Source organism: Neltuma alba, unplaced genomic scaffold (assembly GCF_004799145.2).
Source record: "Neltuma alba isolate B1F8T4 unplaced genomic scaffold, ASM479914v2 tig00010463_pilon, whole genome shotgun sequence".
NCBI lineage: Eukaryota > Viridiplantae > Streptophyta > Magnoliopsida > Fabales > Fabaceae > Neltuma > Neltuma alba.
In genome coordinates this window covers 1-52188 of record NW_021635352.1, presented here as the reverse complement: position 1 = coordinate 52188, position 52188 = coordinate 1, and the positions used below count along the sequence as shown (strand labels likewise).

At 33.4% G+C, this 52188-nt stretch overlaps 2 protein-coding genes and 1 pseudogene across 2 annotated transcripts; 2 read left to right on the top strand and 1 right to left on the bottom strand.

Moving 5' to 3' along the window:
- The first annotated feature begins 17613 nt into the window (after positions 1-17613).
- LOC114756723 (spindle pole body component 110) lies at positions 17614-41398 on the top strand. The gene is made up of 18 exons (XM_028945657.1): positions 17614-17894; positions 18453-18674; positions 19291-19386; positions 21036-21088; positions 21424-21520; positions 22734-22807; positions 26099-26210; positions 26599-26709; positions 35045-35121; positions 35563-35629; positions 37472-37537; positions 38623-38730; positions 38857-38987; positions 39114-39180; positions 39311-39378; positions 39541-39634; positions 40428-40498; positions 40722-41398. The coding sequence occupies exons 1-18, from the start codon at positions 17745-17747 to the stop codon at positions 41095-41097; spliced, it is 2040 nt and encodes a 679-aa protein (XP_028801490.1). The 5' UTR covers positions 17614-17744; the 3' UTR covers positions 41098-41398.
- A 4413-nt stretch (positions 41399-45811) lies between these two features.
- On the top strand, positions 45812-46882 carry LOC114756721 (probable membrane-associated kinase regulator 4). Its single transcript, XM_028945656.1, has one exon. It carries the CDS (start codon positions 45812-45814, stop codon positions 46880-46882), a length of 1071 nt encoding a protein of 356 aa, XP_028801489.1.
- A 3208-nt stretch (positions 46883-50090) lies between these two features.
- On the bottom strand, positions 50091-51631 carry LOC114756722 (ankyrin repeat-containing protein ITN1-like; annotated as a pseudogene).
- Positions 51632-52188: the final 557 nt, after the last annotated feature.

The following is a 52188-nucleotide window of genomic DNA, read 5'->3' as shown; positions in this document are numbered from 1 at the left end:
TTTTGAAATTACATTTAGGACAGGGACACTGAATCTTACCATTTACAGCAGCATTGGCGAAAGCAAAATCCAAGAAATAGTTTAGACCAGCCAGTATTGCGGAGTCGAACCGTGCAAGAGTTGATCCACGACCTATCCATCACTAATAATGCTCAAATTTCGTGAAAAATATGACACAGGAAGCTCAAAGAGAAGTTAAAAATGTAATTCAGTTGGAGTGCTTCAGCTTATAAAGGAGGCGGGTGGAACGGTCATTTTTTTGTAGCGGTTACAAAACCGCTACAAATTTGTAGCGGTTTTAACGGAAAGTTTCATTTTCCAGTGTTATTAACCGCTAGAAAATTCAAAATATCGGTTACAAAACCGATAGAATTTCTAGCGGTTTTAACGGGAATTTTTGTCTCCAACGTTTTTGAATTTCTAGCGGTTATAAAACCGCTAGAAATTACGTAAATTAGGTAATTTTCTAGCGGTTTTTGTCAACCGCAGGAACTGAGGTAATTTTCTAGCGGTTTTTATCAACCGCTAGAAAATGAGGTAAGTTTCTAGCGGTTTTTTTAAACCGCTAGAAAATTACTAATTTTCTAGCGGTTTATAAAACCGCTCGAAGTTTCACGATGTGTAATAAAATTCGTTGAATTTTCTAACGGTTTTAGAACCGCTACAAATGAAATTATTTTTGAATTTTAAATAGAAAAATACTGCACAATAAATTAATAACATTACAAAAATAAATATTTATTAAATTAATAAATGATTATAGCATTATTTTGATTACTTAACATGTTTAACGTGTTTAATAATTGTAATGTTGATGTTGTAATAAATAAATAAATATCTCAATATTAATTAATACTTGACATAAATAAAATTATAGAATAAATAAATAAATAAACAAATAAATATAAATTTAAATAAATATCTAAATAGTATATAAAACCGTAAATAAAATTCTAATAAAATCCCATACAATGAAAGCAAGATCGTGATCATCCTCTGCTGGATCCTCCGGCTGGGGGTGGGCAGGCCGCGCTGAACCTGCTGGGACTGGACTGGCAGATGGGGGGGTAGGGGCGGGACTGGTGGCAGGTGTAGGTCGGGGATCTCAGAACCGAGATGTTTTGGAGCTATACTGACCACCACATGACGCAGAGCCATAGCAGCTGCCAAGAAGCTGGTCAAGCTGCGTCTGGAGCTGACGATCACGCTCCTGCAGCTGACGATCACGCTCCACGATCCTAGCCTCCATCCTGGCCTCGAACTCTTGTCTGAGCTCCTCTCGCAATTCCTTTGAGGATGAGGAACCCAGCCGCTTCGCACTCGCATGAGAGCTCCCGGCAGTATATGAAGGGCCAGCGCCACTTGAGCGGGGCAACCTAGTCGTGTATGGTGTCCAAGTCCAAGCCCGCTAACTCGACCAGGGTGCTGCGGCCGGCCACGACCCGCTAAAAGTGAGGCGGTGGGATCCAAGGCAGACCCCTGAGACTCCGCAACTCGGAATCGACCTGAGTCATCCGTGCCTACCAAAATTAATATAAAGAAGTTAATTATAATATAATGATATCTACACTGTGATATTATATTAATATTTAATTTATTACTTACCGCTATCTCCTCAACCTCATCCAACGCACGCCCGTCTCGAGGTCTATACACCATTGGCCACATCTCGCCATAAGTGGCCGTGTATCCCCGCTCCTGCCGTATCTTTTCCCTCTGTAAATGAAATTAAAAAAATAATTAGTTACAAATTAAATACATATACATATTTAATAAATTTATTTCAAGTACTCACAATCTCGTCATAAGTGATCGCAAAGCTCCTGATCCAGCCCTATGACGTATCGTTTAATGCCTGACGCCCCAGCATTTCTCCTAGAAAGAGCCTAAGCAAAATGTAAAAAAAATATTAATTAATGAGTCAAGTCGGATTAAAAATAAAGAAATTATAATTAATCAATATTATCATACCATCTGGTCAGCCGTCATCCTAAATAGATGTAATTGGACCAGTCTTGGTCCGGACTCCACCAGGTACATCTGCCAGTATCTCCTGGAGGGGCCTCGTCCTGTCACCTTTCTTCTCCCCTCACAGGTCGGCCCTCCGTTCTTCTTCCATGCCATCCCAAGCCTCTTGATCGTGTCAGCCCTCAACCCTCCCCCAGAATAAATTTACTCTATGATTAAAATAATAAATTAACTAAATAACACATTATAAACAAATAATTAAGCAATTTCAATATCAAAAACAAATAATTAGTTTTTAACTAATTTAAAAATATTATAAATAAAATATAAATTAATCAAAACACATAATAATTAAACAATTAAGTAATTTAAATGAAAAATATTTTTACTCAACTAATTTAAAATTTTATAAGTAATAAATAATGAAATCAATAACAAATTTTTTTCATTTAACTACTTTTAAATAATTTAAATAAAAATATATATATATTCTTAACTACTTTTAAAAATATTATAAATAACAAACAAATTAAATAAATAAAAATTATAATCAAACAATTAAATTATTTGAAAACAAAATATATAATCATTTATTTAAATTAAAAAAATTATAAATAACAATTTTATATTACCTCATCATTTCCCAACCTTGCTGCTTCTTGTCTGAGGTGATCTTCTTCCAGTCCTGCACGTAGATGGGGAACAGCGTCCACTGCTGACCAAGGAGGCGCACGTACTTGTTGTACAACTGGCCACCTTTCTTTCGTCGTCGTTGGCCCAACTCATTGAGCGGCACAACCACTTCGTCCGCTCGTCATCATAGACAGCTCTCTGGCTGTCAGCCTCCGATAGGACCTGTTCCCCTCAGTGTCTGCAAAATTTAATTAAGAAATAAATTATATATCAATAAATTAATACAATTTCTATATAATTAAATACTGATCAAAATTTAAAAAGTTAAATAAATACTTACCGACAAATTCCACCTCATAACCAGCCTGACGTCTTGGAGCAGGACGCTGCGCAACCTGGGGATACTCATTCCCCTGATCCTGCTCCTCCTCCTCCTCCTCGTCAGCAGTATCAGCATCAGCATGGGGTTGCTCATCCCCAGTAAAATGAGCCTCCTCAGTCTGCTCAACATCATCCTGCTCCATAAAACTGAGGATATCCTCCTCGCTGAGATCGTAGTCATGAATGCTGGGGAATGGCTCATCCAGCATCATGATGAACCTCACTGGGTCCAGCTCTCTCAGGATCAACTGGGTCTTTCCCGTGCCGACGAGTCATCCTAATAACAACAAATAGTAATTATTTATAAATAAAATAAAATAAAATTATTTATAAGCTACAAACATAATAATAAATAAAATAAACATAAAATAAAAATTATTTATCAATAAATTACTATTTTTACCTGAAAATAAGGATCTGCAACTGAATCAGAACTCGAATATGTTTGTGGAGAAAATTCAGCAGAGCTTCGCTTCCAGAACGATTGAAGAAGTGAAAGTGGGGGGGGTATATAGACCGAGAATTCTAGCAGTTTTCCCACAAAACCGCTAGAAATTTCTAGGCGGTTTGGACCGAACCGCTAGAAAATCCCAACGGTGCCCAAGTCGGGAATTGGTAGATATTTCTAGCGGTTCGGGTGAAAACCGCTAGAAATTTCTAGCGGTTTTGTCCCGAACCGCTAGAATTTCTAGCGGTTTTTACCCGAAACCGCTAGAAATTTCTAAACTTATCGGGGAATTAAAAATATTTCTAGCGGTTCATGCATCAACCGCTAGAGAAATTTTCAGTGTCTAGCGGTTTATTGGCCTGAACCGCTAGAAATAAACGCTACAAATTTGGCGCCAAGTTCCCACCAAAACCCGGGAAATTTTCTAGCTCTAAATTTCTAGCGGTTAGGTGGTAACCGCTAGAATGTACGGGCACTGGTCAAACCGTCGGTAATTGCAGCGGTTTTCTAAGAACCGCTAGAAATATTAGAATTTCTAGCGGTTTTGTTGAACCGTTAGAAATGTTCCGCTGCTAATTCTACATTTTCTTGTAGTGTAATATAAGACCCATTTATCATATTTATCAATTTTCTCTAAATTACCCCTATGGATACTTCAAATCATACTCTCAAGTATAAGATGGGGGATGGGTATTAAGAAAGATGATTATGGTGTTTTTAGGAAAAATGTGTCACTTTTTTTTTATAACTTCCTACCTTCCTAACTTCCTTAATCTAATCAAATTAGTTAAATGGGTCTTATATTAAGGACCGGAGGAATAGTTAGTTAGTATCTAGTTTGTCGCTAATTTCAAAATTTTGTTATTAAAATTACCAGTGAAATTTTGTAATGAAATTTTTTCATCACTAATTCTATCACAAAAGAATAAGTGATGGAATTTTTTAGTTGCTAATCTTTTTGCTAATTTCTATCCCAAAACAATTTGTGATGAGATTAGTGATAGACTTTTTCTATCGCTATTAGTGATTATATCTTTCTATGTCTAACTTTAATGATAATAATTCCAATTTTGTGATGCCGCCAGTGACATAAAATTTTCATTATTAATTACTGTTAAATTGCTTGTCATAGAATTTTTCGTCTCTAATTTTGTTAGAAATGTTTTCCATCCCAATTTTATTGCCAATTTTGTCACTAAATTATAATCTTATTATTTTAAATTATAATCTTATGATAGTTTATATAATAACATAATTAACAATGTAATTTTTAAAATATATTTTAATTACAAAATAAACTGATATATGCACACAGTTGGTTCTACAATATTAACTAGGGCATCATCGCCATTACTAATCTCATTATTAGATACTTATTGAGATAGAACGAAAATTTTCAGAAAACTCATCTTATGTTTCGTTAAAATCCACTACTTTTGTGCTTTAATAATAACTAAACAGATAATACAAGAATATTAACTTTCTTGTGAAAATGTTCCATTGTGAATTGTTCATTATAATTGAACCGACCCTTAAAATATCCTTCCAAATCCTGGAGGCAGAAGATCTATGGTCTAGGCTAGGATATGCTTGAGATGTATATTTATCTAAACAAAAAAGAAGAGTCACTGATAACTTTCCAAGCTTGTTTAGCTAGTAGTGTATGATTGGAGACGTTAATGTTATAATGAAATATCAATCCAATTTAAGAAAAAAATGTTAATCTAAAATTAAATTGTTTCTAAACATTACAACTCGAAATTACTTAAAATTAAATAATCACGAGCTCTTGAACTAAAAAGATAAATGAAAAAAATCACTCCTTTATGATTTTTAATTACTAGTGTAAGGCTCTCTTTAGCTTCCTTCAAGCTTCTCTTAAGTTGTTTTCCCAGCAGGCTTAAGCTTCCATAGAAATCATCTTTCCTCCAAATTTGTCTAAGTAAGACACGACCATAATGGAGATGATATCAATTAACGGGTGAATGATGAGGGAAAAAGGATGGAATATTGGTGTCAAAATGGGTAAGTCCCTTGAATGAATGAAAAGGAGATGACTACATGACCCGGCAACAAGTGTCACTGAATTGCACTAGGAGAAGTAGTTACTTTGCGCTATAAAATTAATATAGATTAAATATTATATATGCACAAAAATAAGGTAACAAATTGTAAATTCTCTAAAGATTACCATTCCAAAAATTTGATAATTGATTTTGAAGAAATAAGAAATATTAATTCTAAGCCAAAAAAATTGAAAACCGCAAAATATTTATATTTTTACTCCAAATTCCAATTTTTATGAAAATTTTCAAGACTAGTTAACCAAATAATACATAAAAATTCATTCAAGCTCAAAAGTACATTTAAATTCTAAATTAATGTGGGATAAAATATGTAAAAATTAAGTTTTATCAGTAGTTGTTATTTGTATTTTTTTTTTGGTGAATGTAGTTGTTATTTGTATTTAAATACAACGTAACATAAAAAATTTTTAAAATGAAAGAGTTATTATTTATTTCTACATCCTAAATACTTGAAATATACATTAGGGATAAGAATGATTATTTATGTTATGATTGCCAAAGTTTTTTTAATTACATTTTATAAAATGAATATTTATTTATAATTATTTTTTAACTCTTAATAAGGATGTGTTTGGTTTAATGAAGGAGAGAGAGGAAAAAAGAGGAGAGGGGCTTTAATGGAGAGAAAGGGAGGGAAGGGGTTACAAACTTTTAATATTAAATTGTTTGGTCTAGGAGGGGAGGAAAGAGCAGGAATTTTTACATACACAACTTTGACCTTATTTTATTTTTATATGTATTTTGATATGCTTAGTTTTATTAATTACTAAGAATCTCAAAAATCTCTCACATCACTCATATATGGTAAAAATATTTTTATATACATTTTAAACGAAATGATGATTTATTAATATTAACATGTTATCTTACTAATCTTACTATGTCTGTTAAAATATTTATGCATACATATATATACTACAATATATTAAATATAAGAATATTTAATCTACAAGCCCTTATAGTTTTAACCAATTACTTTAAATCAGATCCTTATAATTCTTTGTTTTTTCTTTTTTATTAGGTTTTTATACTTTCACCTATTTTTAATTACATCCCTATAATTGTTTTTCTTTTTATAAGCTTCTTATAGTTTCACTTAATTTTTAATCATGTCCCTAATTTTTTTCATTGTTCTAAAATTCTAATAATATTCTTGTATAAATATAAAATATAATATTATCTAATATGTTTTACCAAATAATATTATCTAATATTATTTTATAAAAAATATATTCTATATTAAATTTTTAATTAAACATATATTTATATAATTTGTTTTATATTTATAATTATTTATTTTTATGATTATAAAATTTAACTGATAATAGTTATATTAGTTATTTTTTTAGTTATATAATTATTAATTTAAATTTATTATTAATATTTATATTTCAATATTATTTATATAATTTATTTTAAATTATATTAATAAAAAAATACAGGTATAAAGATTTGATAAAAAGAAAAAAAAGACGAGGACCTAGTTAAAAGCAAGTGAAAATATAAGTACCTAATAAAAAGAAAAAAAAACTATAAGCACCTAATTAAAAATTGGTTGAAACTATAATAACTTAAAAATTAATTATTCTTAAAATATATAATATGTGTCTGTATATATATAATTTATACAGACATACTATACATATAATCTATATATTAGAAAAGAAAACTAGGAGTGGTAACGTTAAAATATTGAAAAATGGTCATGGATAATTTAGTCAAGATTTAACATATTTTTTCCCTAAAAAAATCTCCAATTTTAGAGGAAAGAGGACTACAAAGAGACAAAAGAATTTACCTCCCTTTCAATCTTAGCAACTAAAGGACCTGGATTTAAGGGAGGGATAATTAATCCGCAGCTTCTTATAGTTTCAACTAATTTTAAATCAGGTCCTTATAGTTTTTTTTTTTTATCAGGTCCTTATACTTTCACCTATTTTTAATTAGGTCCTTGTATTTATTTTTCTTTTTATCAAGTCCTTATAAGTTCACTTTAATTTTAATTAAGTCCCTAAATTTTTATTCTTTATTTTATAAATTCTAATAGTAGTATTATATAAACATAAAATAGTATATTATTTAATATTAGTTTATAAACAATAATATTCTAAAGATATTGAATTATTATAATGATTTTAATTTTTTCAGCAAAAAAATCAATTGTTCTAAAAACATTTCCTGAATTAATTAATTCTATTAATTTTTTATTACATAATTATTAATTTAATTTAATTATTAATATTTTATATTTCAGTATTAATCTATTTAATTAAGCTTATATTTAATTAATAAATAAAAATTAAAACTATATAGACCTGATTAAAAATTTAGTGAAATTATAAGGACTTAATTAAAAGAAAAATAAATACAAGGACCTAATTAAAAAAAAAAGTAAAAGTATAAGGACCTGATAAAAAGAAAAAAAACTATAAGAACCTGATTCAAAATTCGTTGAAACTATAAGGACTTACAGATTAATTAACCCTTTAAGGGAAGACTTATCTCAGATAATATTTTTTGGGTCGGTGAGGTTATGACTAAGCTTAAATCCACTCAAAAACAAGAAAAGGGCTAGTGTGTGATTAAGTTGGACATTGAGAAGGCTTATAATATATCGTCTTGGTTTTTTATTCATGCAGTTCCTTTAAAGATGAATTTTCCTTTGCAATGGATGATAAGATTATGTATGTGGTTACCTCTGTTTCTTATCAAGTGTTGGTCAATGGATGTTCGTCTCCTGTGTTTCCTCAGGGGGTATCAAGGAAGGAGATCAGCTCTCACCGCGCCCTTATATTTTGTGTGCTAACGTTCTTTCTCTTGGATTTTGCAGTCAGAACACCAAGGTAAATGAAGGGCATTACCCTCAATAGAGGATCTCTACCACTTTCCCATTATTTACGGATGATACCCTACTAATGGTTAAGGCAAATGGGTCCTTACTCAATCTGGCAAATCAGATCTTGGACAAATGTAGCATTTTAGCTGGGAAAAAGGTAAAGAGAGCTAAATCTTTGATGGCATTTAGCCCTAATGTGCCACATGCTGTTAAAGTTAGACTTTCCAAAGTTTTGGGTATCAGCTTTGCCAATCATTTAGGAAAATATGTTGGAAAATATGTGGATGTAGGAAGACAAAGATCTAATGTTTTTAATGGAATCTTAGATAAAATAGATTCTAAGTTGCAACAATGGAAGGCGTCTTATTGTCTTAAGCAGGTCGTTTAATACTCATCAAATGGATGGTACATTCTGTTTTGGTTTATCCTCTCTCTGTCTATAAGTTGCCTACTTCTGTAGCTCACAAAAATAGATCTGCGCATGACTGATTTGTTTTGGGGGCTTAATGAAGACAGAACGAGAATACATTTATTGAACCGGAAGAGAATTTGTTTGCCTAATAGTTTTAGGGGTCTTGGTATCTAGAAAACTTCATAATTTTATTATGCATTACTAGCCAAAAATGTTTGGAGAATGCTTACTGCTTCAAAAGAATCTTTGATTACTTTAGCGTTACAACCAAAATATCTGGTTCTTGGTGAGGATGGTACTTTAGCTACTAAAGCTTTACAATCTAAGATCTGGAAAAATAGTTGTAAAGTTAAACATCTTAAAGGGTGTTTGGGTATCATCCCACCATGGTTTGGGCAAAAAGTTTTCCAAACGCCTATAAAAAATCAGAAACTATGGTTTTGACCCCAAAACTATGGTTTGGAGAGAAGCATTTTGAATTTGCTTTTGGAAAAAATTTGGAGTGTTAGATAGTTGCCAATAGATATGAGGATATGTTTTTTTCGACCAGACACATATACCCCTTATCTTCCACCCTCGATCCTTCACTGTTCAGAGGTAGTGTTTTTTTTTTAATCAAAAAAGAGGTACTAACGTTCAGAGGTAGGATTTGTTACATTCTCTTCCACCTTCAGTACTTTTCCTTTTATTCATTTTTTTTTTTCTGTTTACAAAAAATTATTTATCTTTTCAAAACATTTTTAATCTTATATTTTATAAATATTTTTACACACATAGTAACAATTAATTAATTATATTAAGGATGAGAGGTAGTATGTTGTTATAAAAACTAGTTATGAAAAAATGTTATAGAATTTCATGTTTAAAATCTTTAAAGCAAATTAATATTTTTCTATTAGAAAAAAATCATTTTTCTATAAACATATTTAATCTTATAATTTATAAATATATATACACATATTAATTAATTATTAATTATATTATCTTATATATTATTAATTATGTTAGTAAAAATTATTTTATTAACAATTTTATTTCTTCAAATTAAAATATATTATAAAATTTATCTTTTATATAATTATCATATTAACTTATGCCCTTTTTAGTAATTTGTACATATAAAAAGTTCTTCTAATAACAATTATCCAAACACTCTCACTTTATCAGAATCATTTTTTCACAAAATCTATTCTTCCCAGAATCTATTCTCTAGAAGCTATTCTCCAAACCATGGTTTGATTTCATCCAAATACCCTCTTTGGCAATACGGAGAAAAGTGATTCTGGGCCCCAAACCATGGTTTGGGTGAGCTGATATCCAAAGACCCACATTTTTCTCAAAACCTTAGTTTGGGTCAAAACCCAAGATTTCGCCTGTTGAAACCTTAGTTTGCAAAGAAACCAGAATTTTTTGCTTTTAAGAGTGAAAAATTAGCCGTTGGAGTGATAATTACTCTTGTCAGAAGCTACCAACAGTATATTTGACCAAAACACTCATGAGAATTGTCACAAGCTTTGCCTATTCTCCCATTCCTTCACCGTCCTCCATCGTCCCTAACCTCAATCGCAGCCCCCTTCCTCCATGACTGTCACCATTTTACTGCTTCTCCTCCATCAAGCTTCATTGCAACACACAACACCATCAAATCTGAACCTCGTCTCCTCCATGATCATCCCGTTCTGCTTCTTCTCCTCCATCAAGCTTTGCTGCAGCACACAAAACCTCTAAATCCGAGCCTCGTCTCATCTATAACCATCACCATTCGAACCTCGTCTCCCACGTCTCCCACACTGTCATCAGTTGAATTGGGGTTTTGTGGTGTGCGATTTTCAGATATGAAATTAGATCTTGTAATTGCTTCACGGTCGAAGAGAAAGGAGGAGGACAAGATGGAAGAGGCGTTTGGGTCAGAGGAAATGGCGAAAGGCCAGGCTGAAGAAAAGAGCTTTGCTGGCGTACTGGTCAAAGAGGAATGAGGAGGACACGATGGAGAAGAGGAAATGGGAATTATTGATGAGTTTTTTTTCTGTTGGAGAACAAAATAATCATTCTTCTATAAACATATTAAATCTTATATTTTATAAATATATCTACACATATTAATTATTTATTTATTACTTTTTCTCATATATTATTTATTATATTAGAAAAAAATATTATTAACAAATTTATTACTTCAAATTAAAATATATTATAAAATCTATTCTTTAGGTAATTATCATATTAACTTATATTCTTTTTAGTAATTTGTACATATAAAAAGTGCTTCTGATAATAATTATCCAAACACTCTCACTTTATCAGAATCACTTTTTTACAAAATCTATTCTTTCAAAATCTATTCTCAAAAATAACTTTTTTCCCAGAAGCTATTTTTCAAATTATGGTTTGGTTTTATCCAAATACCCCCTTAGTCTTCGGTGACTAGCTCTTCTGTCAACCTCTTTAGCCTCCTTTGGTGGCCAATGCAGTCTCCATTACTATTGACCTTCATGTCAGTTAGTGACTTGTTACTGCACCATAGAGGCTGTTAGAATGAGAAACCGGTTAAGTATCTTCATGAACATGATGTGGCGCGCATCATCTTGAGGATTCCCTTTTCTTCATTCCATGGAATGGATAGACTTATTTAGAAGGGAACTTATTCAGGATCGTTTACGGTGGTTAAGGGTATGTTTGGCTCAATGAGAGGAAGGGGAAGGGAGGGATTTTAATGGAGGGAAGGGGAGGGGAGGGGAGTGGAAGGATTTTAATATTATCTTGTTTGGATTTATAAAAAAGAGGGGAGGGGAGGGGAAAATATTTTAATATGGACAATTTTGCTCTTATTTTATTTAAGACGTGGGCATAATGATCACAATATGACAAAATATAGACATAATGGTCACAACATGACAAAATATAGGCATAATGGTCATAATATAACAAAATATTACCCTTTCCCTCCAAATCCTTCCAATTTTGGAGGGGAGGTTGAAGAGGGAAGGGGAAGGGAAATTTTAAAAAATTTTCCCTCCCCTCCTAAAATTTGTGTGTTGCCAAACAAGGGAAAATGATTAAAATCCCTCCCCTTCCCTCCCCTCCCTCCCAAATCCCTCATACCAAACACACCCTAAGGGTTATCATTCTCTTATGACTTGTTCTTTTTCTACTTCAATTGATTTTAGTAAGTTCTGAAGGGTGATGACCATATTAAAATGCATTCCCCGTGTTGATCTTTTCTCATGACATTGGTTTTTGGATGCTTTACCTACAAGACAATCCCTTAACTTACATCATTTCCCAGTGGAATCATTCTGCTTGTTTTGTGATTATCATTTGGAATCTCGATTTCATCTCTTTTTTGGATATCACTGGGTGAGAGCGACTTGGTTTGGTTCATCTTTAGGATCAAGAGTGGATAGTCTCTTGAAAAATAATTTTGAGGTTTGGTTTAGGCAGTTTAGAGTTAGATGCTTTTACTGCTTCATGAGTTTGTTGGTTGCTTGTCTGTGTTATTATATATGGTATTTTCATAATCAGAGACTAATGGACAAATTGGATATATCCCTAATTAATGGTTGTTAGGAAAGATGATTCTGAGGCTCAATTCTACACACGGGTGCAGGCTTTGCTTCTTCAGTTTACGGTACTATTTAGTATAAGGGAAATAGAAAAAAGGGGAGGGGAAATAAAATTTTAATGAGCTCTATTTAAAAAATTCAAGAAGTGGGGTTTTGAAATTTTAATTAAAAAAAGAAGTAATATAAAAGAGTAATAAAAATTAATTAAAAGCTTTTAACCCCACTTTTTTAATTTTTTAAATCGATCTTATTAAAATTTTCTTTTCCTTACTTCCTCTCATTTTTCCTCATACCAAACGGACCTAAGGATTCCAAACTTTACTCATTTAGTCTTGGAAATGTTATGCCACTCCCTTATCATGTATACTGGTACATTAGTATTGGTAAGTTTCAAAGAACTACATAGAGGTCCAAGAGGATGTCTATGTCAGTTTTCTTTCTTATCAACAGATAACTACCTTTTCAACATGGTCTTGGCAGGGCAATCTTAGTAGATACCTTGTTTGTGGATACTGTGGAAGGCTTTGCTTTTCATCCACCATCAAGGACGCACATATAATTCATTGTCTTATCTGCTCCTTTTACATACTATAGAGAATGGTTCTGAGAAACCTTTGTCTAGGATTAATGCTATAGATCTAGGTGTTTGGGATATTTTATTGGACCACTTCACTTCATGTACTGCTTTCTCGGACTTTTCTTCTATGTAAATATACGTATAATTTTCATAAAAAAATAACCTAAAGGACCTAGCTTCCTTCTTTTTCCTTTTCTTGTCCGCTGCTGTCTTCTACCCCAAAATGACACCATTTTGGGCTAAAATGAGGATGATGAGACCCCTTTTTTTTTTTTTCCCTAAGGAGCATTTAACGCTTGAAATATTATTTTAGTAGCAAATTTATTGCACCTAGCATCATAAAATATTTTTCAATACAATAGTTAAACTAATTGATTATGATTTGAGCATTATGCAAGTGCAATGATGCAATCCCATCAACCAAATCCCTCACTTTGGGGGATTTTTAGGAGCCGGAGCCGGCCTATCCCTCACTATGGGGGACGTAAGGAGCCATAAAAGGCCTATCCCTCACTCTGGGGGACGTAAAGAGCCAAAAAGGCCTATCCCTCACTATGGGGGACGTAAGGAGCCATAAAAGGCCTATCCCTCACTATGGGGGACGTACTGAGCCAACCATCATGCATTAATGGAGGCCTTACCACGTGGTAGTAACAGACAACACTCTCACCAATTCCCAATTAATGCATCATGCTCAAATCATAATCAAAGAGTAATAATCATTTCACAATTAACCTCATTCAGTGGCATATCTTTCACAATTCCAAAACTCATTCATCATCAATCAAAAACCCCACAAGACGGTTTTCCCTTTTTATATACAACATATAGTTTGAACACAATTACTACTTGGAGCATAAAACACAAATCTACTCACAATACCACAGAAGCAAGTACTAAGGATTGGAAAGTGGTTACCTCTTGCCTAAGCAAGGAATAACAAACCGACAATGTGGCCCCGTGCACCACCAAGACTCACAACCGGTCTACACAAGCACACAAACACACAACCATCATATATTAGCTTTCAAACTAATAATGTGGCCAAAATAACACTTGGGGACACAAAATTCCTATCTCCCATCAAAACTCTACCCAACTCAAAGGGTATATCTATCAAGACAACATTCCAAAGTCATACCGATCCATTAACACCTTAATTCCTTTCCAAACATCAATTAAGATTCACAACCTCAAGGACCCACTATGGAGTTCTACACCCAAACATCCCATTTGAGCAATTAAGGTTCCAACAACAATTCTAAACCGATTAAACATCCAATTTAACCCTCCTTAACATAACCCAATTCACAAAACTCAAAATCAACCTCTACATTATCATCCTCAATCCCAAATCATCCAATTCCATAAACCCTAGCTCCAAAAACTCAAGATTCTTTAAATCCAAGGAAACTACACCGATTAAATACTTAAACTAACCCAATGCAATCAATTAAACTCAAAACAATCGGTCAAAAACCTCAATTTCATCACAACTTAGAAAATCCTAGGGTTCCACCAAAAATCCTTAGAAATTCCAATCAAGAAGATAGATTAGAGGTTAAAATCACTTACTTGAGGTAATGGATCCTTAGAAATGTCTCCTCCAAGCCAAAAGTTCGAAACCCTAGCAGAGCTCCTCTCTCCTCCTTCAGATTTTCTTATTTTCGCACAACTGAACCCTCCAGCGATTATATAGAATCGTGACCTTTCGCCGCGGCGAACTAATCCCGAGAGGGATTACTCGCCTGAAAACCTGACTTCGCCGCGGCGAACTCCAATCTTCGCCGCGGTGAAAGCTTCCCGAGAGGAAACTCTCGCTCGCCTAGAAGACATTCGCCACGGCATGCCCCTAACTTCGCCGCGGCGAAACCTTCCCGAAAGGGAAGCCTCGCTCACCTGAACAACTTCGCCGTGGCGTCCCCTAGACTTCACTGCGGCCAAACCTTCCCGAGAAGACACTCCCCTCTGAAACTCCCGGTGCGCCGCGGCGAACATACCCTGAGAGGGGTACGTTCACCTATTCCTCCAACAAACCTCAAATCCAACCCAAACACCAAGATCAAGATTAAATCACTAATCTATCCTCAAAATCAACCCAAAAGAGGCTATTAAAACCCGATAAAAACTTAGGATGTTACACCAACTACTAAATATTGGGTGTTACTAGAAAAATATTTTAGGTTGTTAGGCATGAGATGTTAGATATTGGGTGGTATTGGAAAAATGTTTTAGAGTTCTAAGTTTACTAAAAATTATTTCAATATATTAGGTACTACTAAAAAAGACTTCAAGCTGCTAGATATTTTTTAAAAGAAAAAAGTGCTTACCATCTCTTATTTTATCCAAAAATGGTGTAGTTTTGGGGTAGAAGATGGCAGCTGATGGAGAAGGAAAATGAGGGAAGCTAGGCGCCAAATACACTCTTTTTTTTTTTTTTAAAGATCAAATAATTTGCATTAAGATAATTTCCACTGTGTCGTGAAAGGTATTATAATTCTCATCAACATCATTTAGAGGAAAAGAAACATAACTTTGCATGAAAGATCTGTCTCAAATCCTCTTGCAGTTGCATGAGGGATCAATAATGCAATCTCTTTCTCTGATATTGCATTCTTTCATCAAGCAATTAGCTCGCCTTCAATTTCTATGGGCCTCTTCAGGAGTCAATTATCTGTTTCAACAATACTAATTGGACTATTTTTCTGCATAAAGTTAAAGCAAGGAACAAATTTTTAATCTGTAATTTTTGGATTTGTTTTTCAGGGTCAACTTTTGTGGCATTTTCAATAGCTTAGGAAATTTAAAGGGGATCACATTTTTAACTACAAGTGTTTCCGATCCTCCTTTTATAGGGTCATCAATTCTCCTTTCTTCTCTTCGAGTAACCAATACAATTCGCTTAATTTGACAACTACAGAGACAAAACTAGTGAGATTGTCTTGAAGAGATATCATCCTTTTTTGTAAGCTGTTTTCTGATTTAGGGGGTGTTTAGATGAAATCAAACCATGGTTTGAAGAATAGCTTCTAGAGAATAGATTTTGAAAGAATAGATTTTGTGAAAAAATGATTTTAATAAAATGAAAATGTTTGGATAGTTGTTATCAGAAATGCTTTTTAGATACAAATTATTAAAAAGAATATAAGTTAATATGATAATTACATAAAAGATATATTATAATTTACATTTTCATTTGAAATAATAAATTTGCTAGTAATTTTTTTGCCAATAAAATAAGTGATATATAAAAAGTATAATTAATTAATTGCTAATGTGTGTATATATACTTATAAAATATAAAAATAAATATGTTTTTAGAAAAATGAGTATTTTTTCCAACAAAAAATATTATTATAAACATGAAATGCTGATAGATTATCTAGTTTTGAAAGTTGGAAATATTCTTCCATACCCCGTCATTATTTGTCTGCGTGTCAGCGACCCCACCCATCCTGAGGTCTGACCATTTGACCACTCTGAAGTTTCAAGCCTTTTGATCATCATAATAATTATCTCAGCACTAGTTTTTATCTCAAAAGCGAAATTTTTTTGCTTTTCTTCAAACTATGGTTTAAAAACTATGGTTTAAAATGTTGAAACCATAGTTTTGACCCAAACCATAGTTTTTCAAAAAATTAGTATGTTGGGATAGTTTTGGACCTAAACCATGATTTAGGGTTTAAAATTGTTTTTTTATTGTTTGCCAAACACCCCTTAGATGTAGGGATTGTTTAGAAGAAAACTAAACTATAATTTTAAAAGTTTTTTTTAGAAGTGTTTTTTTAGTTATTACCAAATATCATCCCAGTAGACTAATAGTTCATGCTTCGCATCTTGTGTTATTTAAATTTTCTTATTTTTATTTGACTTTGGGCGCCAAATACACCCACCCCTCTTATATTCTTCTCTTACCAAAAGCCCCAAACAGATAAAAAGTGAGTTCTAGGACAATTAAAGAGAGGATATGAGAAATAAAGTTGTAATGAATTCGATTAAGAAAAATAAGGAAACGGAATTTCTTTTGAGTAAAGTAGTACTAATTTGGATAGGTTGAGAAAGCTATACAAATTATTAATTATAACGAATATGATATAATCTTCTTAAAATACTTCTATATAACATTAAATCATATAAGTTAAGTAAATTAGTTTAGAAAAAATTATAAATACAAGAGATAAAATACATTAAGGTATTATATTTAGGATAAAATCTAATCTTCCAACTAATTCTTATACTCATCTGGTTTTATTTATAGGGCAGAGAGACATTTTTTGGTTCTGTGAAGTCCCACATCGACGGAGAGGGGAACGAAGTATGCCTTATAAGGGTGCGGATATTTATAAGACACTGAAAGAAATTTTTTATATGAATGTATAATTTTACCCTCTATTTATTATTGTGTTGATTTTGTATATTAAATAGGGATAAAATTAAAATTTTTTAAATTTTAAATAAGAGTTAAAAAAGTTTAAGAGTTTTCTTAACGTGTATAAAAAATATTAAAAGTGACTTGTAAATACAATCAGTACAGTAGTAAAAAGAAATGAGCTCGTGGCAGTAAAACGACGTCGCCCGATTATAGAAACGTGTCTTTTCTGCGCGCTGACCGCTTCATCCTCTTCCCCATCTGATGCTTCTTCCTGAATCCCAAAACAAAACGCATACATCTTCCATTGCCATTTGTCAAACTTCTTCATTAGCACCAAACCCTTCAAGCCATTTGGTGTATCCGAGGTCTCATCCTCATCCCCTTCTCTTCTTGCATTCTCAGTTTGTTCATTTTCTCCTCAAAGTTCTTCAGGTTTCCAGAAGCCAAAGCCGTGAGGCACCCGAGCCATGTCTTGGCTGAGATCTGCGGTGAACAAAGCAGTGGAGGTTGGCAATAAGAACAACCTCACTCGCACTGTTAAGAACTATGCTGACTCTGTCGTTCAACACGCCGGTCAAGCCGTCGCTGAGGGCGCCAAGATTCTTCAAGATCGCATTGTAATTTTTCGTGTTCCATTTTGCACCGATTGGGGTTTTCGCCACTTTTACATTCTTATTTTGTGCCCCTTTTTGGTTTTATTTTCAATTTTGTCACTTTGTGCTTTTCAATTTCTATCGGAAATGGACTTGCCACTTGCACTATATTTTTTTGGGTTTATCATCATGCTAATTGGTTGTCATATTGCTAAAAGGGTTACGAAGTTTAAGTTTGTGGCTCGCGACTTCGGTGGCTCATTTTCTGTTACTACTCTTTCATTTCCGAGAAAGAAAAAGCCTTCTTTCTTGACACCAAACGTTACAAGGGATAGAACATGAGTCTCCCCTTGTGTGTTAGGGTTTTATGGCCTTACTTTTACTGTCAAATTGAAGAGGAGGAGCTCATAAGGTCTTCATATTGCATGTAATCTAACTGTTCAAATGCTCAACAAGTTATTAGCTGCTTGCTGTGATTAAAATGCTCTTTTGTTATGTCCATAAAATCTTGTTTATTTTAAGTTGATGGGAGCGACAAGGTGATACTGATGAGTTGATCTTGTATCTTGCTTTCATTTACAGGCTGCTCGGAATTTCAGAAGCGCTGTTCAGACGGCTAAAAAACTGGAAGAAGCTGCTATCTCCTATAGGGGCTCGGAAAGAGTGCAGTTGCTTAGAAGATGGTTGGTTGTGCTCAAAGAGATTGATAAATTATCTGGAGCTTTGGCTGAAGGTAAAGAGAAGACATTGGAGCAGCTCGTTGCTATTGATGAAGCAAATGAGAATCCAAGGAAACCGTCTTTGGTTGGTAACTCTTTGCATACCATTCTTGTAATTTTTTAATTTTATCTGATTGATTTTCGGCCACTAAACTTTCCGATTTTTCTGGGAATCTGGTTATAACTTTATGACTTGGCAGTATCTCTAGAATTGTGGTGATTGTGGTTCCTAAGTTCTTTTTATGCTTCTATTTCAGTTTCAACTAAACAAGTTCTAGCTGAGAAGATTTGCTATTTATTTTTACTCGTACTACTGTTGATTGCAGAAAAACTGCATGGCATGGCTCTTTACAGATGATAATAGGATTCTTGGGTTGTTTGCTTATTTCTTTTTGTTCAACTGTATTGTAGAGGGAGCTTTTCACTTTTGTTCTGCTATGTGGGCAGAAATGTTGCATTCATTAGCAGTCATGGTATATCTGTAGAATTTCATCAATCATAGCTTCTTTAACTTTTTATCCAATCTGTAGGGATCGTTTTATGTTTAGAGTTCATGCACATTATTCTGTGAAGGATGTTGTATGCTGTAACTTGAACACAAAAGGTTTCACGTGCTGTAAGAAGCTACTTACTGTTGATATTAAACATCAAATCATCCTTTTATCTAAGCTGCTTGTCATTGTGCTCTTGCAATTTGTCAGATTCTTTATTATGATACTGATGTTGGAGGTGAACCAATAAACTTTCGTGAAGTTTTTCTTCGAAGTCAGGCTTTGGAGGGCATAACAATATCAATGGTATGTTTAAATGTGATAATTATGTGTAGAGTTATGCAAACATGTTTTTGCATTTCATGTACAACTACCATTTTGTTTGTAATTGTATTCAAATGCACTATTAGTCTACTCACATTGTGTGGTCTTCCCAAATGCCTCAGTATCCCTATAGATCTTAGTTGAAAAACTTGATAAAAATTGGAAGCATGGCTGAATGTCCAACTAAAGTGTCATCAAGTAAGTTCTGAATGTTTTAGAGGAAAAGTGTTTATAGATATCCAAGGTATCCTAAAAGATGACTATATTAAGAAGTCTAAGCTGAAGATCTTGCTTCTAGAAATATTTTTGTGATGTGAGGCAGAAGTATGTTTGTGATTTGAGGCATGTTGTTAGCATTACAAGAGCATTCATGTAGGCTTAGGAACTATAATCTGTATGGGCGTGAAGTGCAAGTACTCCTATTTGTAAATTATAAATTTCCGCAAATATAACATTCAAATATAATGCACTTGATTGTATTTACAATTGGAGGGAAAATTATTCTATTTCTTAGGTCTTTATATGTATATGATCAGTCGCTGATCAGCAAGTGTAGACTGTACAAAAGTAAGCCAGTGTATGGATGGGAAGCTTGAAGCTGGCCCTCCTGGGTTAATGGTCTTTATTTGCTTCTGAGCAAACTGATTTGTATGTTGATTATAATTTTTGTTGCAACACTGTTATACATTGCCATTGCCCAAAATAATTTTAACATGTAAATATTTTTTTCAAACTATTTTTAAATAAATGGGTATCATAATCATAAAAGAGTGTCTTAACTAATAAATTATTTTTTAGGGAAAATTAATCATAGTCCTCATAGTTTACGTCAGTTTTTACATTAGTCCTTATAATTTAAAATCTAGATTGCTGGTCTTCCTTTGCACAGGGTTTAAAGTAAACGCACTGTTTATGGATTATGGATAGGCCTTACAATTTGAACTGCGTTTGTTTTGTGAAAACTTCATTGGACTACAGGCCTTTGGTGATGTAGTCAGCAATTTTGGAATGTCCAGAGGGAAGGAGGGAGAAAGTGTGAGAAAATGGAGAAGTGAGCTCTATAGAGAGGGGGAGGGAGAGGGAGATGCTATTGTAATAAATTCTGGCCATGTTTGCCCAGATTGATTTTTCTTTTGTATTCTTTTTTTTGGGTGAGAAATAAGAAATGAGGGTGGGTTTGTATGTTGCTTTCCTTCTCTTTGACTTTGGTCTCCCTGCTGCTTACATGATATGCATACTAATGATGATTAGTCGGAGGGAAGATAGAGATCGTAGAAAATGGAGGAGCAAGAGCTAGGGAGGCTTCCAAAGTAGGAGTATACCTGGATCTTGTGAGAATGCCTCCAAGATGCTAATTAATCTCCTTATTTGGCACACATGTCCAACTTTTTGCCACATTATCATCTAAATGCCATTAATGCCAGAAATGAATCATAGGGGTAATTTTGTAAGTGGATTGAACTCTGGGGACTAACTTTTACATGGTAAGTAACTATACTGATTGATTGCAAAGATTTAAATTATATGTACCAAATTGAAAATGAATTATAAGGAGTGATTGATTATTTTCTCCATCTTTTAATTGCTGATTATGGAGGTTAACCACAGGGTTAAATTTTTTTGTGCCTCAGATTCTTGAAGCTCCTAATGACGAAGAGGTTTCTCTTCTCCTGGAGATGTTTGGGTGAGTCTGCTAGCTTTTGTATTTTCTGAGATTGTGATATGAAATTTGCTATTGTTATATATACCTTGTTCGGTTCCATAGCTTTTGATGTACATAGCATTGGGTTCCATTGACTCCACAATTTTAAATCCTTGGCTGCGTGTTTTGTGAGACTTATATGTATTTATCTGGCTTGTGAGTACGTTTTCTGTAGATTTGATGAGGAAAGTTTCTCACCCAGCTATTTCCTGAGTTTCTGCGGTATTGTAGGAATCTATTTAAAATCATTTGCATTTGCACATTTCTGTCAAGCCTATGATAATCCTAACCATCTCATTACCATCAATTGTCTATAGTCTCTGTCTTTCTGGGGGAAAAGAAGTTCATAATGCCATAGTAAGCAGCATACAAGATCTGGCAACAGCTATTTCAAGTTATCAAGATGAAGTATTGGTATGTATAACTCCAAAAATTTTCGCTAGATTTTCATTTTTGTGTTCGGTAATTTTGGGATCTTTGAAAGTTGGTTGATTATCAATATTTATATTTACGTCTTGAGTCTCAATTTTCAAGTTCGCACACATATTGAACTTCTGGAGTAACATTTACTAACAGACTAGTCCATGACGATTATGCTAGCTATTTGCTGTGGTAAAGTATGTAAAATAATAAGTCTATAGAGTATTGCACTATGAATAATTGGATCTTGGAAAATTTGAAGATCTACAGTGTGGATTACCTAAATGATCACGCATGCTGTTTGAGAACGTATTTATAGCAATAAAAATTCTTGGGAAGTACGATGCCATGAATATTAGATTTATTAGAATTTTTGAAGATATCCTGTGTTATTGATTTGTTAATGATTTTTGTGCTTTTACAAACAATATGCTTGTGGTTTTAGAAGTAGTGTTATACTCACTTTGGTCTTTTTTGTGAGAGCCTGATAACTAAATTATGCAGTATAAGAAAGCAGTTAAAATTAGTTAAAAGTGATAAATATGTAAAAAAAAAAAAAGAACTTTTTTTTCCAAGTATACCCTTATTTATAAGGGGGTAATTAAGAGAGAGAAATAGAGTAATATTGAGAGAAAGTATGAAAAAGAGTGTAGGATGCTAAGTTGTCAACCTTTTAATTAATGCAATGTATAAAATTAATTAGGGGCAAAAATGACAAATGCACATTAAATGTTCCACCTAGGCTCTCATAAAAAGGACCAAGGCAATCCAAATTTCAGGCTCTTATAAAAAGGACCGAAGAGAGTATTGAATAAAGAAGTGCAATATTGGGCATCTGATTGTATTAACACAGATAGTTTTGTCAAATCTTTTTCTAAAAGATCAACGAAGGTCCTTTCATAATGCATTCAACTTTCAGAATTTATTATAAACTTAAGAACCTAACAATTAGATTCTTTGGTTAATGATAGATTGTAGACGAGTCATAAACTTTTTATGACACTAACTTAGAATCATGAGTAAAATTGATGGCAATTAATCTTTGAAATAAGGATACAATAGTAAAAGGAAAAAAAAGGAGAAAATGAGCCACATGGGTGATGCCAGAGTGCCGAAGCATCTGTGAGCAATTAGCTTTGTAACTTGCAGTTATTCTTTTTCTAGTCCATCAAGTGACACACCATGCGAATATTTACTGTTACTTCAGGTGAAACGGGAGGAGTTGCTTCACTTTGCTCAAGGTGCTGTAACTGGGTTGAAAATAAATTCTGAACTTGGAAGGTCAGTTTTAGGCAAAGAGCTCTGGTTGTTATTTTCTTTTGAGAAATGGTAGAGAGAAGCGAGTGATATTGCACTTGGTACTCTCAATCCCAACATTGAGAGTTAGATTTACTGAGAACGTGTGGGATGTATTGATTTTGCATACAACAGTAAATGATGCATACACACGTAATCTTGATAAATAAAAAAGAAATAATCACCTGCCATCTACTCTCACAACTAACTTACAAATGCAAAAATAACCCTGCACTGATCTCGTACTTTATCCTGTGGAACATTCTAGTTTATGTGTTGATGTGGAGTTTATATTGCAATACTGGTGTATTAAATAGTCAGTATGTCCTTCAGTTAATTTTTTTTGTCCTTTCTCACTGTAAGTAATAATCTTTCTTATACTGTAAAATAATTTACAAGGGCACCTGAAATTTCCTGATGTAGGAATGGTTCTCGGCTTGTATTATTCATAGTAAGCAGAACATTGCTTATATAGGAATGATTAGGATAACAATGTGACAACCCATTCTGATTGAGAATCGAATCCAATCAAGGAATGATTGATAATCAGATTTGACCCCCTTAGAATGAAGGAATCAAAACGACCACAATCAGGAAAGGAAATAAAATTAAAATCAGACTGAACTTATGGTACTGTTTAAGAAAATGAAGAGGCTGCAATTGGATGGCAACTTTGGTTTGGAATGTCTTTCATATTGCTGCGCTGGGAGCCTGGGAAACTATTTTGCATTGGTATGGGTAAGGTAAAGCTAAGGAACTGGACCTTTTTTTTTTTTTTTTTAATATAGGATATGAGAACAGTGAAATATGTATAATGCATATTTAATATATAACATATCCTGTTAATAATAAATAATGTAAGTAATAAGTATCTTAAAATACATAATTAATGAAGACAGTTAGTTAATTTAGTTAATGTATTGTTTTAAAAGTGGCACTGAAAATTTGTCTTAAAATTGTTTTAAATTATTCAGTTCTGGGTGTCCCTGGTTGTTGAGCCCAGGGAGATCGACAGTAGGATAAACCGCCACCAGCAATAAAATTTTGCAACATGATGTAGAGCTTAGTGAGAATACTAGAGAAATCCAGAGTTTGCAGTCCTTCTAAGATAGAATTATGTAGTAGGTTCTGGTTTGCATTTGAGGAGGGAGAAAACTTAAGATACGGGTATGAAGCTCCCTTCTAGAAGTCTTCTACCTATAGCCAAATCTAACTGCAATTCAACCTTCTATTTTAATTTTCAAAAGATCGATACTTATGGGACAGTAATTTCACCATACCCCGGACCCTTGACCAATATGTTTTTGGTACAATTGTGGCTTAACTTTTACCTGCCTGTGGTTTTATAGCTGGGAAGACACATTTGTTGATGATAGTTGATCGTCATGTTGTGTAAGCTTTCAAATTAATTATCTAAATTAACTCTATAGAGTATAGAGGTTAACCTAGGTCGTCTCTCTCTATTAGGAGCTTTGTTAAAATTTTGAGAACTTCTTTAATTAGAAACATGTGATGTATAACAGGAAGAAGTGTGAAAGAAAATTGATTGATTTTTTTTTTAAGAAAATAAATTGAGATAAATAAAGGAAAATTAAAAGAAAGCAAAAATTATAGAAAAACCTTACCAGAATGATGCACTTCCTAAGACGTTGATGACTGGCTATCATGGTTAAAAAAGATGTGGAGTTTGTATAAAAACAATTATTAAGTTAAAAGAAATACTCTAGATAACATCTGAGTCATGATTAATTAATTAACAATTATACTTAGGAAGCTAGCATACGATCATCTTTCAATTAATCAATTAACAGCCACTTAGTTTGTCAATTCAATTAAACAACTATATTTTGCTCCTTAAAAAGAGTAATCTATTGAGTATCGAAAACTCTAAAACATGAACTATTTATGCAAATCAAAATAGAAAACTATAAAGATGAACATTCATAGAATCATAAGGAAACTTAAAATATATTCATTGTAAATTTCAAAGCATAATTATTTGATCGAAACACAAATTTAATAACATCCCATAAAAAGAAAATAAAAATCCTAACCTAGAAAATTTATAAAGACAACGAATTCTTAGATTGAGATATCAAAACTAATAAACTCCCTAATTCATACAGCAACTCAAGCCATGTCATCTTGTCGTTAGGAACAAAGAGGATCAGCCAAACATATAGCTAAATGACGCCATAATGAGAAAAAGAAAATAAGAAGAAGATAGTAAACAATTAGACATAGGAGAAGCCAAGTGCATACTTGTGGTCGTGCAAGTATAGATGGCCTCGTTCCTTCTCCAAGGCTCCCTTGATTTCCTTTTATAGCTCTTAAATTCATCCTAGTTGAATGAGGAAGCCGACCCCATCTAGTGGGATAAGGCTTGTTGTTGTTGTTGTTGTTGTTGTTGTATATCTTGAATTCAAAACATGGAACCTTGAATTTGAATTCTCTCGATTGGTGTGATCTTCATGGCAACCAAAAGGAAGAGTTTTTGAATTTAAATAATAGTGGATAAAATGATAATATTTCAAATTTAAATAAAGATATGATGGTAGGATGAATTGGAGTTAGGGTTTAGGAAGAGTATAAAGATGATAATGTAGATATTTTGAAAATTTAATGAATAATGGATATATGGTGGATATGGCATGAAATTTAATGAAAAATATGAATAAAATTTTTATACAAATTCAAAATACAATAAACGGATAATTATTCAGGCTCTTCAATTTAGGGTGGAAGGTATGAGATATTTTGGTTGGATATTTTGGATAATTCCTAATTAGATAATTGGGAAATTCTCTTTTAATTTCAAGTAGCCGCCATAAATGTAGTTTCCATGAGATCCATGTTTTGGTCGACAGAATATTCCCTAAAATCAAAGCAAATATACCTTTCAAAAGGATGATTATAAAAATATAATAAAAAATGCACTTTTAAGCAATTAATTTATATAATTTTCTTAATTCAAATTGTGAGTATCTACTGCATTTTAAGCTTATAAAATTCCTTAATTATATATAAGCATATATTATAAAATAGGGATACATCAATAGTCTTTCTTTCTTATTTTATTTGAGGATGATCGCTTGTCCTCTGCTTTTGTATTTTCTTTATAATTTTCTCTTCTTTTCATCATATTCTATTTTTCCCATGGCGTAAAATAGGTGCTTATTTGACTTATTGCTATTGAACATTTGAACCTGTGGTTCCTGCAACGATAAAGACTTGTTGGCATTCTCCCTCACGTCACTTCTTGTTTTTCTTTCACAGAATAGATGCCGAAGCCTCTAGCCTTAAAAGAAAACTAAATGAGATGACGTCTCAGAGGCCTTTGAAAGATGGTGATGGTAAATCAGCTGAAGAAACAACAGCCACAATAGAGGTCTGGGTGTTCATAGTTTCTTTTTGTCATTTTGTGTTCGATTATGGATTTTGGCAAAATAACTGAAACATTTGAATGTAAAAGTGATGGAGTTTTCTGAATCAACGTCACTTTAAGAAACAAGGATGTTATGGGTAAAATCATGCCGCATGAAGTGAGAACTTTCCACAAACCATTTACAGCCTACAGGCTTGGGGAAACTTTAAAAAAGACATCCTAAGATATGCTTGGGTGACTAGTGTAGTTCTTCTTTTGTTTGTTTTGTTTTTTGTGTGTTTTTTTTTTTTTTTTGGGGTTCATGGGGAGTGGTACTCTTTCTTGTACATATATGACCTTTTTGATGTTTTGAATATATAAAACAGAATATAATCTGCTAACCATATTGTAGGCTTTAAAAGAAGCCCTAGCACAGATTCGAATTTGTTCCAGGCTGGAAGGACTATTACTGAAGAAAAGAAATCTGAACAGTGGAGATTCTCCTGAGGTTCATGCCCAAAAGGTACAATCCATTCTTTCCTTAGAATTTCTTGGAGGAGTGAAAATGATGGGTAAAATTCTTATTTTTAGCTTCTTGAAGACTGAAATTGAGGATAACAACCCTGTAGTCTGATATGTGTGAGAAAGAAAAGAGAAGATTGAACCAAGAGTTTCTTATATTTTTAAACTGCACTGCACAATTCTTTTTTTGATTATAAACTAAATAAGACCTTATGGTTGTAATTTTGTAATTCCGCTAGTTTTTCCTATTTTCATGAAATCTGAGCAAGATAGAAATTAGCTCCCCCCCCCCCCCCAACTTTTCTGATTGCATTTTCACTGATAATAGAAATTACAGAGCAAAACGTGCTATTCCATATTTGCCGAAATTTTAGAATAAACAAGATGTTACAACTTGACAACTTGTTTAGTTTGAAGGGTTTATATATGCTATCGACTCATTACTCAACAGTGCTGTTAGATGCTGATATATTTGAAATATGTTTTTTGTGGAGGGCATCCATTGCTTATAATGCATGTGCGTTTATGAAAATTTAATGGAAAACAGGGGAAATGGTTAGCTTTTGTCGGTCACTTGAATTATTTATCAGCAGCATATAAAACTAAAACCGATTGCTTCAACGAGGTGTATATTGTTGGATAAAAGTTTGGCAAAGTTTATACCCTCTAGTCTACCAAACTGGACACTTGATACATAGAAATGGTTGAAAGTTCGGGAAGATTAATGCTAATGTACCCAAAGGCCACGGAAGAAACACTTGGCTTGTCCTTGGGTCATCTGTAGAGTATATAGATGAGTTTATGATGAGATTGGTTATATGATATTGTAGGAGAAATTGCCCGAAAAACTTACTTTTATTCAGTAGCTAATGACTGTATATAAAGGCATGCATCCTCGATTATAATCTTCCCTTAGGATTAGCCAGATCTACAGAATCAAACAACAAGAAGAAGCGTTATCCCACTGGTTAGGGTCGACTACATGAATTACATGACGTTATTGTGCTCTTTCAACAACCTAGTCCTTAGATATATTGTTGACTAGGAGGTCTCGTTCAATGACCTCGTTGAGTGTTCTTCTCGGGCTTCCTCTGTCTTTTTTTAATGAGATTCCATATCGTTTGATCTACCCTCCTTATCGAGGTCTCCAATGGCCTTCTCTGTACATATCCAAACCATCTTAAGTGATTTTCAACCATTTTCTCTTGGATAGGTGTCACACTGACTCTTGCTCTGATATTTTCATTTCGAATCTTATCTTTTCTTGTATGACCACATATCTATCTCAACATTCTCATTTATGCTATCTCAATTTTGTGCTCTTGTTTTTCTTTTATCGCTCAATATTTACTATCGTACAACATAGCTGATCTTATAGCAGTCCGATAAAATTTTCCTTTAAGCTTCTCAGGTACCGTCTTATCGGAAATAACTTCGGTAGCATTCCTCCACTTTAACTAGTTAGCTTGTATTCTATGAGAAACGTTTCCGTCAATTTCACCATCCTCATGTATAATGGATCCGAGGTATTTAAACTTTGATACTTGAGGAATGATTTAATCCCTCATCTTCACTTCCAAATCACCATTACTTTACCTTCCCCCAAAATTGCAATGTATATATTCTGTTTTGTTCCTACTCAAGGAAAAACTTTTCGACTCCGAAGTTCTTCTCCATAACTCCAAACTAGAGTTAATCTCTTCTTTTGACTCTGTCATGAGGACTATGTCATCTGTAAAGAGCATGGACTCAGGGATTCTTTCTTGAATAAGCTTGGTTAGAACATTCAGAACAATATTAAACAAATAAGGGCTCAAAGAAGATCCCTGATGTAGGCCAATTTTAATGGAGAAGTCCTTTGTCTCACCTCTAGGCGTTTTTATACTAGTAGTTACACCCTCATACATATTTTGTATAGCTTTGATATAAGCTACCCGTACACTCTTTTTTTTCCAAAACCTTCCAAGGTACTTCTCTTGTCACATGATCATCAGTTTTTTCAAGTCAATAAAAACCGTATGTAAATTCCTTTTTTTTATTCCTATATCTTTCCATTAACCCCTTTAGCAAATAGATTGCTTCAGTTGTAAATCTTCCCGGCACAAATCCAAATTGGTTCTCTGAAATAGAAGTCTCCAACCTCAACATATATTCAATCACTTTTTTCCACAACTTCATTGTATGACTCATAAGTTTTATCTTTTTGTAGCTTGTACAGTTTTGAATGTCTCTTTTATTCTTGTAAATAAGAAATAAAATGCTTCTCCTCCAATCATCCGGCATATTCTTGGGGGCGTAAAATTTCATTAAAAAGCTTGGTTAGCCACAATTCACCCTCGTCCAAATATTTCCAAACTTCAATAGGAATACCATTAGGACCAACAGCTTTACTATTATCCATTTTCTTGAGTTGCACATTCGTTTCCCTCATTAAACAACTTGTGAAAGTAAGCCTTTTATTTGTTTGTAATATCATCATCGGTAACTAGCATTTTACCATCTTCATCTTTTATACACTTCATTTGATCCATATTTTTCTTTTTCCTCTTCTTTTGCTTCGTAATTTTGTAAATATTTCTTTCCCTGCTTTTGTTCCTGACTCCTAATAAAACCTTTCATAAGCTTTAGTACGTGCTTCGCTCATTGTTATCTTCGTTTCTTTTTTAGCCAAACGATACTTTTCCCAGTTTTCTTCACTATTGCACAAATGTATGGCCTTAAAACAATCTCTTTTCTGTTTTTCTCTTGCACACTCTTATCCCACCACCAAGTCTCCTTATCTCTCTGACTATGACCTTTGGATTCTCTCAAAATTGCTTTAGCTACCATACGAACCCTTGTAGCAATCTATTCCCGCATCATGTTCGCATTTCTCTGCAACTCCCAGATCCCTTCCTCCAAAAGGGTCCTTTTGAGTAACTCCTGCTTTCTCACTTTTTAACTGCCACCACTTAAGCCTGGGTTTACCATTTGACTATGCTTTTGTCTGAAACTCTTGAAACGTACATCAAGAATAAGTATTCTATGTTGGGCAGTCACCCTATCTCCAGGAATCACTTTACAATTAGTACACAATCTTCTGTCTGTATTCTTAACCAAAAAGAAATCAATCAGTGATTTTGAGGCACAACTCTTATACGTGATTAAATGCTCCTCTTGCTTTTTAAAACAAGTGTTGATAATCTTGAGATTATATGGAAGAGAAAAGTCAAGAATAGATTGTCCTTTATTATTAAGCTCCCCATAACCAAAATCACTATGAGCCCCACCAAATTGTTCTGCTTCCTTGCTGACATGTCCATTAAGATCCTCACCGATAAAATTTTTTTCTTCAAGTGGTATGTTTTGAACCAACCCCTCCACATCTTTCCAAAACTTATCTTTAAGGTGTGCCTCTGCCCTCACCTGAGGTGTATAGACACTAATGATATTGATAGCATTTTTTCCAATAATTACTCTTAAAGATATTATTTTATTCTCAAATCTTTTAACTTCCACCACATTCTTTTTCCATGTTCCATCAACGATGATACCAACACCATTCCTTGCACTCACCTTTCCTATGTACCAAAGTTTATACCCTCCAAGTTCCGTTGCAACTTCTCCAGTCCATTTGGTTTCTTGGAGGCACAAAATATTAATCGTTCTGTCCCTCATAACTCCTACTACCTCCATAGATTTCTCATTTAACGTCCCAATATTCCAAGTGCTAAATCTAATTCTGCTTTCATGAATTAACTTATCTTTAAGGTGTGCCTTTGCCCCAACCTGAGGTGCATAGACACTACTGATATTGATAGCATTCTTTCCAACAATTACTCTTAAAGATATTACTCTGTTCTCAAACCTTTTAACTTCCACCACATTCTTTTTTCATGTTCCATCAACGATGATACCAACACCATTCCTTGCACTCACCTTTCCTATGTACCAAAGTTTATACCCTCCAAGTTCCGTTGCAACTTCTCCAGTCCATTTGGTTTCTTGGAGGCACAAAATATTAATCGTTCTGTCCCTCATAACTCCTACTACCTCCATAGATTTCTCATTTAACGTCCCAATATTCCAAGTGCTAAATCTAATTCTGCCCTCATGAATTAACTTATCTTTAAGGTGTGCCTCTGTCCCAACCTGAGGTGCATAGACACTACTGATATTGATAGCATTCTTTCCAACAATTACTCTTAAAGATATTACTCTGTTCTCAAACATTTTAACTTCCACCACATTCTTTTTCCATGTTCCATCAACGATGATGCCAACACCATTCCTTGCACTCACCTTTCCTATGTACCAAAGTTTATACCCTCCAAGTTCCGTTGCAACTTCTCCAGTCCATTTGGTTTCTTGGAGGCACAAAATATTAATAATTTTGTCCCTCATAACTCCTACTACCTCCATAGATTTCTCATTTAACGTCCCAATATTTCAAGTGCCAAATCTAATCCTGCTCTCATGAATTAATTTCTTTAGCCGCCTTTGTCCAAGAGAGTGCGGTAGCCTTTGCTCATTTAATATTACATCTGGGTGACGATGCAGCGGCTCTAGTTCATTTATCACTGTACTCGAGCCATATAGCGCGTCACTTCTGGGCAATAACCTAGCATTAGTGTAATTACTTCGTTGATCCATGTTCATGAGATTTGACAGGTTTTTGTGTTGGTTGTCGAGGGTCTAACACAACCCTCCTCTTTTATCCGGGCTTGGGGTCGGCTATACAATATAGGCAGAGTTAGATCTACAGAATCAAAGAGAAATTAAAAAAAAAAAAAAAAAAAAACAGAATCAAATCTAATCAGAATCACATATTAACCGAATCATAACAAACTAATTATATCTACTAATACTTAGACTGAACAGAACTCAGTTTTGGGCCAGGCCCATAGCGTCTTCAACAGATATATTCAACCTTTTGAGAATGCAACCATTTTGTTAATTGACAAGTCCTTTTTGGCACTCATTTTTAATGAAACTTACATGAGTTGTGTAGGTTGTGTTGGTATAGGCTCCACTTTGTATGCATGCTGATTTAGCTGTTTTTGGAGCAGAAATTTAATTTGTAAACTCTTTTTCTGGTGCATATACGGTGTCTTGAAGGGACTTCCACTTTAATTATGCCTAGATGGATTTGGATGCTATGTAACACCTGTATGGGTCCACATATTGAATACGACACAGTACAATATGTGTCATGTAATGATATTTAAGATCTAAGGATGCAGCTGCAGCGCATATATATGTATGTATATATATTCCTGAAACATTGAGCAACATAGAGAGGGGAAACAGAGAAATGATATGCTGTAAATTGTAGCCAGTGAAGAACTGATTCACCATGCCATCTTACCTATAGAGTTGTACAGAGCAAAGAATTCATGGTAAATAATAACAAATCAGATATGCCTAATGAATATTTAATCAGAACTAATGAACTCTAAAAGAATATGTTATGTAATTATAATTATAAATGGGGAAATATTTAAATATGATATAAATAGGATAAATAGGATTTAAATGATATTAGTAGGACTTAGATAGGATTTAATTATATTAGTGGGATTTGGATATTTAGATAATATTTAGATAATATTAGGATATATATTTGGATTTATATCTATTAGGGCTTTTGATTATAAATAAGTGCTCAGTATCCTTTGTAACTCAGTTTTGGAATGTGATTAGAAATTATTCAGTTTCTCTTGGTCTTCTCCTCTTTAATTTTCCTCTGATTCTCTTACTCTTTTCCCTTCTCTTTTCTCTTTCTCTCTCCTATCCTTTACTTTCCATAACAGTGGTATCAGAGCCACTCGATTCTTGGCACCACACGTGGTCAAGAAACATGGAACCCTCTTCAGTCTCAAATTTAGCAGAAAATAAAATGTGGCTTAGGCAACGTGGTAGTGTGGAGGAGTTCAATGACTTCTTTGATGGAGTCATGAGCAAAATGAAACTGCCTGAAAGGTATCATGTTATATGGCTGGCCTCAAGCAAGAATTAGCAGATATCGTGAAGCTTTTTAGGCCTATTAGTTCAGATGACGCTAAGACGTTTGCCCGTACTCAAGAAATCCTCTTATCTTGGAAGAACAAGTGCCAATCATCTCATAAGGAAAAAAAAGGTTCCACTAATCAAGGAGGCTTGGAAGTTCAAGAAGCAAATATCTCATATGAAGAAGAGTCCATCGAACTACAAGAGTCATTGGGATTCAACGAACAACCAACAACCAATGCCCAAGAAGTGTCTGTTGAAGTGCAAGAACCCTTGGAGCTTAATGATAACATCAAGAAAGATCTTTCGTATTAGTATGGAAGTGAAGAAGAAGATTCTGATGATCAAACAGAAGACTTGGCAGTTCAAAATATGATAAAAACACTCTCCATACTGATGACAGATGTGATGACCTTAATGAAGGAAAAGTCAAAGACACAACTCTCACCAAGATTGGGTTTTGTGTTTACGGGCCTTTTCTTTCAAGAAACGAGGCACAACTTCTTGTTACCATTGATCAGTTTTAATTGGGTTTCTCTTCACATTTCTCCTACAAGATTCTTGGTTCAAATTTGGTTCAAAGGCAAATTAATCAAGATGCTCTTTGGTGTTGGTCTGGGACGAGTTTTTGTGTACTTGACCCTTGAGGGCAAGGGTCTTTTGGGGAAGGGGGTATTGTTATGTAATTATAACTATAAATAGGGAAGTATTTAAATATGATATAAATAGGATAAATAGGATTTAAATGATAGTAGTAGGACTTAGATAGGATTTAATTATACTAGTAGGATTTGGATAGATTAGGATATTTAGATAATATTAGGATATATATTTGGATTTATATCTATCAGGGCTTTTGATTATAAATAAGTACTCAGTATCCTTTGTAACTCAGTTTTGGATTGTGATTAGACATTATTCAGTTTCTCTTGGTCTTCTTCTCTTCTCTAATTCTCCTCTGATTCTCTTACTCTTTTCCCTTCTCTTTTCTCTTTCTCTCTTCTATTCCTTTACTTTCCATAACAGAATACGATCAATATAATTATTTACAATAAAAATATCAAACATAATCCTCAAGCTAAATTATAGGCATGCAGGAAATCTTCCTTACAAATAGAGTCTCTGTTCTTTCTTTGTAAATGAAGGCCTAAAACATTCCTATTTTATCATCAAAATTTAAACTGATGCTGACGCTTGTGTAGTACAGTATGTTTATCATGTTATATCGTGTGTCTGATACAGGTGTGTCTAATTTTTGGAGGGATTGGTTCATTATAGTTTAGGTGGCACAGGTATTACAAAAAGTCTTGGAATGCTTTTCCCCCCTTTTTGATATTAAACCTACCCATTTACATTTCTCTCTGCCTCATCTATCTAAGCCTTCTCCCAAGACCTAAATTTAAACTTGTTTTATATTTATATTATAGATAACACCTTTTTTTTTTTTTTTGGTAGTTTAGGACTCGATAAGTGTTCTGTTTAAATTAGGATGAATTTATCTGTTATGTCTTGGTTGTAGAAAAATTCAAAACAATGGGAATTATTACGAGAGGTACTTAGAAACAAGGATCAGAACTTTGCTGAAAAAGTTGTGGGTTGCAGTACTCACGCTCAAGAAAGTATTGGAGAAGACAATTGGACAGGTTGGAAGAATAGCTGAGTTGAGAATGTCTAAATTGAGTTGACTATTTATTTGTTTTGTTATATGGAGGTATACACTAAGCAAAGGAAAACAACTCGTCACCGTGCATTTGAGAGGCACAGGAACTCTTCCAATTCACTTGACATTTTCCATTTCCTTTCCAACAACCAGACCCCTGTTATATAGTCCCTTCTCTCTTACTAACTGTCAATTATAAAATACCACAAATGCCTGCTATCACATGGGTCACAGCATATGTCAATATGTCCCCTATGTTCAAGAGTATCCCATGCTATCAAGTCTCTATCAATCCTTTAGTTGGAGTAGGAGTGTGCTTTACCTTTTATCTTGATTCTCCTATAAATGTAACGCGACCTCCTTCCAATATAATAAATTCAAAGGATCCCTAATCTTGAAGTTCTGCTGTATTCTTTAACAAACTGGATGGTTACCCAAGTTGGGGCGTCTGTCTTGCTACTTCAGTTGGATCTAAACTTATGAGACTTGTTTATGGAGATGATTATTTTTGAGTTTGATTATATTGTCAGTATTATTATGTATTTTATTTTGGTTATGTTTTCAGTCGTATTTTCAGTTGAATGCAGTTGTGTTTAGTCTCTTTACACTTACAAATAGTTAACTGATAAAAAAGGTTTCATGGATTATTGTAATCTCATAGTTTTGCCAATATTATTGTCATGTGTAGGTTGACAAGTTGAAGGTTTTGACAGATTCTCTTGCCAACTCTGCAGTAAAAGCAGAAAAGCGAATTGCTGACAACAGGTAGAAAGATATTTCATAAACTTTTGTTTTGTTCTCTCTTTCCCAGAGTAACCTGTCCTTTGAAATCATGTTTGTTTCATAATTGACTTATTTTCTGGTCATTTTTTGATGAACGATTCAGTTTCATTCTAAGGTGTACCTTAGAATATGCAGAAGGCTTTTCCTCTCTTTTATAAAAGTTTTTTTTTTTTTTAAATTTTTGGTACTATTGACATCATGGGTTGGTTGTGGGCGTACAAAACAAACTTAGAGATCAACATTAAGAGAACTCTATATTCTGGATATAATTCCTGGTATTTTGGTCAGTGATCATTTGTGTCCATGAGTTCACAAGGTTAACATTGATCAACACTACTAGGAATTCAATTTCTCATTCGCATTTCAATTTTCTTTTAATATTAGACACTAACCTGTATCTTTTCTTTCCTCGCAATTTGGCAGACTACAAAAAGAGGAGGCACTAAAAGTTCGTGTGAGTAAAGCTGGTGAAGCTAGTGAAAAAGAAAAGGTAACATGTTTAGCAACATTGCATTGACCATGTGAGATTAATAGCAGGACTTTATGAATGAAAATGTTTTCGTACTGTGTTGAACAGGATTTTCTGGCTATAAATATGTCTGAGTTGGCTGTTGCTGTTAGAATCTGGAAAATAGAAGTAGAAATAGGGGAAAAGGGGAAGAGAGAGAAGAGAAAGAGTAGAGAAGAAGAACTCTAGAACCAGAATCTAATTCCAGAGAATAGAGAAGAAGAATGAAAGAAATAGAGAGAAAATAAGAAAGGAAGGGAGAGACTAGGACCAGAATCTAGTTCTAGGGAAACAGAGGAGAAAGTTAGGAAACTATATAATCATTCATTCATCCGTGTCATTGATAGAATACATGTCTAATATTTATAGCCTAATACAGCAACTGCAAATAACTACTCTTTCCTAAACATATAAAACTGACATTAACTGACATTATCTTAAAATAACTGACATAGGACATTTGTAAAACTGATACTAACTTAAAATAACTGACATAAGACATTTATGATGGCTAATACAAAATCACATAATAGACATAAAACATAAAACATAATGCTAGTATTGCCTTTTGGTATCTTTGTGTTGGCAATATAAAAATGGAAAATATTCGTCTATTCCCCTTCAAAATTTTGAGCCATTTCCAAACATGTTCTCGCAACTTTAAGAGCTAGAAAATGAATGGGTAGGCCCTTTTGGGATTTAGACCCTAAAAGTACATAATCTTTGAGAATTTTAGACCCTTTTGTTCTGTCCAGTTCCCTGTTAAGCTTGTTAATAGTAGATGCCATCTCAGGCTCTATCATTTTTGCTTTTAAATTAATGTCATTGAACCAAATGACAATGGTGGTGGCTTTATTTGTAAGTTGGCCCAAAATAGCAAACGGCCTACGATTAAAATGTTTAATATTTTATTGAAATAAATTTTATATTCTGAAATGTAATTTAAAGTAACCATAATGGATATTTTAAATCAATGATTAATTCTAACAATATTATTGCAAAGTCATTGCTGTGCATGTCTTCTAAGTAATTTAATGCTTTTTATAATTGACTTTTTGAAAGATTGGTCATACACAATTATATTGATAAAAGCATTTTTAGATGATTTTTCATACATTAATTGATTCTTTAACTCAAAACGAAGGTCTTAAAATGAGTGGAAATATAAAGCATCTAAACATGTCCTAAATCCTGAAGAGGTTTCTTTCCCCAAAGCTGGGTGCCTTAGTGCTTGCAGCTCAGAGTTGACAGAGGATATTTTCATTACCAATGATAACTCATGACCGTTGTGATAGTTTAATTTCATCCATATAGAGGAGCATGGTTGTTTCAATACCTTTGGAAATTGTTATACCTATGCAACAAAATAACAAGTCATATCTCATTAAGGGGGAGTAACCACTTCAAAAAAGTGTTTTCACGCAAGTCGAGACAAAACTCTTCCAACATACTTTTCTTGTACACTGTGAAATCACTTCCAAAAAACTCATCCAAACACCCCCTAAGTCAATGTTGCTTTAACTTCTATATTATATATAATTTTATTCTGTCATTATACTTATGTAACTTTGGTATTTCCATATTATGCTGTGCATGCTTTCTTTTCTCGGGGGTTCTATATTTCATATTTTCAACTATTTTGGATATGCAAGAGTATATATCCAATATTTCTCCCCGTTATTTTTTGGGGTGTTTAAAAGGGGTTCTTGGTTTCCTTCACAAGAGCTAAATCAGGCTGAAACAAGGAATGATTACTTGGTGCTCCATTTGTTGCAAAGAGTTGACATTTATGCATTGTATATTTCATTCCTTCTTCATTCTCAGGAATTGACAGCTGAGATATCAGAACTTCAACGAAAAAAGGATGATCTTTTAGCTGAATTGAACAAGGTATCGTTCCTATGTGTTTATGGATTTTGTTTGTTTGTTTTTTGGGATATTGGTGTATTGGGGAGTGGGGCCTTAAGGAACCGTATCATATGCGATGTCTTACTACCATGTTGTTTGGTGCTAGTGGCATGCAGCTATTTATTTTGTCTTTCCTTTATTCTTTATTTGTATCCTGGCATACAAACCTGTCTTTGATTCTTTCGAGATTTATGGTTGGCTATCGTCTTTTCTTTATTTGTATGATGCGTCTCTTTCAATGGTTTGGTGATAAATTTTAGAGATGAATATCACGAATAAATTAGATATGAATATCACGAATAAATTGGTTATAAAAATTTTATAAGTCTGCATATTCAAATAATTTTCACTGCAGAAAATATGGCTAAACTGTAAGCCTATGCAGTAGTTTGACATTAGTGGCTTTCATGGTTTTTGTCATATTTTGCCATTTTTGTGGCAATATTGGAATTCTCAGTTGACCTTTCAGAATATTTTGATTCCCTGCTATTTCTTGTCTTTTTTCCTTAAAAATATATTTTTTCAAATCTTTCTGAGTTTTTTACAGTTATTCATTCTTTCATGAGAGATTGCTACTTCAGTTTCAAGTGGCAATTATTATTCCCATCTGGTACTGTTGTTAAGGTAGCTCAGTTTACCAAGAGTATATATTTTAGGTCTTACAGAAGAACGAACTAAAGTATTTTTGAAGAATGAATTATTTGAACTCATTGTTGAAATTTATCTTGTGTGTTTTTTAGCGGGTGCTTATCTGTTGGTTGAATTATGTGTTCCTCCGTATAGTTTGCCGCATCTTGTAATGCATTCTAGTGATTTATTTGCAAATGATGTGTTAATGTTTGTGGAGGAAACCTTATACGGCCCAGGTCAAAACTTTGTGCGTAATACGCTGATGTTAAATTTTGTCTTGCCAGTTGACTTCTAATATCATTAACTTTTTTTTTTTTGGGTGCATTGTTGATATTTATTCCTTTCTCTTTTAACTAATCTTGTATGGTTATCATTTTGCAGCTGTTATTCATAACCTTTCTTTCTCGTAAATAATTGGAATGTGATCTGGGTTCTAGGTCAATACATCCATGGCTGCAGCTCAAGGACGATTACGGATTGCAAAGGAAGAGCGTGACCAGTTTGAGGAAGCAAACAATCAGATGATTGAGCATTTGAAGACAAAGGTAAATTTGTTTCACTTATTTAACTGTCTGTATGCACACTATTCATAATTCTTTTCAAGATTTGCTTTCTCTATACAGCTCTTGCAATTCAGTTCTCTGAAATAATAATTTGGCTGTTATTGGCAGGAAGAGGAACTTTCAAATTCAATTGCCTCGTGTAAGAAAGAAGCAGATGTTATCAAAACCTGGATTAACTTTCTGGAAGATACTTGGGTTCTCCAGCGATCAAATGCGGAGATCAATGAGAAGCAGGTCAAGTATGTAATCAAACTTGCTGAACTTGAGTAATGTTGACTTGTGCTGATGAATGTTATGATATACACACAATACGTCTTCCACTGTCTGTTTATTCATGAGCAGTATCTAATTCTTGTGTTTTATAGCGATGAATTGGAGAAACATGAGGAGTATTTTGTGAACTTGGCCATCCAACTACTTGCCAGTTATAAGGTACTTATTTAGATAATACTAGTAAAATAATGAACTTGGCCATCTAGCCTCTTGCTACTTGTAAGGTGCTGCATTTAATTTACATATGCAGATAATACTTGTATAATGATGTGATATATATTATATGCAGAACGAGTTGGAGCCTTCTATAAACCATATTGGAACATTTGTGGAGAACCTCAAGAATTTAAGTCCGGGGTAATGATTTTTTTTTTTTTTTTGTTCTGTCTGGCCTAATGTTGTCTTACGATGGTTGTAAAATTTTTGTGAATACAATTATTGGCAGTTTGAGTAGATATCCTGGGTTGAGTGTACATTTGTGGAACTCAAACATGTAAACTTTTTTGCTTGAGGATACAGGTCAGAGGTGTCATCCAATACAAATACTGAGGATTCAGAAGCAGTAAATCCTAGGAAAAATCTTGAGGAGGAATATTTGGCCTCTGAAGCCAAGGTATTGATGAAACTTGAAGAAATTTGAAATTAGCAATTGTGTTTTCGTACGTGACCTTGCTTATATAGATATCCTCTCAAAGGAAAGTATGTCTGCGTCTTTGTTTATTTTGTGCCTTGGCTTGGTGAATGACAAGGAACAAAAAACTGGACCAGACACTAAATCGGTTGAGGTAGTGATTCAAGGGTCAATTGGTCAGACCGAGTTCAATTTGGGATTGAATCGGTCATATTAAAATAATATAATTTAATTGAAAATAATAAAGTATAATAATATTAATAATTACTAATAACAAAATACAAGAAAATATAACAATAGTTTGATTGTAACAATAACAAAGTACAACAACATTGAGAATTTTGATCTTTACAATTCATCAGTAACTAAAATTAGTAATTAGTGATATTAAAATCATCATTAAAATTCATTCAGATCTATAGTGACTGAGATATTAGGAGTTGAATAAAAAAAATAGGACCAATAGTAACAAAATCATTCAAACCCGTTTATTACCTGTTCACTCTTGACCGATTTGATACATAAACCAAACCGGACCACTGGCTGGTTCACTGGTTTTCTGGTTGAACTAGTTGGTTCAGTCCGGTTTTTTGTTTCTTGGTGATTGATGACTATTTTGAAATGCTGCATCATTTACAGCCATACTATGATAAGCATTACTGCGTTTTAACAATAACCCTCTGTTTGAAATTGCCTCTGTTGTATATTCAATTGTCTATGAACCAAATGAATAGTGACTCGTGTTCTGTTACTAATCAGTTTTTTCTGTTTCCAGATTATAACCACCTTCAGTGTTGTGGATAACATGAAACAGCAATTTTATGCTCAACAGGGGAAAATTTCCAGGTTGTGTATTCTGGTTTGACCTTCCTGTTTATTTCCTTTCTCAAGCTCTGGATTTGTTTTGCGTTGCCAACTTCTGGATTGGTTGAAGAAATTCTGATGTGCAGATTGAGTTGTGGTTTTGAAATTACTTTTAGAAATGTTACTCCATTAGGACTTGTTATTAGTGTTTACTGGAATGATCTGGAAATTTGGCTTGCTGAAGAGTTGTGGCTTTTTCATCCAGGAAAAATGAAGAAAAGGTTATAGAGCTGTTTGATGCCATCAGTAAGTTACGAGCACAGTTCGAGTCCATCGAGAGGCCAAATCTCGAATTAGAGAAGCCTGCGCCAAATACAGAGACACCGCCCACTGAGAAACAGCATGATGGTACATCTGCTCCGGCTCAAGGTGCTGACGCTTCCAAAATGCAGACAGGCAAAAAGCCAAAGTCACCTACCGCCAAGTCAGATCAGGTCTTGGACCATGAAGCAGAACTGGCAAAGCTTGAATCTGAGATTGGTGGAGCTGGTCAAGAATACTCCACAGAGGAGATTGGTGATTGGGAATTTGATGAGCTTGAAAGGGAATTGACATCTGGTAATTCAGCTCCAACCCATTGAGGGAATACAAAATCCTGGGATATTAATACTGGTTGTTGTAACTTTATAATGATGTGCAAGTGTCATATATATATATATATGTTGACAAGCTATATTATGTGCTGTTATTGTGGCTGCACCTTGTATGAAGCTCCTTTATGTAACTGAAGAGTATGATTTCTTCATTCTTGTGTAAATTACATGATTTGTAACATGCCGATACCAAATCGTTTTTAACTTGGAAGGCAGATTGTATGTAAATTTGATGCTATGCAATGTATATTTGGAAAGCAGCAAGCTCAGGATAACGATTTCTAACAAAGATGACGTAATGTTAATCTAACTTCTTGTCGTGGGGTTTGTGCATGAAGATGAAGCATCTTTGCAATTTTTATCTTTGTAATTAATGTTTAAATGTAACTCTTTGTATTTTTTGTTATTTTTTTCACAACCGCATTTAATTTATGGTAAAGTTGGAAAAATAGTTTAATTTGTTATATATTTAATGAACTATCATTTCTTAGTTCTGATGAGTTAGTTAGTGACTTGTATTTGTAAACTTGAGGGAGCATTATTTTTTTAATTCATAATTATTGAAGGCATAACAAATGGATTAAAAGTAAATACAGTGATGATAATCATCCGAGCTCAGCTGGTATGTGCCAAGCTGTGCTGCTATTGTTTACATTTTTCTACTACTACTTGTTTCTTTCTTTTCTTTTTTTGTTTAATTAGATCTATTTCTATTTATAATTTCACAGTTCAATTCAATTTTAATTTATTAGACGTCAGGCTCAATGTCAAATGGATAGAATTTTGCCGCAAATGATTTACCGCAAAAAAAAATGTTAGAATTTAATTAGTAGTACTTGGAATTATTAGGCTAGATTTACTTGATTCTAAAAATGAACTGATTACTAATTGTTTAATTCGGTTTTTCCCCCCTAAAAAAATCTGTTGTTTTGGCGGAACTAACACTACCAAGCATAAAATAATTCAAATCTCCAGCCCTGCATCAAAACTTCTCTCAGACCTAAACGTGGCCATAAATTTTGTCCATTAAAAGAGAAACTGAAAGATAAAAGTAGATTTTGATACCAAGAAGGCATTCTAGATATAGAAGTAGGATTTTGTCTTGTCTTTTGAAGAACAGCATGATTATGAAGGGCACAAAGGCTACATATCAAAGTGGAACTCAATTTTTCTAAGCAAAAAACTTATCCAAAGCAATTTAGTGTAGTGACTTGTGAGAGAGGTTGTTTTGTTGATGTTTCTTCCGTTTTGCTTGTTTTGTTTGATGTTTCCAACATTCGCAGCATCTCAGATTCTTCTTTGATGATCTCTTTTCAAATATATCTGAACTTAGCTTCTCTCCCAGCCTTAATTTGTGGATGGTGGGTCTCTCAGATTATAACATGTATGGTCCTATTTTCCCTCCATGTTTCAGTCATTGCATGTCTTTTTGTTTGATGTGAACACAAATATATGGAATTTAAATCGTCTTTCCTATGTTTTTTCATTTGACAAACATGTTAAACCCAAAAAAAAAATTGATACTATTACCACCACCACCACCATTTGTGCAGAAATGCACATGGACGGATCCTCTAATTTTGAAAAACAAAAATGATTTCTTAATCAAAAGATAGATAAATAAATAAGTGATTCACTCACAAAAACTGTGTTTATAAATTGTTATTGAAATGATACTAAACAAAGAAAGAAATTATACTATTTGTAAGCTGAAACATGTTTATGTACATAGAAGAGGATTTGACCCTTGACTTTTACATATATTTAATTTTATCCTCATCACTTGAGCCAACCTTGAGTAGTAAATGAATAATATTTTTTATTTAACAAGAAAGACATTAACGGTTTGAAAGCAGGATTTGAAGTGTTATAATTAATTATATATTCGAATTAGTAGAAGCTTTCACGTTGCCACTAAACCATAAGATTATTGGTGTTAAACAATAATTTAAAAGTGCTGGAATCGTATGATTGAATTACTAAAACCACAATTTGTATTAATTGTTACCAATGATTTTAGCAGTTTAAAAAACTCAAAATAATGAACTCGGTCTAATGCATACACACACACATATATATAAACTATGAATGATTGTGCTAGATATTAATCCTAACATGATAGAATTGAATACTCAATAGTTTGTATTACTTCTTATTCTTAATATAAGAGCTGGTTTCATATTTAATTTGATCCTAAATATAAGATCCAAACTACCTTATCTCTCATATTTATTTATTTTTTTAAAGTAGTCTTTGTAATAGTTACACATATTAAAGGTTTTATCAAATAGTAAATAGTAATTCTATCTAATACATATAATTAATAAGAGTATTCTAGGAAAGACAACACATGATTATTACAAATAACTAACTTAATAAACCTTCTTAATATACTCAAATTAGTTAACTAACTTTTATATTAAGGACCGAAGGTAGTATAAAATAATGTGCACACACACATATAAAGTTTAACCAAATTAAATAGAAACCAAAAGATTGCCGAATAACAATCTTTTGTATTAACAAATAAGTGCAAAAAGCACTGAATAGGCAAGAGTCCAGATCACAATGTATAAAGGTAAAGCCGAAAAGATGGTTGTGTTTGTACCTTGTAGTGTCTGTTTGCAAAGAAACATAATAATGTGAGACAACAATTGGGACATGCATAGATATAAAAGAAGAGGAGGGCATGTTTTGTGTCTGTGAGAGTGACTTCAATTTAAGAAAGTAAACCCCAAAATGTAAGGACTGTGTTAAAAGAAAAGGCACACCAAAGTCTTCACCTTTGACGACATATAATGTGGCTTCTATTTCTTCTTCCCACCATCCCTTGTCTCCTCTTCAATCCTCTCCAATCTTTCAATTTTCTGGCCACTTCTTCCACTATCTATCTGGCATTACTGGATTATGTTTGTTATATAACTGCCACAAACTATGTTATCTCTTATCTCCACATAATAGTCGAGTTATGAATGCAATTGTGAATTAATGAACTAGTCTCCTGACTGATCTGGTCAAGAATTCTGAACAAGTTGATTGGGTTCAATTCTCTATTTTTATCTCTCATTGTTGAGCCTAAAATGATGTTGTTTTGAGCTAAACAAATAGCAGCCAATCATACTTGGTACTTTAATCACTCTGTCTTGTTATATTATGTATAGTTTATATACAAATATTCCATTTACTTATAAATTATTTTAATTTAAATATTATTATTTACGAGGTTATATATGAATACTTTTGTATGTTTTAATTATATTATATTATTTAAATCATGATTGGTATGACTGTGGTTTAACCACAATTGAACTACTAATCTTTGAGCTATTATTACCTTGACTCCATCAATAACCAGCATCATCTCCAATGTTATCTGTAAGGCCTTTTCTTAAAATTATGTTTTTCATTATCCTTAAGACTCCTCACCAAATCTATAAAGTATTTATTAATTTTTTTTCCCCCAAACCTGTCCATATTATAACCTCCTTTCTTATCTAGAAGTATACTTAAGGACATGTCTTTAATGAAGGGTAATTTTAAAATGGCATGACAAAACATAGATGAAGAATCACTTTAAATTATGGAAATTAGTTCAATTTTTGCAGATTAAATCACTGATAATTTTCCACCACGATGATCAGGAATGGGCTAGACTAACTGCAAATTACTTTAGGGGGAAAAAACAAAGTGAACAGTGCAGCATAACTTTGTGAGAAGACATGAGGATTAAATTCCCTGGGTCCACAAGAAAATTTTCATTTTCTCAAATTTTATTTATTTGAATTAAATGCAGACAGAGCAACAATGCACCAAAACAGAAAAATAATCTCGTACTTGACCAATGTGCTCCTCCTTTTGTTTTTTTTTGAATTATTATGGCATCATATCTTCTATGTAGTTTTAAAAGTAGTATTTCGTTATTTCCGTCCGTGAATGGACTTTTATTAGATGCACCAGCAATTATGGTCCTAATTAACATTCCTATAGTTCAACTAATTGATCTAATGCTTATCCTCTAGGTTCATTTCTACTAAATGAATGATCTACTACAATAGAAGAACTTTAAATTAATTTGTGTTAATATAGTCTTTATTTTCTAAAATTTATGTCTATTTTGATTTTGGTCCTTTAAATTTTAAACTCGTAATTTTAGTCCCTAAAAATTAGTTCATCTTGAAAGATTAGTCTTTAAAGGTACAACAATATTAAAATCTACTGAAGTGTTATAAACGGCATTAAAATATTGATGTATACTCACCAAATGGCACTTTAAAAAAATTAATTTAACTACATCTTTTTAATTTATCTAAATTGGTTAAGTAGATGTTATATTAAAAAAAAAAAAAAAGAGGTAGTAGTATTTTTCATGGAGGGTTTTAATCTAAGCGTCATCCGTGCAAGTTAAATAAGTCCTTAAAGGCAAAATACCTTTAATTAAATATGACTTAGATCATCGAAGTTTCCCATTACTCCAAACATATCATTGAAATTTAACTTGAAGTGTTTAAAATTATCTCCCTACATGCCTACACATATATAGGGTAAATGGAGAAAACATATATAGAGGATAGGCGTGGGCCCTAATAAGATGGGTGCGTGCAAGTGGATGCATGGAAATATTTCTCACCACCACCGTCATTTCTCCATGATATAAAGCTGAGTTTGGCATGCATATGGATCACATATCCCACATATACCAAAAATGGCAGCAAAATTACTTCTCCCAGCAGATGGAGAAGATGAGTTCATCGACATGGAGATCAGCTCCCTCTCCAATTTCCTTCTCTCTCACACTTCTCCTTCTCCTAACCCTAATTCATCAGAATTTGAGTTCCAGATGTCCTCCTCCTCCTCCTCCTCCTCCTCCTCCTCCTCCATCTTTCAGCACAGTGAGGCTTCTTCAACTTCCCCAGCTGACGAGCTTTTCTACAAAGGCAAGCTCCTTCCTCTTCACCTTCCTCCCCGTCTTCAAATGGTCCAACAGATCCTCCAAAATCAACAAGATCATTCTTATTTATCAGTAAGTTCTGATTCTGTAAATGATTCTATCTCCAATAGAAGCCCAATTAATAGCCAGAAAGATTATGGCTTTGATGGCTTCTATAGCTCTCCCTTGACAACTTCATACTCAACACCAGTTACAGTAACTCCATTTGAATCCCCCAAAGTCTCACTCCATGAGTCTTTTCGAGTTACGGGTCATGAGATGCTTAACCCAGAAGAAGAAGATCGTGATTTTGTGGACATTGCTGAGAAAAACCAGAAGAAGATGATGAAGAAGGAGAAGAAGCAATTCTTCTCAATGGGTTCCAAATTGAAGGCTTGGTTTGGAAAGATAAGCTGCAAATATGAGTCAGCCTACGTGACAAAGAAAGTGGCAGATGAAGGTTCGGCTTCAAGATCTAGAGAGAGTAATAATTTGAATCATAAGCAGAATGGGAAAGTGGTGATGGGGAAGAAATACCCATTTCGACAGATTATTCAAAGATCAGATAGAGAGAGATTCCAGTCATTCTCATCCAGAATCGAGTTCAGAAGCATAGATATTGACACAGATCAAGATGGAGGAAAGTGTGAGAACTATGGAAGTAATAGAATAAAAAGATCATCATTAGTTGCAAACAATAAGTTATGCTTCAATGGTTCCTCTTCATTTTCTGGGCTTCCAACAAGCAAGTGCATGCATGGATCATGTCAAGAACTAGAGATAGGGAATTTGATTATGGGAGCCATTGCACACTGCAAGCAGTCTCATCAGCAGTACTTCAAATAACAATTAATTTATAATCCATCATCCTTTAGCTAGCTAGCCAGCTAGCAAGTGAAAATATAGTTTTGTAAAATGAAGTTCGAGTTGGGTGTTAGAGAGATTCATAGCTCAAAGAATACTTTGCAAATTATTTAACCACATATCTTTGTATGAGATGTGAGCCTAGGATTAGTTAGATGATGTGATGACAGATGATCAGGTTTTTGTTGGGAAACTTAAGGATGATGTATTCCAAATTGTACATTTGTACGTATGTGTAATTTGTTTGTCACGCATATCTATCATCTGCCCACATATGGTCTATATGTATTGTTGGTGCGTTATTTTTGATACTTTTAAATTAAATTGAGCAACTATAAGTATTTTTTCCATAATGTCTAAGAAATTGTCTTATTCTTGGGTAAATTCCCTTAAAATATTCTTTAAACCAAAATTTTTATCTCTAGACATTCAAAGTAATTTATTATCTTTATCTAGATTATTTTATCTCAGGAAAATTGCAACTATCTTGCCATTGTTTCATTTATTTTAGTGGTTCATCATTTATGGATGGAATTTTTATTTCCTTATGCTGCCATGAAATTTTGATTTAATTAACTGACTGAATACTTTTGGATTTGTATAGATTTTGAGTCCTCTTATTTCGTTAGCTAGACTTTGCTCATGTACGCTTTGTTACCTAAATTTAAACATGATGTGATATTCTATTTTCCGTAAGTATGGATTTTTTTGTTTGTTTTGCCATAGCATAAGTATGGATTTGATTCCTTCTTATTGTTTGACAATATTTGATTTTAGTATTTTTTTTTATCCTATATTATATTCTATTATAGCATTTAAAAGGCTTGTTATATTGTTAAAATACGGTCATGCCAATGACTTTTCGGTTTTCCATTAATGGGTCCCAATTAGTTATTCTTTAAAACTACAATTATGATAGATGATGGTGACGAGATTATGACAAGCATTAACTTTTTTCGTTTGAAGAACTGTTTCCTTTTTTCTACAACTCTTTTGAAGAAATTTACAATAAAATAGGAAAAATTAAAAAAAAAACTGTTAAATAACCCAAATTGTTTATTTAGATTATTAGATTTGTCAAATTCTGAATCAAGTCATGTGACCCAAAGAAGGCTTTTAAAATTTTATGAAATGATACTAATGTCTATTTTATTAGAAACAAAAAGAAAATTCTAAATTAATCTATTCCATTTTGTGATTAACACGTTTTAATTCTAAATTAATAATTTCTTATCTTTATAATACAAAGCTTTTAGATAAAACTTGATCACAATACAATCTTAAAAATTAATATATTTAATTATGTAATTAACAAGTTTCAATTTTAAATTAGCACGTTAATGTCTCCAAAACACACTTGTAATAAATTTTTAAATAAAATTTGATCATAATACAACATTAAAAGTTATCATATTCTATTTCACAGTTAATACGTTTTAATTCTAAATTTATAAATTTTTTTCTCCATAACATTTGCAATAATAAGTTTATGAATAAAATTTGATCACAATGCAACTTTTAAAATTAACATATTTCGTTTTAATTTTAAATTAACAACTTTCTATCTTCATAATATACTTGCAGGATTAAGGGAAGAATATTTAATATAAAAAATAACTCATCATTGCCTCCTTAATTGATTTTTTTTTTTTACTTGGCAATGGTAGACACCAAGTTTTCTTCAATAAAAGCATTTACGTTACACAGAATATAATGGTGGAAATTCTCATCTCTCTAGGTTTTTGATGCAATGGATATTATAGTTATTTCATAAAATTTTCAAATTCTTGTTTGGGTCATGTGACCTAATTAAGACTTTGACAAATTCAATTACACAAATAAGGATTTAGGTTATTTAAATGTCTTTTTAAACAATTTTTTATTAAAATATTTTTTATATATATTTTACTTTTCAAGAGATATTAAATCTCAACTATTCAAAATTGATTTGATGGTGAGGATAAAGAAGTGAAGGGAAGTAGTAGATGATAAACTAAATGAATAGGTTTTCTTCCCAACGTGCTCCTGTTATGACTCTGCAACTACGCAGGACGCCAGAAAGGAGCAAGATGACCACCAACCTCCATTGCGCTTGTATACGACGGAGATAAAGATAACCCATTGGTATCATTTTCTATGAATACTGGTTGGCTCAATTTAGCTTCCATAATGTTACCAAAAAAGAACTTTCTGTTTCTATAAAAACAGGAATTAGCCCATCCTTGCCATCTCATTTTGTTAATTTTTTTTCAAAAAAAAAAAAAATTTATTGACTCTGCTTTTCTTTTCTTTCTTTTTTGCGAATGCTATTAATTAATATTTGTGTAGTGTTTATCACTTTATCTTCCTTCGTACAAGGGCGTTTGGGCCATTTGCATATTCAACTTTCTTACATTCATTATTTAATACAATTAACTAGTTTTTATTGTTGTGTTGGCTTTTTAAAATTTCACTTAATGCTATACCAACATATTTTAATGTCATATAAAGGCATGGAATTATATAATTGGGGAATATAATTGGGGAATTAGAGGGTGCCTATGATAAATGAAGTATTTCAGAAATTTAAAAAATTGAAAATAAAATAAAAAAAAGTCAGAATTTTTTAAGGAAAAAGAAAACAATATTGATCTCGTTAGTCATTAGACAAGAAGTATAACACTCCATCAATTTGTATTAGTTAGATTACTTATTAATAGAAAAAGCATTTATCAGTCTTTCTAGAATCATAAATATATTGTTTCTAGACGTTGAATTAAATTAAAATATGATGTTAAACTGATCATTTACATGCATCTGCTCGTTGCTTTGGATTATATAGCCCAACCTCCGATTTTTATCCCACATTACAAATTATTACAATGAACACACAAGTCCTCTACCATGACGCCTCCTTATCAAGCTGCGTAAGCATTAGGCATGAAATATTCATACCAGTGTTGATTAGCACCAAGGAATCTTAAAAATAAACTAAAATCTTAGTATCACAGACTTCGAAAATATGTTGTCAGATAAGTCGAAAACAAGATCCTTGTTCGATTTCTTCTTTCTGCAAATCACTGTATCAGCCCATAAATGGCATATATTTACCTGGGTGATCAAGATAATACACTAGGCTCTGCAACAAAGAAATATAATGAAAACCAAGCTTGATTCCAATAAGTCATGGTACTGCAGCAAGAGGTAAGAGGATGAATATGTGTACACATATAGTTTCTTATTTCGCTCTTGAAGCAGTGATCTGGAGCATAAATCAAGAACAACTGTCACAGTTTTCATCATAACTTGGTCTGATACCTTCGGCCAGGATTGCAAATTCGAGGTTAAAGGGCGTAAATCCGTTCGATCTCTGAATTGGAGAAGTCAGAATGATGCCATGAGTTAGATCCACTTCTTTTAGCATACTTCTGCTTTCTCATTGATCGGCCTCTCTTGGACTTCACCACATAGTAAGTCATTGTGCCAATAACTCCAGATATTATTACTCCCCCAACTACTGTAACCAGAATGCCGCCCACACGTTCTTCCGACCGACTACTATGTACGAGGAGGCTATGAATGCAACAGAAGTACAAACAGAAGCCAGCCACATTAGCTTGTTAATCACCTCCACCACCCGTCTCTCCGCTTTAGTTTCCCCTCTAACCAAGGTAATTTGAACAACCACAACAGCCAAGGATGTAAAAAGTGCAATAGCGTTAAAGATGAAGAAGATTTTAAAAGCCGAACCGCTTGCTACCACTGCAATACCATCATCATCATCACCACCAGGTACAGTAAAAATAGCAGCAAAAGCAACTGTTGCAAACAACACGGCGACAAACAGTTACCGAGTTTGTGGCATTGTTGATTCCTTCCCTGTGGAGTTTTCTTAGCTCTTTAGAGATATTATGAACATTTTTGTGGTTTTCCTGGTTTGTTCTAGCTGGATGTGAACATCTTTCTTAATCTGAGTGACAGTTTTCCTCAGTTCATCTCTTGGTTGGTTGAGCTCATTAGCTCTCAGAGCCCCATACCGAGAAAGGCAATCCTTTATGTCTGAGGACTCTTCAGAAAGCGGAAGACCTTCAGCAATGTCAAGAGCTGTTTTGTGGTCTCTGGTTAATGCATTAACATTGGTGTCTGGTAGATTTAATAACTCGTTCACTATCTGTGAAGGAAAACGAGGAGGCACAAATTAGAATTGTATCTTTTGAAGAACTCAAGTGAAGGCACACACACATACACACACAGCGGGTAAAGCTGAGCAATTGATGGCATATACCTCTGCTCGCTTTTTCCTGGTTGCTACATGCAATGCCGTGTTACCAAATTTGTCGGGAAGCATGACAATAGCAGCGTCTGCATCAAGCAGCAGTTTTACCACATCACAACTCTGTCCTTTTACAGCCATATGCAATGCAGTCTGTCCTTTCTTGTCAGTCCTACGTGCCAATTGTGGGTCTTTACCGAGCAGTGCTTTTACAACTTCTACATGGCCCTGACGTGCAGCTAAATGCAATGCATTTTTGCCATTTGACCTAGAGATTTCCAACAAGCTACCATCCTTCGACAGCAGTTCATTTTACCACTTGTGTGCCCTCTTGTCGCTGCAGATATAAGTGGAGTAGTAGCATTTGATGGGCCAATTGTCCTTGCTTAATCCTGGGTCATAATCAAGTAAAACCTGGACAATGGCTGCAAACAAATTGCTAAAGATTACATTGATGACCAGAAAATATAGCACTTCCACTACATGACATCGCTAAAATATTAGTGAAAAAGTTGAAGGCATATATATGGCATATTCTTTTACCGCATCTTCATATTCTGGACTGAATTATTTAGGGAAGACCCAGCGAAAAGAAGACATTACAAAAAAATCTGAATAACAATAGAATAATATGCAATGACAAGTTCTAGGATAAGAAATGACAACTGCTCACTTGTCATTGAGATTTATTGGTAATTATTTTCTTTCCTTGAGACCTCATTGAAATTCTCCCTATTATTTATGATGACCCATCTCATCCTCCATACCTTCTTCCCTGAGAACATCAACTCAAGGAAATAAAAGCTACTTTACAAATACAGATCAAGGTATTAAAAAAGATTTTTGTTTCACCAATCTAGGTAGGGTGGCCACTTTCGTACGATAAGTCTAGTCTGATAAACAAAACAATGACTTCATACACTTTCCCATTCCTATGTTCTCATAATGTCCAAAAAATTTCCACCCAATGATTTAATATGAAACCCAATTAATTAGACTTAGCTGGTAAATGATAAAACTTCTTACATAGGCAATT

Bases quoted from the DNA above. Each gene is read 5' to 3' on its own strand.
- LOC114756721 (XM_028945656.1), top strand. From the start codon at position 45,812: ATGGCAGCAAAATTACTTCTCCCAGCAGATGGAGAAGATGAGTTCATC.
- LOC114756723 (XM_028945657.1), top strand. From the start codon at position 17,745: ATGTCTTGGCTGAGATCTGCGGTGAACAAAGCAGTGGAGGTTGGCAAT. The intron at 18,675-19,290 runs GTTGGTAACTCT...GCAATTTGTCAG, and splicing joins ATCCAAGGAAACCGTCTTTG to ATTCTTTATTATGATACTGA. The intron at 35,630-37,471 runs GTAACATGTTTA...CTTCATTCTCAG, and splicing joins AAGCTAGTGAAAAAGAAAAG to GAATTGACAGCTGAGATATC.